At 36.5% G+C, this 64,607-nt stretch overlaps 4 protein-coding genes and 1 non-coding gene across 6 annotated transcripts; 3 read left to right on the top strand and 2 right to left on the bottom strand.

Annotated features, from left to right (window-relative positions):
* Positions 1–20,102: 20,102 nt before the first annotated feature.
* LOC110785165 (uncharacterized) lies at positions 20,103–22,884 on the top strand. Its single transcript, XM_056826529.1, has 3 exons — positions 20,103–20,434; positions 21,367–21,583; positions 22,257–22,884. The coding sequence occupies exons 1-3, from the start codon at positions 20,272–20,274 to the stop codon at positions 22,462–22,464; spliced, it is 588 nt and encodes a 195-aa protein (XP_056682507.1). The 5' UTR covers positions 20,103–20,271; the 3' UTR covers positions 22,465–22,884.
* A 3,150-nt stretch (positions 22,885–26,034) lies between these two features.
* LOC130460097 (uncharacterized) lies at positions 26,035–26,762 on the top strand. Its single transcript, XM_056827755.1, has 2 exons — positions 26,035–26,157; positions 26,280–26,762. The coding sequence occupies exons 1-2, from the start codon at positions 26,077–26,079 to the stop codon at positions 26,637–26,639; spliced, it is 441 nt and encodes a 146-aa protein (XP_056683733.1). The 5' UTR covers positions 26,035–26,076; the 3' UTR covers positions 26,640–26,762.
* An 876-nt stretch (positions 26,763–27,638) lies between these two features.
* On the bottom strand, positions 27,639–29,985 carry LOC130471879 (protein FAR1-RELATED SEQUENCE 5-like). Its single transcript, XM_056842219.1, has 4 exons — positions 29,428–29,985; positions 28,463–29,063; positions 28,142–28,378; positions 27,639–28,006 (listed from the first exon to the last, which is right to left on the bottom strand). Exons 1-4 carry the CDS (start codon positions 29,983–29,985, stop codon positions 27,639–27,641), a joined length of 1,764 nt encoding a protein of 587 aa, XP_056698197.1.
* A 2,757-nt stretch (positions 29,986–32,742) lies between these two features.
* LOC110785159 (transcription factor TCP4) lies at positions 32,743–36,176 on the top strand. 2 transcript variants are annotated; one of them, XM_021989605.2, is made up of 2 exons: positions 32,743–32,829; positions 32,925–34,310. In XM_021989605.2, exon 2 carries the CDS (start codon positions 33,043–33,045, stop codon positions 34,099–34,101), a length of 1,059 nt encoding a protein of 352 aa, XP_021845297.2. In that variant the 5' UTR covers positions 32,743–32,829; positions 32,925–33,042; the 3' UTR covers positions 34,102–34,310. The 2 variants fall into 2 exon arrangements, with proteins under 2 accessions (XP_021845297.2, XP_021845296.2); XM_021989604.2 differs by adding an exon at positions 35,574–36,176 and having other exon boundaries at positions 32,773–34,105.
* A 22,602-nt stretch (positions 36,177–58,778) lies between these two features.
* LOC130460222 (small nucleolar RNA R71) lies at positions 58,779–58,885 on the bottom strand. Its single transcript, XR_008920159.1, has one exon. It is a non-coding gene; the product is annotated as a small nucleolar RNA R71 (small nucleolar RNA).
* Between the last annotated feature and the right edge of the window lie 5,722 nt (positions 58,886–64,607).

Below are 64,607 nucleotides of genomic sequence, written 5' to 3'. Positions count from 1 at the left end.
AGGAAGAATAGAGGACGGTTATGTACGGAATGCGCGCTTTATTATAGAGTATAAGAGACGGTTATGTACGTTAACCGTTTTATATTCCTTCTTCATTTTCTAATTTTAGGAAGGGAATAGAGGACGCTTATCTCTGACCACTGTACTTTATGACTAGGTATATAAAACGCTTCTTTTACCCGTTTTATAAACTTTATAGTGCGCTGAGTTGGAGAACGCCTCTAACGCGTCCTATAAAGTGTATTTCAACAGTACTCTATTCCTTTTTTTGTAGTGGTGTGATAATCCGATTTCCCAAAAATATTATATTTGTTAGGCGTGATAGAACAATCAGATTAGGTTAGTTTAACAGTTCATAAAAAGGGCGAGGAAAGCAGTTAAATCATCGAAAAGGGACACATTACGACGCACCCTTGAGAGGTGCGTCAAGGTTCTCAGAAAACTAACCACTTTGACTTTGCTATTTCTCCTTTTTATTTAACGAATCTCAATTATGGGACAGGATACGTTCTGTTCGATTTATGGATCGATTGCGACAGAACGCGTGAACAATTTCGCAGCGTGAGGCTTAGGCTAAGGGTTGGAGTCAATACTTAGAATATAATTGTGTGTTGTTGTGTTGTGTTTTTCACGTCGAATTTGGGGCTGTATTTATAGGGAAGAGTTCGTGGAAAGATAGAATTGCAGAGTTCTAATCCACAAAGAATTAGGAAAAAACACGTACCCAGGTATTATCAGCGCCCATGCCTGGGCGTCAAAGATTTCGGCGCCCAGCTCTGGGCGTTGAAAATAAGATCCAGGCAATTTCAGCGCCCAGGGCTGGGCGTTGAAATTGCTGTTTGGGCCGATTCTTTGTCAGATTCGGATTCCTGAAATCCGTAGTGTTTGAGACTTAATCGAGTCTTTTAGTGCGTATCAATTTCATGACGGAATGCGTCTGGGCCCGTTACGAACTCTAGGCTCGTTAGGATTTTAATTAATACGTAACTCTTATTTCCGAATCATTTTAGGAATAGGATTCTCGCAGTTTTCTATCTCATTTAGGATTTATGTTGGAGTGCAACACCTAATTCTGACAGGTTTCTATCTTTTATGACTTGCCACTTTTAGAAGCTACCCTTTACGGCAGTTACTATTTTTAGCAGGTTTCCATAATTAGTAGGTTTCTATAAATAGCAGGTTTTGGGTGAAATGAACAGGGGATTTGAGATTCGTTATTTTATAGGAGATGCGTTGTCAAGTGGAGATTTATGCTTTCATCATCGAACCTTTCCCTTTCGGGAATGGGGACAAAAGTAGGTGTCTACAGCGTTGTGTGTGAATTGAAATTTGAGGCTACATGTATGCATGCAAAATGAAAAAAAAATCCCATTTTTCGGGTGTATATACCCACTATAAGCCCCCACTTTGACTGAGGTTTTTTGGTTAGAAAAAGCGCAAATCAAAGTATATTCAACTTTTGCTCATGCACATGCTGACACTAAAAAAAATTGCCCATTTTTTCCAGTATAAGCCCCCACTTTGGCTGAGGTTTTTTGGTTAGAAAAAGCGCAAGTTAAAGTATATTCAACTTTTTCTCATGCACATGCTGACTCGACATAGGACGCCGATCTAGGACTTGAACTTGACTCATGCATGATTTTTGAAATGCCCTTTGACTAACTTGGACTCGAAACTTGGAAGAATTTGACAAACTTTGAAGATTGAACATTGAATGTGCGCACTAATGTATCTAAGACCAAGATATTTGATGGGAGTAAAAACCCAATACACGGTCGCTTTGACACAATAAGGCAAGGTTGCGCTCAGTTGCCACTTGAACTTGGAAATCTTTGACTTATGCGGTTTTGACGATTCGAATTCTCTGAATTTGCTTTGCTTTGAATATGCTTGATGTGCTTGGACAAATAGTGCTCGTCTGACGCCATTGGAAAAGTGGCAACTTTACTAATCATTTTGGAAGAAAAATTGAATCTTGTATGGCATAATAAAAATGGTGTTTTTGGACAATCATTTGGAGAGGTTTCAAGTATGCTACCTCCCCAAAGATGACACCTTTGTATGGCTTTCCTAGTTATCCAAAGGCATGAAACCTAAATGGTAACATCATTGGATTTTTGTATTAGAAATGTAGAAGAATATAATACATGGTAGATTTGAGTAGGGATTCGGAATTACCTAGTTAGGGTTAGGTTGGATTTCCGATTAGAGCTCTCAATTGCTTGAATATTAGAAATTGTATAGGAATTTGAAGATTGAAAATTGATTTTTGTGTTTTGATTTTGAGATTGAATTTCGAAATTATGACGTTCTGATTCTAATTTGGTGCCCTAAAATACTTGGAAATCAGGGTTTAAATAGAAAATTAGATGGCTAAACGCTAGTTGCGCCCAACGTAGAGACCTGCGTCTGGCGCTGCTGAATTTGCACAGGAAACGCCAAAGCAAGGACGATGACACCGTCCTTGCGTTTGTCTTTTGTTAATGTACCTTTGTACGAAATGTACGAACTTGGCACGTAGTTGATGCTTAATGATTAAGGCTTTGATTTTGCGACTAAAAACTAGCCATTTTAGGTTTTTGAATACGGTTTTACAGGACAGGGCCCGGTTTGCTCGGTTTTGTGGGTCGGCGCCCGAATTTGGATTGCTTAAATTAGTGTCATTTTGACTGGAAAATGCCTTGTAAAACCAATGGAGAGGTCCATTGGGTGAGACTGTGTTTGGATTTTGAAATTGCTTTTTGGAAATTGAATTTTGTACCGAGTTCCGTAATGGGAACGGGCTCGGGAATTGGACTTTTTGGATCTTGGACTTTGGAATGTATTCTAGCAATTGGGACTTCCGTACGGAGTTGTACCAACCACCTAACAAGGATAATAGTACCGTCATCATCCCATAGGGGAGACACGATTTAGGTGTCTACAGAAGTCCCTAATTTGACTGAGCGTGCGGTTAGGAAAGCGATAGTCAAAGTTTTCGAATAGGGACGGAGAACGGTCAAGATGTTCTGCAATCAAGACCATTCTTTGTACACCGGTACCTGCACAAGACAAGCGTTAGGAAAAAAGGATAGAGTCTACCTCCGTGCGGTTGTGACGACTCTGATTTGTACTTGTACTCTTTTTCCGCCTTTGGTTTAGAACAGAACTTGGCATCGAGAAATTTAAAATTTGAATTTTTGAATTTTGAATACCCGGAGCTGATCCGCTGGGGATATGTCCACTGGGGGAAAGAGTTTTTTACTGACTCTTAAGATCTTGAAATTTCAGCTGACTTTCTTGGAGCTTGGGTCCGTTTGGAGTCGAACGCCTGAATTCTTGTATTTTTCGGACTTTGCATTCTTAAAATATTTATCTGTTGATGTTGGAGAAACAGATGTATACCAGTATTTTCGGAAGGTAGCATGATTTGATGTTTGATGCCTGGTGCTAAAAACCGTAGCAGCAAAGAGCGTTCAATCAGCACGGAGGACCGCACGGAGAATATTTTGCGCATGCGCAGAAGCGCTGCGCCTGGCGCACAGATCGGCGTCCGGCGTGGGGCTGGGTTATAAATACCCCCTTCCTGTGCCCTTAGAAGAGCAACTTCACTTGTTTTTCTTTCTTTCTCTCTCAAAGGTCCACTACTCTCCCCTTGATCTTGTTTTTCTTGCCTTGTCCATGTAAGTTTTTCAAATTTTGTTTATGAAATAACTTTAGGATTGCATGTAGTTTCGATTTTTGTACTTTGAAATGTTTTGTTGATATGATGCTTGTATGGTAGTAGGCTTCTTGAATCTTGTAGGAAAAAATTGTTTGATAGCCATTTGAACTTGAACTGTTAGAACTTTGTAGAATTTGAACTCTTCTTTGAATTTTGTACTAGGCATTTGTAGATAGCGACCCTATTCATGATTTATTCGGGTCTCTTGTAAGAGAGTAGGCTAGGATGGCCTAGATGTTGTTGTAGAATTTTGAATGCTGGCTTTGGCATGGATAGCCTATGCGTCGCTGTAGAACTTGAATACCTACTTCGGCATGGATAGCCTAGGCGTTGGTGTAGAACTTGAATACCTGTTTCGGCGTGGATAGCCTAGGCGTTGGTGTAGAATTTTCTGTCGACGTAGAGGTCCCTCGCTAAACTTGTATTGCCAGTGGGGATTTTTTAATCTTGCTGTGTATAGACTTGGGATAGTCTAGATTGAATCGACTATGCTAGTTGGATTTGTACATGTATCACCCTTCTGTTGGGGATGCTGGTGCTCTTGATTTCGAATTAGGCTTAGGATTATCCTAGATTGAATTGACTCTGGATAGTCAATCTTTGAGGTCGAGGCTCCGCATAGCCTCTTGAACATAAGCTCTCGATAGCCTTTTGTACTTGAAGAGGCTCTGAACAGCCTTTTGCATTTGAAGAGGCTCTGAACAACCTTGGCATTGAAGAGGCTCTGTATAGCCTTTTTGTACTTGAATAGGCTCTAAAAAGCCTTTTTGTATTTGTAGAGGCTCTGAGTAGCCTTTTTGTATTTGGTGAGGCTCTGAATAGCCTTTTTGTACTAGAATAGGCTTTAAATAGCCTTTTTGTACCAGAATAGGCTCTGAACAACCTTTTTGTATTTGGAGAGGCTCTAAATAGCCTTTTTACTTGTTCCTATCCTGCAAGGTAACGAGATCATAGCTTTGTCTTACGGTTTTTAGGTTTTTGTATTTGGATATCGAATTCTTTGGATTTTTGTATTGCTCTTTGGATATTGCATTTTCGAAATGGGTTTGGGAAAAAGGTTTGAAATTTGAAAAGGCTTGAAAGGTTTTTGTACTTTGTATTTGTATGGTTTGAAATTTTGATCTTGGACTTGGAAAAGGCTCGGATATTTGTTGTGTGGTTGTATTTACTTGCAGAATTTGAATTGAACTAGTATGCGTTGTGTGTGAATTGAAATTTGAGGCTACATGTATGCATGCAAAATGAAAAAAACTCCCATTTTTCGGGTGTATATACCCACTATAAGCCCCCACTTTGACTGAGGTTTTTTGGTTAGAAAATGCGCAAATCAAAGTATATTCAACTTTTGCTCATGCACATGCTGACACTAAAAAAAATTGCCCATTTTTTCCACTATAAGCCCCCACTTTGACTGAGGTTTTTTGGTTAGAAAAAGCGCAAGTTAAAGTATATTCAACTTTTTCTCATGCACATATTGACTCGACATAGGACGCCGATCTAGGACTTGAACTTGACTCATGCATGATTTTTGAAATGCCCTTTGACTAACTTGGACTCGAAACTTGGAAGAATTTGACAAACTTTGAAGATTGAACATTGAATGTGCGCACTAATGTATCTAAGACCAAGATATTTGATGGGAGTAAAAACCCAATACACAGTCGCTTTGACACAATAAGGCAAGGTTGCGCTGAGTTGCCACTTGAACTTGGAAATCTTTGACTTATGCGGTTTTGACGATTCGAATTCTCTGAATTTGCTTTGCTTTGAATATGCTTGATGTGCTTGGACAAATAGTGCTCGTCTGACGCCATTGGGTGTGACAGAAGCCCCCAGCAGACATGACTAAATGACACCTTGGATCTTGAATTGATATGGGCTTACTCTATTTCGAACTTCGGATTCCATGTAAGGGTCCTAGTTGAAGGGTGGTCATATGGCCGTAGCTGTGAAGTGTGTGAAATGCGCAATGCAATTGATGATACTAAGGTTGGAAGCAAAAGGACTTGAAATTGAGTTAGGAATATTGAATTTTGAAAAGGTAAGCCATGATTGATTGGCTCATGAGGCTGGGTAGGTCATGATGTCGGTTCAAGCCCCCATTCTAGCACTAATGGTTAAGGGATGAGCATTGGAAAACCTTTGAATGATAGTCTTTCGCATAATCATCATGTTCTTTCTTCATATGCGGCGCACAATCATCATATTCTTTCCTCATGTGCGACTTATGTGTTCTTGAATATTTTGATCTTTGAATTTTGAAATTGATTTTTTGAAATTGAAATTTGAATTTTGAAAAATGGGCTTTGAAATTGAAGTGTCCGGGCCTTGCGAGAGGTTTCCTACCTATCCATGGTGGAATCAGGCCGTACGTAGCTCTTGGTTTTGGAAATTTTACAATTGATTCCGACACCTTTGGTTGGACACCTCAATTCAGCTTTGGAGGGTTGTTACCAGGCTAGGTTTTGAAAGATGGATGGGATAGAGGTTCAGGTTGTCGCCCAGGTTTGATTTTGATGCTTTGATCTAGGATATTGCCATGTCAGGTTCTGGCACTTTGATCCTTGAACTTTGAACTTTGAAACTTGATTGTTGAAAATTAAATCTTGAATGCTGGCCTCTTCAGTTTTCGGCAATCTTGAATCTTGTATGCTTGCCTTTTCAGTTTTTGGCAATTTGTATTCTTGAATGCTTGCCTCCTTAGTTTTCGGCAATTTTGAATCTTGTACGCGTGCTTCTTCTACCTTGGCACTTTTGAACTTTAAATGTTGAATGATGGATTCTTGAACTTGTACGTTGTTGTAATTCTTCTCCTCATCCCAAGGATAGAGTAAGGAAGGTTGAATAGAAAGGTTGAATAGAAAGGCTTTTTTATAAAATTTTTTTGTGAGGATATCTTGTAAGGATTTTTGTATAGTTGATTTTGAAAAGAGGGAGTGAATTCCGGGTTTAAATTTGAAGGGTTCTTTTGGAGTGTTGGGCTTGCCATACATCATTGGCGTTCTGGTGCCTTGAATCAATTGCAAAATTTTGAGCCCTTTTGAACACATTCTTTTTTGTAAAGACGATCAAGTTAGGTAGTAAATGCTCATGTTATTGAATGGAAATTGAAAATGCATACATGGAGGTCCTTAATGCTAGACTTCCGGGGTAATCTTAGAAAACACATAGAAAAAAGACATAGAATCCTGAGATAGACTCAAGTTTGCGCGAATGCGGCTTTCTTAGTCATCATCATTGTAGGAACCATAGGTCTCAATTTCTTCTGGCTCGCTTGCTGGGTCATCACTGAGTTGATCATCATTGTACGGGTCCACTTCAATGTCAGTCTCGACCTCACTGTCTTGGTCATCTTCGATATCGACCCCGATGTCGTAGGCCTTTTTGAAAGTCTCGAGGCCCAAGTAGACCATGTGATTCTTGTACTTTGGAAGGAGACTTGCAATGAATGTTTTGACCAACTTCTTCTCTAAAGGCCTTGATATCATTTCCGGAGCAACCTTTCTCCACTTGGTGAGGTAGGTAGTGAACCCTTCTTGACTGCCCTGTCTGAGCACTTCCAACTCACGTAGAGTTGTTTGATGTTCAATGTTAGGCTTGTACTGGCTCATGAATGCTTGAGCGACACCTTCCCAAGTACTGGCGTCTTTGTCCTTGAGAGAGTAGAACCACCTTTGGTAGACTGGCTCTAGTGACTGGGGAAGACGACAGGTAAGAGTTCCGGATCGACTCCTTTGATGGTCATCACAGCTTGAAAGTTTTGAAGATGGTACTTGGGATTGTCACTTGACTTGAACTTGGGAATGTCATTGGCGGAGAACTCTTCAGGCAAGCTCATCTTTCCATTGAATTCAGCATTGGTTGAGGTATCAAAGTAGTGCTCATTGTTGACGATCTTGTTCACCATGCCCTAAATTTTCTTTGTTATGTTTTCCCTGGAATGCTCAGTTTCGAATGCTCTTAAGTGGGTATCAACCTCTTCGAACATGGTGGTGATTTTGGCCACTGCCGCCATGAGTTCATGGAACTGCTCAACTGTTGCCATTGTTGCTTGAAATTGATGGAGATGCAAGGACTAGTGGAGCTTGACCCAACCTTTCCCTTTGTTGCCGAAGCCAAAGAGTTTCTTGAAGCCTAGACACATTAACGCGCACTTAGGACTTGAACAAATGCATAAGACACGACTCGTGACCACTCAAGACGTAGACAATGGACACATGGAATGCAAGTGCATGCTATGAATGAGACCTAGACTTGACTCTATGTGCCACTCCAAAGATTCGGGATTTTGGATTTTGTATTTGTGTCCGGGATTTGCAATCCGTTAGAAATGTTTCAAAGGAGTTTCAACCTATCGAGATTTGTTTAAGAATTTGTACTAGTATCATTTACAACCCGTTGGAAATATTTTTTGAAAGGAGCTTCATTCTTTTGTGGAAGCTACCTCCTTGTACTAGAACTTGGAATATTGAAAGGGGATTTCGGCCCATTGATCTAAGGGAGTTTAGACCCAACATAGAGTATGAAGAATTTTAGGGGAATTTCAACCCGATAAGAATGTAGAAATTGAATTTGTATTATTTCAAGGGAGTTTCAACCCGGGAATAGAATTCGGAAATTGGGTTTGTAATATTTCTAGGGAGTTTCAACCCGCGGAATGGAGAAATGGATTTTGAACTATTTCAAGGGGATTTCAACCCGTCAATAGGACTTGGAATGTTTTTTAGGGGAATTTCAACCCATTGGATTTTGGAATGTTTCAAGGGAATTTCAACCCGTGAGAAAGGAAATTGGATTTTGTATATTTCAAGGGAAATTCAACCCATGATAGCATTTGGAAATTGGACTTGTATTATTTCAAGGGATTTTCAACCCATGATAGAATTTGGAAATTGGACTTGTATTATTTCAAGGGATTTTCAACCCATGATAGCATTTGGAAATTGGACTTGTATTATTTCAAGGGATTTTCAACCCGTGATAGAATTTGGAAATTGGACTTGTATTATTTCAAGGGATTTTCAACCCATGATAGAATTCGGAAATTGGACTTGTATTATTTCAAGGGATTTTCAACCCATGATAGAATTTGGAAATTGGACTTGTATTATTTCAAGGGATTTTCAACCCATTGGAGCTTGGGAATTGATTTGTATTATTTCAGGGGATTTTCAACCCGTTGGAGTTTGGGAATTGAGTTTGTATTATTTCAGGGGAATTTCAACCCGATTGGAATTTTTTTGAATTTGGGGCAAATGGAAAGCAAGGGTTTTTGTAGTTTGAAAGTGAATTTGAAATTCGAATTTGATATGGAATTTGAACTTGGAATTGAAAAAGAGGCGTTTTGTATAGAATATGAGGCCTTGAATTTGGAATCTTGGACTTGAAGATCCGGCATTACGCCATCATGGATTTGAAATTTGAGGCTTTTGAATATAGGACTTGAAATCGGGAATTCGAACTTGAGGTTCGAAAGATTGAATCGAAATTTTGGCATTACGCCAACACGAGTTTGGAATTTTGAACTTGGGGTTTTGAGGTTGGAATAGGAGGTTTGAATATTTGAATCGGAAATCCGGCATTATGACGCCGTTGGATTGAATTTTGAATTTGGAACTTGAAATTTGGACTAGCAAATCCGGCATTATGAAGCCGTTGGATTGAATTTTGAATTTGAAATTTGGACTAGAAAATCCGGCATTATGACGCCGTTGGATTGAATTTTGAATTTGGAACTTGAAATTTGGACTAGCAAATCCGGCATTATGACGCCGTTGGATTGAATTTTGAATTTGAAATTTGGACTAGAAAATCCGGTATTATGACGCCGTTGGATTGAATTTTGAATTTGGCATTTGTGCGTGAGGCGTGTTTAGGGGTTTTGAATCAAATGGAGTGGCACTCCTAAAAGACCCTAAATCGGCGATTTTAGATGCATGGGGTTTGAATGATGCTCCTAGGGGTTAGGTTTCCTAGTTGGAGGCTAATGGTTTTGGCAAAGCTTGAACTCGAGGTTAGTCATTCACGCGTATAAAGACGCCCACACAATGCACAAACAGCACGTTGTCACACTAACATGGATCATGAATGCGACATGCAAAGTTCTCAACCTAAGGTCGGTCTAAGTTTTGTATGATGCAAGTGGTCGGCTTTAGGTGTCAAAAGGGTACTTGACTAAGAGGCGGATCCGGCAACAACTATGCACCTCCTCAAAATGGAGGTGTTGGTTGGCAGACGACCTCCATACTTGACATCGGGAATGTCAAGTTTCGGTAGGAGCAGAAATGGTCACACACTTTGGTCAGGAACCGTATGGAGAGTCACCATTTCATTGCCCCAGGGGTTAACCCTAATGTAGGACACATTCATGTTTGGCAAGGTAGAAATTCATTTTGCACAAATATGGTTTTCGAAATATGCATGACATGCCTAAAAATTGGAAATTGAAAATTGTACTCGAATATTGTATTTGAAAAGCTCATTATTTGACATTCGTTCTCAAGGTTTGGGAGTGTCCTTCGAAATTCAAACCAGAACTGACTCCCACTCGAAATTTTGTGCAGTAGAGGCAACCAGCCACTGGAAGCCACTGTGTTGGATGCAGGCAGCAGCGTCTGGCGCAGGGGCCTGCGCCTAGCGCTGGAGCTGGCATCGTGATGAGCGACATTTATGTCGCTCTTAGCTTAGGATTTTAGTTCATTTTATTATTATTTTTGCTTAGTTTTATCGTTTTTAGTTCGTTTATTGCATTTTTGCATTTATCGTAACATTTTCTCGTCTTGCGCATATTTTAGTCGTTTTTGCTCTAAACGTGCCTTTTGTGCGCATTCTTATTGCGTAAGGTTCGTTTTGAGTATTACATATTATTAATGCGTCATTATGCTTGTCGACGAGTTATATGTTTTACGATTTGTAAAAATGTTAAACAAATTAATAATAATGTTTTCGATTTTTAATAACATGTATTGCGATTTTCTAACGTGCTACGTTGCTTATTCATATGCAGTGACGAAGCAAGCCATGAGCTTATGCAAGGAGCTGCAATGTGCAGAAAGACAGCCACAGTAGCAGCCTCACAAGTGCACATAAACAGCACACAAACAGCCACCATTAGCTGCTGTTTAAGGCTTCGCAGCAGCCCCTTTTGAGCTCTTTTTCATCACCAAACAGCCCCTTGATAGTGGCTGTACATGGGCAAGAATGGCAGCCTCATTCAGCCTTGTACTGCATGCAAAACAGCAGCCAAACACGAGCAAGAACAGCAGCTAAACATCGAGCAAACAGCAGCCATAGCTGCTGTACTTTTGCGCACATTTGCAGCCCTTGTTCGTGGCTTTGCAGCTCCTCTTGTGCTCACTTTGAGAGCCTTGACAGCAGCTCTACACAAACACAACAAGGCAGCAAGCAGTGCAGCAATACAGCAGCAATCGCACAACAGAACACGCAAGGAACACGCAGCAGAATAGCAACTGTGGGCGCAGCAAAGCTTGCAGCAGTCTGTGCGATCAAGTGCTTTCCTGTGCGATCGAACAGCTGTTGTTCGAGCGAATTTAAGCTCCTGTGTGGTCGAACAAGACTGCAATTTACAAGCAGAATGTCCCATTTTTCATGTGCGACCGAATGAGCTTCTTTGTTCGACCGCACAGAATTTGTGCGACCACACAACACCCTTTGTGCGACCGAATTGGAACGCGGGGCTGCTACTATAAAAGATTAAATCGCAGCATTGTTTCATTAGGCTTTCATTTACGTAATTTTCTGATTTTTGAGATTTTAGGCTTAGCTTATAATTCTCTCTCTAGAATTAGTTTAGGGCTTAGATTAGAGATTAGGATTAAGGATTCTTAGCCTCAAATTCTTGATTCTAAATTGAATACAATCATCTTTAATTTTCAGATTTCTTTCCTTTTGCTTTGAGCTTTGTTCCTCATTTTGTTCTTCAAGTTTGATGCTAATTCTTCAATTCAAGGTATAATTCTTCTTTTCTGTTTAATTTGTTCTTTAACTCTTTAATTGCTTCATTAATTTCGTTTATGCTTTGATTTCATGCTTGAATTCTAGAATTAGTTTCATGCTTTGAATTTCATATATTTTTCCCCAATTTTTGTAGTTTGAATTTTCTGAATTTTATTGTTTCAATTAGCTTCATTAGTTCAATTAGTTTCATGATTAGGATTAATATTAGTTTAATGTTGATGTTAATCATGCTAGTTGAGTAGTTTAGTCTAGAGGTTAGGGATGAAGCCTTGGCATTGAATTTGGGGAATTTTTGGGAAAATTCATGATTGATGTTGTGATTAAATGTGATTTAGTGATAGGATTTTCCATGATTAATTGAGTAGTAGTTGCAAATGCTAGTTGATTGAATTACATTGGAATGTATGATTTAGGTTTGGCAAGACATTATGAGCCTAATTCATTCAAGTGAATGATAGTTCCTATTATATGCAAGCTAATCTAGCTTAGGATTATGCGAAAGCTCTTCATAGGCTAGGTTGCTTCGCGTGCTCTATCCGAGAGGTGGCGAGCACGTCATTAGTTTTCATTCCCCTAATTGCTATGTCGTTGCATATTCATGAATGTCTTGACCTTGTTATTTCTTTGATTCGATTCCCATTGCCGATTCCCGAATCCTCTAGAATTCCTTTATTTGTTTGCATTTCTAGCTTAGATTAGATTAATTCAAAAACAAATTATTTTCCATCCGAACTAGCTTGTGAACGAATAGATTGATAAATCAAGCATATCCATTCCTATGGGACGATCCCTATACTTGCCGCTATATTCCATATAGCCGGTTAGTTAGGTGTTTTATAAATTTTGTTTGGTGAGGTGATTTTCTATTCAACGACGGAAAAACACCCTATCACATCCAGAACTTGAGCATGGCAGTGGCTTGTTGTTCAAAGCATGCTCGAATAATTGAATTTGCAATCAGAACTCCCCAGTGGACTCGCCAGAATTGTAGGGGGTTTTTTCATACTTCTTTTTGTATTTTCCCCTACGAGGCTTTGTATGTTTTTGGATTTCGAAGGAGTCGCCACCAAACAATTTTAAGGGTCCCATTTGGAAAGACCAAAGTTGACTCTATAGTGGATAAGGCATTGAATCTTAGAAACGGATGTGTGAGATCCGGGCAAGGGAACGAAGTGCTTATTCCGCGAGCTTTAAAATTTGTATTCGAGTACATGGCAAGAAGCATTTTTGAACAACCCTAGTCATGACACTATGTGGGTTTGAACTTCGAATTTAGAACATAGAATTTCTACTTGTATCGTGACCACTTTGCTTTAAAGTTAATTTGAAGGAACCTAAGGCCGGTTTGTCCAAGAAATTAACTTTGTTAAGCGTGATGTAACTTTGCTTTTTGTTGGATTTAGCATGTGAGGTGATGAAAGCAATAAACAAGTAAAGCAACATCACAATAAATAAAGGAATTATTTAAAGTGCGTACAAAACCACATCATCTCAAAGTGAGATGAGTAAAGAGTGCGGAATCGAAATAGCAATAGTAAAGGTACGATATTGAAATGCGATATTGAAATGCGTTATTGAAAGGTGCGATATTGAAATTGCGGTATTGAAAGGCATTATTGAAATTGCGGTATTGAAGTGCATTATTGAAAAGGTGCGATATTGAAATTGAACTATTGTATTTGAGATCCGAACGCCAAACGAATACTTAATAATAAGTGCGTCCGATACAGATTCAAGTCTAAAAATCTCAACTTTAGGAAAGTTTCTCATCCAAAAATGTCTTAGATTTTGGTTATTGAAATTGAACTTTGAATATTGAGTCTTGAATATTGAACTTGAATATTGAGCTTAGGAGTCTTGAATCTCAAATATTAGACCTTTTAATGTTAAAAGGTTTCACCTTTGACGTGCTCCATAACATGAAAATGATTCTAGTTTAAGGAAGTGATTACAAACAACCTTAAACATCATAGAATCTTGAAAATGAAACTTGTACTTGAACATTGAAATGAGGAGTCTTGAATCTCAAAGATTAGACCTTTTAATGTTAAGGCCTCACCTTTAATTTGCTCCATAACTTGAAAATTATTATAGTTTAAGGAAGTGATTACAAACAACCTTAAACATCATGGAATCCATAACATTGTACTTGAATCATAAAAAGTGTGGATTTTGTAAAAATGTGTGATTGTTGTAAGTAACACTTTTGAGAGCAAAAATGTCAACTTTACTAATCATTTTGGAAGAAAAATTGAATCTTGTATGGCATAATAAAAATGGTGTTTTTGGACAATCATTTGGAGAGGTTTCAAGTATGATACCTCCCCAAAGATGACACCTTTGTATGGCTTTCCTAGTTATCCAAAGGCATGAACCCTAAATGGTAACATCATTGGATTTTTGTATTAGAAATGTAGAAGAATAGAATACATGGTAGATTTGAGTAGGGATTCGGAATTACCTAGTTAGGGTTAGGTTGGATTTCCGATTAGAGCTCCCAATTGCTTGAATATTAGAAATTGTATAGGAATTTGAAGATTGAAAATTGATTTTTATGTTTTGATTTTGAGATTGAATTTCGAAATTATGACGTTCTGATTCTGATTTGGTGCCCTAAAATACTTGGAAATCAGGGTTTAAATAGAAAATTAGATGGCTAAACGCCAGTTGCGCCCAGCGCAGAGCCCTGCGTCTGGCGCAGCTGACGTGGCACAGGAAACGCCAAAGCAAGGACGATGACACCGTCCTTGCGTTTGTCTTTTGTGAATGTACCTTTGTACGAATTGTACGAACTTGGCACGTAGTTGATGCTTAATGGTTAAGGCTTTGACTTTGCGACTAAAAACTAGTCGTTTTCGCGTTTTTGAATTCGGTTTTACGGGACGGGGCCCGACTTGCTCGGTTTTGTGGATCGGCGCCCGAATTTGAATTGCTTAGTATCATTTTGACTGGAAAAGCCTTGTAAAACCAATGTAGAGGTCCATTGGTTGAGATTGTGTTTGTATTTTGCAATTTATTTTTGGAAATTGATCGAATTTTGTACCGAGTTCCGTAATGGGAACGGGCTCGGGAATTGGACTCTGGATCTTGGACTTTGGAATGTATTCTAGCAATTGGGACTTCCGCACGGACTTGTACCAACCACCTAACAAGGATAATAGTACCGTCATCATCCCATAGGGGAGACAGGATTTAGGTGTCTACAGTGTCCGAACCTTTTATTGCAAAACACTCTGTACTGTTATTAATCTTTGTTAAAATGACCAATATTTAAGTAAGTAATTTAGGAGTTATACGTGTTTCCTCGAACTTACATTACTATGATTAGAAATAAGAATCATTAATAAAATTAATACTTGATAATAAACCATTTGATTAGCGAGTTATCTTAATGTTTTTTATTTTAAGAAAAGAAAAAAGTTAATTGGGAATGGAAAAAATAGATATAATAGTCAAATTTATAGTACGGATTAATCTATATTTTGAGATAATTATCAAATATGTAATAGAGTTTTATTTACATTAAACCTTTTATATTTGGATAAACTCATATCATAAATTTGATTATGATAATTATTATCGTCATCATAAACTTAAATGGATAGGTAACATACTTAATGATAAATTATTATCTTTAAAGATATTAATAAAGAAAAAAAAAACAAATAGAATAATCACCTAAGTACTACGTCAATGATCATCAAATTTGCATTGGTGTCATTACACTACCCACACAACCTTCATTAAAAAGTTTGCTTTCCCTCTATCTTTTTGCCTCTTGATTCACAAAAACAAAACTATGTTAATGTTACTATACAATAAATATCCGGTTGTATACTATTAAAAAAAATATATGTGATTATATTATTCCCTCTATCCATATTTGTTTGCTCCAATGTAAAATGTGTTTTTGTTAAGGAAAACATTGTGCTTTAATTTTTGAGTGCATGTAAATGGGATAAATGTCGAGGATTTAACACTAGAAAATGAAGCAATCTCTAAGGGATGGACTAAATAGAATATGGGCAAAAAAATAAGGAAAGAGAGAGTACATACTTATAATTATACAAAGTATATGTAATGATTTTGTTGAGATCACATGAATAACTAACTCGAGTTTTTCCATCATTAAACTAAACATTTTATAACTCGGTTATTCTATGAGTGCCTTATGCATAAAAATTTAAATATTAAGAAAATATTTATATTTCAACTTGAATAGGGACCTATTTTAACTTTCTATAATAGGTATAATTTGAAAAACACCTATTTATATATGATGATATAATAAGACAAAGATGTACGAAATTGACAAACCCATGCATCGCACGGGCTTCAAAGCTAGTTAGATATATTAGTGGTTAAACATTGTAGTCCGTGCAAATAGTGAGTGTAAATAACTTTTAGGAAAGGGGTAGCAATTTTCATGCCACGGGTCATTTTTCAAAGGGTAACTAGTGTTTAGCTCGAAAAATGTCCCGGTTTGTGCATTGTTTACGAACACATGTTGGATGCCTCAACTAAAAACCCTTTACATGCTTATTAGATTTATTTTAATGTTTCTAAGCCTATTAGTGTTTAAACATTGTAGTCCGTGCAAATAGTGAGTGTAAACAACTTTCAGGAACTGAGGTAGCAATTTTCATGCCACGGGTCATTTTTCAAAGAGTAACTAGTGTTCAGCTCGAAAAAGTCCCGGTTTGTGCATTGTTTACGAACACATGTTGGATGCCTCAATTTGACATAACTATACGGAAATCATTTATTTTATTTGAATGGTTGTATCCTTTTTGAGTAATACGGAGTAGTGGTCTTAATCTTTTTTATTGTTAGTATTTGTAAAATGTTACGATATATATGTGATATATATGTTATGTGAATATTGTAGTATCCTATTTATGGTATGTTACCTAAATATGTATCCTATGAGGTTTAGGTAATTTTTATGTACTATATATATGTTGGAGATTAATGAGAATACATGAGATTGCACAATATTTGTCATGGTATCAGAGCCTAGGTTATAAACCCTAGAAAAAAAATTCCGCAGAAATTTGAGAGGCAAAAATTTCGATTTTGTCGTGAGTTGTGAGGAGCAATTTTTTACTTTGATTGATAATTGTGGGTGGGTGTTTCTGCTTCAATGAGTTCTGATGGGGATGAACCACCAAAGGTCACCGCCGCCGTCGACCTTGACTACTATCGGTCAGGCGACGGCCCCGGTATTGTCATCACTCCCGTCATGCTGAGAGGAGCGTCAAACTACGATGAATGGGCAAAGGCTGTCCGTCGCTCGATGATTTTGAAATTTAAGTTTGGTTTTCTTGATGGTTCTGTGAAGGAACCTATTACGGACGCAATGAAGATGAAACATTGGATTGCGGTTAATTCAATGGCGGTGTCTTAAATAACAAACACCATAGACGAGGGATTGCGTTCGAATGTGGAGGATTCGATATCGCTCATGAGTTGTGGAGCCATTTGCGGACGCGTTACTCGTTGTATCTGGAGCTAGGGTCTTCCATATTAAGATGGCGTTCAGTGGATGCAAGCAGGGCGTGTCTGAAGGTGTTACAGAGTACTACGGCCTTCTGTCGAAGGTGTGGAAGGAGTATGTGCAGTATGCACGAGTTTATGGATGTATATGTGTGGGGTGTACGTGTAGCATTAATTGCGAAGCAAGTAGGAGATATTCGCGATGAAGACCGTCTGCACTAGTTTTTAATTGGCCTAGACGATCACTATGAAGCTATTCATGCTCAGTTATTATCAAGGTCGCCACTACCAAGCCTCGATGAAGCATATCAGACGGTTATGAATACCGAGAATATGCGCACCAAGGCTAAGGGGAAAGAGAGTGTCATTCCCTTCAAAGTTGAGAATAAGGGCGGACGAAGTACGGAGATGCGGGTGATAAATCCTGTAATCACTGTAATCGTGAGGGTCATGAGGAGGAGACTTGTTATCAGTTGATAGGCTTTTCGAATGGTGGGATGAGAAGAAACGTGGTGGGAGAGGGCCTGGTTGTGGAGGCAGACTGTCGAGTAGAGGAGGCAAGGGTCCTTGTGTAGCAGCACCCTCGACTGGTGGGGTTGTTCGAGCCAACGCTGTGAGCAACAACAATATAGGGACATCGACGAATGGGGCGAGTGGAGGAGGAATGCAGGGGGCAGTAACAACAACCAATCATGGACTTGTTGGGGTTACTAATGACCAAGTTCAACAAATTGTCGACATTTTGTCAAAACCGCAAAATAAGTTACAACGTAATATCTATTCACGATGGATTGTTGACACTGGAACGTCAAATCATGTGAAGGATGATATTACGGTTTTGAAAAATATAAAAACGTCCGGAAACTGCCAGATTGTGTTACCAGATGGTCAACCGGAAAATTCAAATCAATATGGTTCCGTGATGTTGGAGGGTGGTTTTGTGCTTGATAATGGTTTATTTGTGCCTAAGTTAAACTGCAATTTAATTTATGTAACTCAATTAAGTGACGGATTAAATTACTCTGCTCAGTTTACTAACAAATTAAATTTGTGTTATTCAGGACCGTTCGACGAGGATGGTGATTAGCGTGGGTGATCGACAGGAAAGACTATATTTTTTCCGTGGAGTTCTGAGTGTTCGTGTGATGGCAATGGATTGTGTGGTGGACTTACGGCATCAACGTATGGGGCATCCGTCGGAAAGAATATTGCAGTTGCTACCTTCTGTGAGTCATAATGTTAGGAAGAATAAAGCTATTTGTGATGTATGTCCGCTTGCAAAACAATGTAGGAAGAGTTTTCTAGTTAGTGATAGTCGTGCTAGTAGAATATTTGAACTTGTTCATTTTGATTTATGGGGTCCTTACAAGACACCATCGTCTTGTGGGGCGAAGTATTATTTTTTACCATTGTGGATGATTATTCTAGAGGTGTGTGGATTATTTATAGAGCAATAAAATGGAAGTTGAATCGTCGTTTCTTAATTTTGTTGCTATGGTTAAATGTAAGTTTAATCAATCTCTCAAAGTAGTCAGAAGTGACAATGGTACTGAGTTCAGCTGTTTGCAAGGCTATTTTTTAAAAAGTGGCATTATGTTTGAGTCATCGTGTGTTGGGACACTTCAACAAATGGGAGAGTAGAGAGAAAGCATCAACACATTCTGAATGTAGGGGAATGTGTTCTTGCTGCTTGCTGTTTGATCAACCGTACTCCTACACCGATTCTTGATAATAAAACACCGTATGAGATATTGTTTGGCAAACCCCCATCGTATGTGCCTATTCGTGTTTTTGATTGTCTGTGTTATACATATATATCGTAACATAAAACCATATCTAATTAATTTTTTTTCTCTTATGATCCATATATCTCAACAATTTTTTACTAATGAATGAAAGAACATGTTTTTATGTATGGAAACTGGACAAAACAAAGATACACGGAGTAGTAATTGTTCGAATTGAAGCCATTTTCAATAATCAATTCATAACAAAAAATTTCTTGTAATCACTATGTTGTAAAAATTAGCAAATAACATAAATCATGTGAAAAAGTTATTACAAATACACACTCATCCTATCCAACTTCAACGTTTTTAAATAGAGTTAAAAGGCATGCATAAGCTAAGAAGGTAAGATTTCTCATATACGAAGTAGTTCTTATTGGTCTCATGTTCAAACCCTAACAAACTAATTTTGATGTACAACCACATTTACATGTTTCTAGTTGAGATGATGTGGATTTAGAACATGATGGAAGGTTTTATTTGACACATATATTTAATTGCGCAGAAACACTCAGTATCAAGAATTTCCGACACTATTAATTAAACAAGTAAATCCAACACGACACACATAACTAATCTTTGATTTCAGATATATTTTCCAGTTCTCATACAAAGTACTTAGTATTACCACAAAGTGACATTTTATGTTGCAACTAAGCTTTCATCACCCCCACACCACTCCTTTAAAACTGTATGAACAAGATATTTTCTTCAGAGCAGTCCCCAAAACCCTCTTTCTACATTACTTTTAGTCCATCTAAAAACCCCCAAACCACCCGGCGTTCTATCCAAATAATTCAAACACAAAAGATTTCAAATTACCTGTGTATTTTGTTTGTACGTTTGTTTTGTCAAATTCTAAGCTAAATAAATACGTATTCCCTCCGTCCCGGAATACTTGACCTGTTTTTCTTATCGGGCCGTCCCTTAATACTAGACCTGTTTCTAAAAATGGAAATATTTTAACAATATTATATTATTTCTCACTCCATCCCTATTAACCCACTTACTCCCTACTCCATTATTTACACTATAGTAAACCTGGTCCATGCTATGGACCAGGGTATTATAGTCTTTGCGTTGTTGCGTGCGAGAAGTTGTTTGTAACTGTCACGTGCTTTCCTAATTATATATATGTTTTTTTTTTAATTTCCTTTTTCCCGGCTTTTGAACTTCTCACTCAACTTCTCTCTCTAAACTGTTTCCCAACTTCTCTCTGAATTTCTCTCTCCATTTCAAATTTAATTTCAGTGATTATTTTCATCCATTTGCATCAAATTACTCTTCCGATCTTCTTTTTTCTAAAAAATGGTGAAGAAAGCGGCACCGAAGAATCCGGCAGCGAAGAAACCGGCAGCGAAGAAACCGGCAGCGAAGAAACTTGAATTCGACAATTCCGTCGCTGAAATGGCTGTTGAAGCTCCTCGAAGGCGAGGAAGAAGGCCAAATGCTGTTTCTGAAGAAATTCCTGGTAATTCGAACTTATTTTTTGTTTGATTTTGAATTATTGAAATGTTTGTGGTTTTTGCTGAAATTAGGTTTAGTGTTTTATGCAGTTACTGTTTCAAAGATATAGTTACCTTTTATTTGCTGTTTCTGAAGAAATTCCTGTTAATTCGAACTTATTTTTTGTTTGATTTTGAATTATTGAAATGTTTGTGGTTTTTGCTGAAATTAGGTTTAGTGTTTCATGCAGTTACTGTTTCAAAGATATAGTTACCTTTTATTTGCTGTTTCTGAAGAAATTTCTAGTAATTCGAACTTATTTTTTGTTTGATTTTGAATTATTGAAATGTTTGTGGTTTTTGTTTGAAGTTACTGTTTAAAAGATATAGTTACTTTTTATTTTATGTTACGAAGTTTTTAAGTGTTTTTATTAGTGACTGGTTTGTTCGTAGTTTTTTAGAGTAATTATATTTTTAAAAGGTTACTATATTTCTAAAACAGTAACTATGTTTTTAAAATAGTTACTGTCTTTTTAGAAAGTAAATTAACTTTAAAATAGTAACTATGTGTTATAATTAGTTACTATCTTTTTTAGAAAGTAAATATAACTTTAAAACAGTAAATATGTGTTATAAATAGTTACTGTGTTTTTAGAAAGTAAATAAACTTTAAAATAGGAACTATGTGTTATAAATAGTTACTATCGTTTTTAGAAAGTAAATATAACTTTAAAACAGTAACTATGTGTTATAAATAGTTACTATCTTTCTTAAATGTTATTATAAAATTAAACAGTTACTATGTCTAATAAATAGTTACTATCTGATTTAAATGGATACTCTATGTTTATGTATTTATTATATTATTTGAAAGGTTACTATATGATTTTATTGGTTACTATGTGATTGTAATGGTTACTATATAGTAATATTTTGTTTTATAATTGTTTTGTTTCAGTTGCTAAGGAATCTGTGTCTATAAAGAAGAACAAAAAGGCTGGCAGTCCGAAATCAAAAGCAATTGCGCTTGTATCTGAAAAAGAACCAATTGAAGAAGAACAACCTAATCAACTAGTTTTACAAAATTCTTCTCTGGTTGACGTTCCACAGCCTGAATCTCATCAACTTCATTCACAAGTTTTGAAAGAAGTTGGCGCTGATGGCCTGCCTATCGTGTAAGTGTTAGTTTAATTTAGTTAATTGTTCTAAATAGTTACTATATGTTCAAAATAGTTACTATGTTCTAAATAGTTACTATATTTTTTTACATAGTTACTATATGTTGTAAACAGTTACTATATGATTCCAAAGGTTACTATATGTTGTAAACAGTTACTATATGATTCCAAAGGTTACTACATGTTTTAAATAGTTACTATATGATTCCAAAGGTTACTATATGTTTTAAATAGTTACTATATGTTTTGAAATATGTTCTAAATAGGTTCTATGTGTACTATGTTTACAATAGTTACTATATGACTCCAAAGGTTACTATATGTTTTAAACAGTTACTATATGTTCTAAATAGGTTCTATGTGTACTATGTTTACAATATTGACTATATCAAAGGTTACTATATGTTCTAAATAGTTACTTTATGTTTTAAACAATTACTATATCTTCTAAATAATTACTATATGTTATAAATAGGTTCTATGTGTATGTGTAGTATAGGTACTATATTATTTGAAAGGTTACTATATGTTTTAAACAGTTACTATATTTTCTAAATAGTAACTATATGTTTCTAATAGTTACTACATGTTTTAAACAGTTACTATGTGTTCTAAATAGTTACTATATGATATATAAAGCTGACTTACTTTCATTATTCATTTTTTTCAGGTTTAATTTTGATACACAATGTTCAGGAGGATCATTGTGTAAATTAATTAAAGACTTCTCTCCTGATCAAAAGGCAGCTGTTCAAGAGATAGGGTTTGGAGGATTGTTAGGCCTTCAATTAAGTCGAAAAAACACTCAGATGATGTACTGGTGCATCAAGTGCTTTGATGGTGTGAGTTCTCTGTTTACAATCAGTGATTCCAAGTAATTTGAAATCACTGATTATGATGTGTACGATTTGTTTATGCTCCCCCTTTCTGAGCTGGAGGTTGAAGGGGTTAAACGTGGGCGCAATTCCACTAATCCTGATTTTGATTTGAAGATCAAGTGGAGAAAAGAGTTCGGTTTTGAAGAGGTCAATGCTCAAATTCCTATAAGGTTGCTTGAGGACAAGATTAAATTGTTGACAGATGGTGGTGATCTGTTTAAACAATTATTTGTTTTTGTTGCTTTCTCTACATTTTTTACTCCAACAGCCAATAGGACTGTAGATTTGAGATTGGCTAAGGCTTTGGAAGATCCTAAAATGATTTCCAAATACAATTGGTGTAAATACGTTCTTGACGTATTATGTGAGGAAACAGTGAAATTTAAAAATAGTTTATTGAAAGGCAAAGATCAAAAGACATTTGGAGGCTGTGTTGTGTTTTTGCAACTTGTGTATTTTCAGAGGATTAAGTTTAGGAATTCCAGTGGTATTCCTGATCAATTACCTCTTATTCAGCATTGGACATCGAAGATGGTAACCGATCGGATTCATGCTGAAAATGCCAATATGAGTGCATTATATGGTTCTGGTATATTGGAGAAGGGGAAGTATCCAATTTCCAAAAAGTTTGTTTTTGTTGATGGTCAAATAGATTTGACCCAAATCAAATCTATTTCGAAAGAAAATGAAGCAGGCAGCAGTGGGGGAAGAGCTGAACAGCCCTATGTTGGGCGTCGAATTCCAAGTCGGCGTCCTAGGATTCTTCAGTTTGAAATCCCTAATTCTCATCCTACAGATGAAGAAATTTTCTCTAAAGCCACTGATGTAAGTTTATTTTATTATTGATATATTTGTCAATATATAGTATAGTTATTTTTTATATGCTATAGTTATCTTTTATACACTATTGTTATCATTATCTTTGGTTTAGTAAATGTAGGTATATATAATTATCTTTTATATTCTATAGTTATCTTTTCTGTACTATAGTTATCTTTCACATACTATGTTACCATTACTTTGTTTTAACAAATAGTAACTATATGTTTTAAACAGTTACTATATGGTATAAATAGTTACTATATGTTTTATGTACTATAGTTATCTTGTGTATACTATAGATATCTTTTATATACTATAGTTACCTTTTATTTACTATAGTTATCTTTTATTTTCTATAGTTATCTTTTATATTCTATAGTTACTTTTCATATACTATAGTTAACTTTTATACAGTTATCTTTATATACTATAGATACCTTTTCTTATAATATTTTTTGTATTTTTAGTTAAATTTTCATATTATGTTCCATATTTAAATTTATGTATTTTGTTATTAGGATTTTCATGGTCAGTGGTTGTTGATGAAGAGAGATCTGGATGTAGTTTCAGCCATCCATGCTGAAGAGCTGTTCAAATTAAAGGCTTCAATGCCTTCGCAGAACCATGGCGATGATATTTTGGAAAATTCCACATATCAAAAGATGGTTGATGAGTTGGTGGAGATTCATCAGTTGGTGAAGAATCTACCAAATGGTTGGGATGACATTTTTGGTTCAAGTAACAATCCAGTTGTTACTGCTGCCCCTCAACCTTCTGCCGTTGTTCCAACTGAGCCTGCAGTTGTTACAGCTGCTGTTGTTGATGCAACAACATCTACCGAAGCAATTATTCGAGAAGTTGATCCTGACACTCAAATAAATGCAGTTCTTGATTCTTTGAAAAGCAAAGATAAAGAAATTACGGAGGATGATGATGAAGAAATAGAAGAATATGAGCGCGTGTGGGCTGGATTTCAAAAATGCATCATTAACAACCATGCTGTATCAAGAGTGAATGTCAGTGTCTATGGCATAGAGGAAAATGTGATGTTTATGTCTCCGTTTATGATAGCATTTGAAGATTTAATGAGGCATCTTCCAGCATTTGTTCAAGAAGCTGTGGACTTTGCTGCTCTGACTGATGGAGAGGGTATTTTGACTGAGTAAGTAGAAGTTTTCTCATTTAATAATTTATAGTTACCTTTCAAATAATATAGTTACCATTCATATATTATAGTTACCTTTCATATATTATAGTTACCTTTCATATAATATAGTTACCTTTCATATAATGTAGTTACCTTTCATATAATATAGTTACTTTTTATTATTTATAGTAACCCTTCATATAATATAGTTACCTTTCATATAATATAGTTACTTTTCTTAAAAGTGAAGTTGTTGCCCTAACTTTATAGTAACCTTTCATATAATATAGTTACTATTTGTATACTATAGTATCCTTTTGTTTACTATATTTACCTTTTATATTCTATTGTTACCTTTTATTTATTATAGTAACCTTTATAATTCTTCTGACATATTTATTGTTTATTTTTTATGTTTTTCAGTGATAAAGTTATAGAATACAATCATTTTATTGCGGTAGGAAGAGATGACATGTGGACCCTTCCTTCCACATTTGATATTCTTTTGATTCATATTGAAGCTTGGGCTTTTTTATTGAATGAAAATGAAAGGAATCCTGCTGGTTCTCCTCAGAAGCTGTTTTTAGGTGGCACATATTGTGTAAGTTATATTTTTAATAATATAAAATGTTAATTATTTTAAATTTTTTTGGCCTTTGTTTAATTTTTCTTTTAATATTGATTTGCAGAAATATGTTGCTGATTTGATTGAGAAACCAGGCAATGAAAAAATCTTGTCTGAATTGTGTGTTTGTCTTAATTATGGTGTGAAAGATGTAAATGGAGTTCAATCGTTGAAAGATTGTAATATGGTATGATTTATATTTTCTTTATATAACCATATTATCTTCTTTTTTTTGTCTCCTTTCTTGTAGTTGTAATCTGTTGTTTTTCTTTTTTATATAGATTTTTGCTCGTGTTCTGATTGAAGACCCGAAGCATTATTACCTGTTTGTCATTAGTATGAAAGACAAAAGTGTCTATTTCTTTGATAATATGCTTCTGGAACCAAAAGAGATGGAACAAAGGAAGAAAGCTTATTCTGTCTTGGTAAGTTTTTTTTATAGTTACCTTTTTTGTTGTTGTAGTTACTCTATAAATGTTATAGTTACCTTTATATTAGTCTTTCTTTTTTAGAGGAACTATATTTTTGACAAGGTTACTATTTGTTTAAAACAGTAACTATGTTTTTAAAATAGTTACTATCGTTATAAAATAGTTACTATATGATTCCAAAGGTTACTATATGTTGGTAATGGTTACTATATGATTTTAATGGTTCCTATATGATTCTAATAGTTACTATATGATTTTAATAGTTACTATATGATTTTAATGGTTACTATATGATTTTAATAGTTACTATATGATTTTTAACCAACTGGTAATAGTTACTATATGATTTTAATAGTTACTATATGATTTTAATTCTTACTATATGTTGGTAATAGTTACTATATGATTTCAAAGGTTACTATATGTTGATAATACCTACTATATGTTTTGTACAGTGTTCTTCATTGGAAAAACTACTGAAAAATATGGATAACATTCATCATGAAGATATTAAAAGCTTCAAATTTATCTCGGTCGGTGGTAATTGGAAGCGAGGTGCTTATGACAAAGACTGTTGTGTCTATTTGATGATGTTAATGATGGTTTTTCATGGTGTTGAAACGGTACAAGATGGTGTTGGGATTTTTGACTTTGATCCCTTGGCAGATGTAAGTTTTTGTGTTAAAAATAATTAATGTTATTCATATTTTTCTTTTCATTCTTTATAGTTATTGTTTTGTTATCATAGTTACTGTTTTTATTCTAATAGTTACTGTTCAAATATTTGCAGGAAGATTTCAGGAAGTTTCTCAGGGCTTGTATTTGTGGCACCATTGTGTTGTCAGATTTGAATTGTTACAGAGATGAATATCTGAAACGAATGGTTGCATTCAGGAAATACAGGAAACAAGATGTTTTGGATGCCCTAATTAAACAAAGGGAAGAGTTGACGCAGAAATACATGAATGATGCTTCAAAAATTGAAATTGTTGCAAGAAATAGTTCAGCAAGGAAATCCAAACATGTTGAAACAGAAGATGAAGCTGAGACAGATGTCAATGTTGAAGGGAAAGGACGTGGCAAAGGCGGGAGACGCACCCGAGGAGGCAGACGCGGGAAGGCACGTGGACGAGGTGCTTCACGTGGTTAATAATTATTGCTGAAAAAACAATTTAATTTTTTGTGTTTGTATGTAGTCGAATTACTACTTAGAATGTACAATTCTAAGTTTGATATAGTTACTGTTCAAATAATTTTTTGTGTTTGTATGTAGTCGAATTCTAAGTTTGATATAGTTACTATCAATGATTTTTAATTGTTTGATATATGAGAGTAATTATAACTTTTGCAGTATTTGTGTGATATTGTTCAATTTACTTATTTTAAATATAGTTTCTATTTGAATGAAATAGTTACCTTTCTTCAAATATAGTTACTCTTATAAATTTGTAAGTCATATGATGGCATAACGAAAGTTACTATATTATCAAAATAGTAACTATATTTTATATAGAGTTACTATATGTAAAGAAGGGTGACCACTAAATGTGAAGAGTTGGTATATATAAAAAGTGAATAATTTTGTGTATAAATTCAAATAGTTACTATCTTACAGATATAGTTATCTTTAATAAGATACAATTACTCTCTTTTTTATGGTATTTTATTTTTGAGTAACATATAGTTACTATAAGTCATTTTGATTGCATAAAAAACGTTACTATATTTTTTTAGAATAGTAACTATATTGTTCTAAGAGTTACTATATTTTTTAAATAGTAACTATATTTTATAAAAAGTTACTATATTGTAAAAAAAGTAAGTATATTTTATAAAGAGTTACTATATTATCAGAATAGTAACTATATTTTATTAAGAGTTACTATATTGTCAAAATAGTAACTATATTTTATAAAGAGTTACTATATTTTCAGAATAGTAACTATATTGTATTAAGAGATACTATATTGTCAAAATAGTAACTATTTTATAACGAGTTACTATAAATAAAAATTGTGTGTTTATAAAGAGTTACTATACTGAATGTATAGTAACTATGTATTGTAAAGGAGAACTATAGTATAAACACTCAATAAATTTGTTTAAAAATGTTGAAGTAACTGTATATGATAATAAAACAAGAACATCACTAAAATAGTTGTTCTTTAGGTGTAAATAATTGAATATTGGGTGTCTTGGATCCAAATTCTTTGTGTTTCTTTTTTCCTTTCTTTGATGGCTGCTTGTAATTGTCATATTGACCCTTTATTCTCTTCTTACTCTTTCCTTTAGTATTAGCACGATCAGGATCAAGCACAATTGTTATTTCAGAATTAGTTGATTCCCCGTCTTGTGTTTCTCGTTGTGCTTCAGCTTTTGCCTTTTCTTGTTCTGCTATCTTTGCAGCTTCTTCTTTTGCCTTCCTTTCTTCTTCCTTTTTTATGATTTCATCAACTGCTTTATTATCCATTTTAAACTTCTCCTCGATAAATTTTCTGGCCTTTGCTATCTTATGCCCTTTCAAAATTAAGTTATAGTATTTGTGGTATAGAGTTTAAGTGTTAAGTAAAATATCAACTGTAATTGTAAATATATGAAAATGAACTAATGTATATTGAAAAAATTACCTTCTGATCATATGTAATCTCCAACCAGTAAAATTGTTGATTTCACCTTTCTCCCTTTTTATTGTATCAACCCTTTCCCATATCTGTTTCTTTGCATATCTAGTCCATCTTGTTGTTATGTAACGATCTGGAATTGTATTGATTGAATGTATATGCAATATTCTTAAACAATGGAAGCACAACCATCCAGATTCTTCAAAGTTTTTGCATGTGCAAGTGACGGTTGAATCTTCCATTTTGTATTGAACTTCTTGCCTTGATCCTGTTAGATTATTTACATATAATGTAATATTATTCAAAAGAGCATCTACTCTAAATAATAAATAAAGATTTATAGTTTTTTTACCTATTATTCCTTCTATCCACACTTCAAAAAACACTGTTCTTCCTACACTTCCCTTGAACATTGTACTACTTGCCACAGAAAGCTTGAACTCTTCTTCAAAATCACGAAAAAGTGTTATCGTGTATACATTTGCTGCCTGTTTTAATATAGCACTCATACTTAGCTCTGAAGTTGGTATTCCCCTTGTACAGTCAAAGTCGTCTTTTTCTTCGGTTTTTCTCCATCGATTTATTGTAGCTTGAAAAATACTATAGAACTCTGTTAATGTTGTACTTTTATTTGCTTTAAAACCAACAGCATGGTTTGTACTTTCACTTCTTTGTGAAGAAAGTATACCGGCAGAAAAAAAATCTTTACTTAAAGCTGTACACCATTTTTCTTTAAGACCATACAATCTGTTGAACCAGTCATCTTTTTCCAGCTTAAAAGTGTTGATCATAGATTTCCAAGTTTCTTCAAAATCATTTGGTGTTATACACCCACTTAAACACTTGTAGAATGCGTTTTTGAAGTTTTTATCAGACTTCAATAAACCAAACCTACTGTTTGCATTTTTACTCAAGTGCCACAAGCATAACCTGTGTCTTGAAGAAGGAAAAACCTGAAAAACAATAATGAATATATATAGTTCCACAAAATAGTAACTATATTTTATAAAGAGTTACTATACTTTATAAAGAATTACTATATTGTCAAAATATTAACTATATTTTAATAAGAGTTTCTATATTTTCAAAATAGTAACTATACTTTATAAAGTGTTATTATATTGTCAAAATAGTAACTATACTTTATAAAGTGTTACTATAATTTTAGAATAGTAACTATATTGAATTAAGAGTTACTATATTGTCAAAATAGTAACTATATTTTATAAAGAGATACTATATTGTTAAAATAGTAACTATATTTTATAAAGAGTTACTATATTGTCAAAATAGTAACTATAATATATGAAGAGGTACCTGTTCTATTCCAGCAGCAATAGCTGCATCTTGATCAGTGAAAATTGATATAGGGTGCTTTCCTCCCATAGCCTTCAGAAAAGTTTCAAACACCCAAACGAAAGATTCTGTGGTTTCATCCCCAATGAAAGCACAAGCAAACATTGTATTTTTCCAATGGTTATTGATACCAACAAATGGAGCACATATGAGATTGTACTTATTGGTTCTGAATGTAGTATCAAAAACTAGAACATCTCCATATATTTTGTAATCTTCTCTCATCATAGAATCCCTCCAAAATAGGCACTCAACTTTTCCTTCAGCATTGAGTCTTACTCTGAAAAAGAACTCGGGATCTATTGATTGTATGTCATACAGTTTGTTCACTAGTGTTTGTGAATCCTTGCCATCAATTTGCTTCATTTTTAACTTGTAGCAGTAGTTTAGATGATCAATCATCGTATGACCTACACAGTCGTCTCCGCCAGTTTCTGTTGACATATACCTATAAGACTCCATTGGTCTTAGACCACATTCTGACATTGCCTCAATAGCTTCTTTTTTAGGTTCTGTCATTTGTCGTTCCGATCGGTGGAGATAATTACTTATTTCTCTTGTCAATGGGTGATTATGTACCACTACATGCTTTTCTATTTCAAAATCTCCATTTTCATTCTTCTTTGCAAATATTTGAGCTTCACATTTTGTTCTTGTTATCATAACCCTCTTTCTCCTTTCTTTCTTTTTTGCATCTGATTGATCATCTTCATTTTTGAGTTCTTTGTTTTTAGGAGGGTCTCTTATTCCAGCAGCAGAGCAGTAGAAGTATTTTCCATTAACAATTGTGGTTCCTTCTTTATATCTATTCTTCCCTTTTCGTACACTAAAACCAATAATAGCAGCATGTTTGCAATATAGATCATAAATCTCATCGGCTGTTTTCCTTGCTTCTCCAATTAAACTGCCATCTAATTCTTTATCAATGTTTTCTTCCTGCTCATTATTTGGATTTTCAAAGATGTTGTGGTTTGTATCAATTGAATGTATTATTGAACCTGTACAAATACAAATATAGTTATCATTAAATGTGATAGTTACTCTTAATATTTATATAGTTACTCGTTATATTTTATAGTTACTATATAATTAACATAGTTACTTAGGATCTATTGATTGTTATAGTTACTCTACAGTTAATATAGTTATTCTTTATATGTTATAGTTACTATAAGTTAAATGTAGTTTATTGCTTATATAGATTATTTCGTTATGTGAAGTTACTCTATAATTAATATAGTTACCTTTCATAAATTATAGTTACTTTATTATAAATATAGTTATCATTATATGGGATAGTTACTCTTCATTTTATACAGTTACTGTTTATATATTATAGTTACTCACAGTTAATATAACTCCTTTTTATATGTTATAGTTACTCTACAGTATATAGTTCTTCTTTATATGTGATAGTTACTCTTCATTTTATATAGTTACTTTTTATATGTTATAGTTACTCTATATTTAACATTGTTACTTAAGATCTATTGATTGTTATAGTTACTCTACAGTTCATATAGTTACTCTTTACATGTAATAGTTATTCTATATTTAACATACTTACTTAGGATCTATTGATTGTTATAGTTACTCTACAGTTAATATAGTTACTCTTTATATGTTATAGTTACTATAAGTTAAATGTAGTTTATTGCTTATATAGATTATTTCGTTATGTGAAGTTACTCTATAATTAATATAGTTACCTTTCATAAATTATAGTTACTTTATTATAAATATAGTTATCATTATATGGGATAGTTACTCTTCATTTTATACAGTTAATGTTTATATATTATAGTTACTATAACTCCTTTTTATAAGTTATAGTTACTCTACAGTATATAGTTCTTCTTTATATGTGATAGTTACTCTGCATTTTATATAGTTACTTTTTATATGTTATAGTTACTCTATATTTAACATTGTTACTTAATATCTATTGATTGTTATAGTTACTCTACAGTTCATATAGTTACTCTTTACATGTAATAGTTACTCTATATTTAACATACTTACTTAGGATCTATTGATTGTTATAGTTACTCTACAGTTAATACAGTTATTCTTTATATGTTATAGTTACTATAAATTAAATGTAGTTATTTCTTATTTATATTATTTCATTATGTGAAGTTACTCTATAATTAATATAGTTACCATTCATAAATTATAGTTACTTTATTTTAAATATAGTTATCATTATATGTGATAGTTACTCTTTATTTTATATAGTTACTGTTTATATATTATAGTTACTCACACTTAATATAACTCTTGTTTATATGTGATAGTTACTCTACAGTATATAGTTCTTCTTTATATGTGATAGTTACTCTTCATTTTATATAGTTAGTCTCCATAGTTTATAGTTACTCTACAGTTACTATAAGTCCTGTCTATATGAGATAGTTACTCTACATTAAACATAGTTTCTCTTTGTATGTTATAGTTACTCTGCGTTAAATATAATTCCTCTTTCTATGTTAGTTACACTACTGCAATTATAATATGTTAACTATATCAATATAACAGTTACTATATATATATTAAAAGATACTATATCATACCTTCTTCAATACATTGATTTGCAACCATAACTTGCTGAGATGTGCCTTCATCTTCATCTTCAACATCATATACTTCTCTATGATTCTCAAAGTTTTCTAAAATAATAATAATTATTCAATGAGTATGAAAGTTACTATAATTTTCTTCGTAGTTAGTTATTAGGATTCGAATATTACCGTCATAATTATACAATTTTTCTTCTATTGCGCGATTTAAATCGATATTCAAATCGATTAAATCGTCCTCCATTGTTGAAGCTCGAAGAGAGAAAAGCTGTTGGAGGAGAGAGAAGCTGCTGTAAGAGAGAGAAGCTGCTGCTGGAGGAGAGAGATTTCAATTTTAGGGTTTCGCGCATTCTGTTATTTTGGAACACGTGATTTCAAACGGTTCAGCGCTGCAAATTACCTAATTACCCTGGTCCATGGTAACTTTAATGGTGGACCGGGTCCATGCAAGCGGAATTGCTACTCCATACAAAAAATAATTAAAAATTCAACCCCTACTCTCCCCAACCCCACCTCTTAACCCACCTCCCACTAACTACATTAAAATAATACCCCACTATCAACTACTACCTATTAAATTAAATAAGTCAATTCAAGTCCCTTAAACTCTGTGCCGGTCAAACCGGGTCGAGTATTCCGGGACGGAGGGAGTAGTAGTTAATTTTTTTTATTTACCGTCATATCCTCTTGATTTGGGCAGTGTATTAATTCTGCAAGAGTTTACTGCCTTCCTTTCATTGAGATGAGCATCATCAACAACAATAACAGCATCTAGCAAAATCAGGTTTTGTAATTTTTGCTTGTTTTTTTGTTCCTTTTACTATCTCCCTATTTTTGGGTTTATATGTACCAAATTTTAAGTTTAGCTTCCATTTACAGATGTTTATTTCAGAAAAACCCAAAATCCTATAATCTGGATTTCCAAGAATCTAGAGAACAAGACAAACAAAACGAAATCAGTCATGTAATTCAACAAAACATAAAACAAAGGGGCAACATGGGGTTAAAGAATACTACAGGAGGAGGAGGAGGAGATATTGTACAAGTGCAAGGTGGTCATATAATCCGGGCTACCGGTAGAAAGGACCGGCATAGCAAGGTGTTCACCGCCAAGGGTCCTAGAGACCGTAGAGTCCGCCTGGCCGCTCACACCGCCATTGAATTTTATGATGTTCAAGATAGGTTAGGGTACGACCGGCCTAGCAAGGTGGTTGAGTGGCTCATGAAAAAGGCTCAAACATGTATTGATAAGCTGGATGAATTACCACCGTGGGATCCAACAGCTAGTGTTTCTCACGGCGGCGTTGATATGAAAATAAGGTCTACTGAAGTTGATGTGGGTGATAAGTCTGGATCAACATCATTTTATGTTCCACAATGTTTGGATTCACAGTCTGTAGGTGATAGTATGAAGTCCTTTTTCCCTAGTCATAATAATACAATTACATCTGGTATGAATTATTCACATGAGTTTATCTCGAGAGGAGGTAGCCAAAACAGCCAGGATCTTTGTTTGTCACTCCATACTCTTCAAGATCCGGGAAGCTGTGGTAATGGGCAACATCATCATCATCATCATGCACCTTCGAGTCATGACTCGGCCCTTTTCCAAGGGTCTAGTTCATCTTTGGGGTTCGAGGGTAGGACGGGAGAGTGGTCTGAGTCACAGCAGCAGCACGATCTAGGCCAATTTGCTAGGATGTTTGGTTGGCCTAGTGGTGGTAGTGGTGGTGGTGGTGGTGGAAATTTATTCAACCCTTACCCATTGCCACCGCAAGGGTTGTTATTTGGGCAACAACATGTTGGCCCAATAACAACGGCTACATTTACTCAAGGGAGTACCCTTCAGTCCAATTTCTCTCCATTCGTATGTGTTTTGGAGGATCACAAAATTCACAACCACCACCACCAACATCATCCACAAGATGCCGGAAATGGATCCGATGGGTTCATCGGTTATTACGTCCCGTCCTCACAAATTCATGGTGGAGCTAATTCAATGTCTAACAATAAGGCATCCTCATCATCCATGTCCCCTGATTCAACCCAACATTAATTGGGTAAGTAGTTAAGGCTAATAATCCATTACCCACTTACCCCTCAATTCGCATTCTATGCTCAATCTTTTGTTTCATTAATTGGGTAAGTAACACTAGACATTTAAATTGCATGATATGCTCCTCACTCGAGTTTCCTTATTCTATGTTCAATCTTTTTTTTTCTAGAACTCAAGCAGCTATTATTATTGCAAATCGTTCTACTTTCAATCTTTTATCTACTTATCCGTTCTATAAATATTGCACCATGGTTGACTTTTCGCTTTACCACGCATACTTTGGCTCTTAATATATCAAATTATGTATAAGTAAAAAATTCATATTTAGAAAATATATAACGATACGAATGTAACAAGATCTCATACTATAATTTTTCTTAGGTAAAATCATAAAAAATGACCAAAAATCTTATATCAATAGTATAAAAAACAAGATGATACTATATTTATGAGACGGAGGAACCATGATCTTTTGAAAGTTAATAATTGCCGCCAAGCTAAATTATTCTCTTTAATCCTCTTATCCCAAAAATAGTCGGGTCCATTTGACTTTCCTAAGTCAAAAGTAAAAACTTGACCTATTTATTAACTATAATACGAAATACTATCTCCGTTTCAAAAAAATCTTTACAGTTACTATTTGCACGAACTCCAATGCAATATTTAACTACTAATATATCCAATTTCGTATTTGAAAAAAATATAAAAATTTGATATTCTGAAAATACATCCCGAGACCAATCTAACAAGATCTTACATGTAATGTTTAGATATATATAATGGTGAGAATTTACGGTCAAAGTATTTTATATTTTAGACACATTTTTCAAAACGTAAAGAATTTTCTGAAACGGAGGTAATATGTAGTAGTACAAGTAAAAACATTACGGGTATTACATAAGATCGTCACACTTGATTTCAACGTACATTTCCGCAACTTCAATTTTGAATTTAATTTGTCTGAAATTATTTGTATAAAATCTATTTTTGTGTGAGTAAAAAGTAACTTAAACCAAATCGTGCATGATGCGTGTATTATGAATTTATGATAATACTTGTTATATTCAAAGGCGTATTTTATAGACTCTGGAAAGTTTAATAGGAGGAACATATTTACAGTTCGTTTGGTAGTAGGTAAAAAATTATGGGAATAATGAGAATAAATCTAAGTGTAATTTGGCAAAAAAATAGCATCATGATGTTCATAGTAATGAAATTTTGTCTCATACTTGCTACTTTTTTTCATAAATTATTATTCCCACGTAATACCACTCCCCAGATGATAATGGATGGTAATGAAAATTTATAAAGAAAAAGAGATAATTTTGAATGAACTAGCATTACCATGGGAATGAATGTTAATTTTTCTTACAAATTTACATACAAATTCATCCTATTGACATCATTTATAACCGGCTACGAAACGGACCGTTAAGCTATAAAAACTTTCTAATGACGACTTGTTATGGCAGATGATGAGAGTGGAAGCCCAAAGGAGATTGATTCCAAACTGGTAAAATGCCTTGGTATGGAAAAGAGAATATTCATCTGTTGATCCAATAATCGTGCAAAACCCGCCCACTTTAAACCGGATTCGATTCTCATGATCATAAATATTTGTGCACCTTTTTCTTCACTGCGTGGGTTGTAGAAGTCATGGTTAGTTGTCGTTAGTTGCTAACTTCTTTTTTAAGTGTAGCGCTAAACTCCGTCCTATTAATACTCACCCGCCTTATTAAATGTCATAACTACTACTCTTTATATTTACCCTTTCATGTTTTACCTTTCACCTTACCTTCAACCTTATCACCCACCTTCAACTTTCCAACATTCTGCCGGCCACCACTCAGGCCAGAACTTCGGCAGACCTCTGGCAGACCACCGGCTATACCTCCGGCGACCCAAATTCTAGGCAGCCACCACTCCGGTGTGGGAAATTTCCGGCGACGCAAACTACGGCGAAAAAATGCGTCAAAACTCTTACATGTACGAGTCATCCGGGAGAACATCCACGTCATCCCAAGAGAATTTTTTTTTTTTTTGTCCAGTAAAAGTTACGGAGGCTTCTTTAGTTTGAGCTTCCACCATGGTAGAAACTTCTGCAGTTTAAGCTCGCACTATTGTAGGAGCTCAAACTGCAAAAGTCTTCAACATGGTGGAAGCTCAAAATGAAGAAGTCTTCCTTGGTAGTGACTTCTTCGTTTTAAGCCTCCACCATAGTAGAAGCTTAAACAATAAATTCTCCACCATGGTGCGAACCTAAAACGAAAAAATCTAACTAATTTATTTCCGGAATAACTATTTCAATTTAACACTTAATTACCAAAACTATTTTGTATTTAATATCGCTAATTAAATAAAAAAAATAGAATTATATTTTTTAGCATTAAGACTTCTACGTTTTAATTAAGCTTCCACCATTATGTAGACTTCTTCGTTTTAAGCTTCCACCATGGTAGAAGATCAAACAACAGAAGTCTCCACCATGGTGCGAGCTCAAAACGAATAAGTCTAACTAATATTTTTCGGAATTTTTTTTTCAAATTCAACAATAATTAAAATCGAATTAATATGCAGGCTTCTTCAGTTTAAGCTTCCACCATGGTAGAGACTTCTGCAGTTTGAACTCCAGCCATGGTACGAGATTAAACAGCAGAAGTCTCTACCATGCTGGAAGCTTAAAATAAAGAAGCCTCTGTAAGTTTTAAAGGAAAAAAAAAAAACTTATCTAGCTCTTGGGATGACGTGGATGTTCCCCGGGATGACTCGTAAATGTAAGAATTTCGATGCATTTTTTTGCCGGAAATTTGCTTCGCTGGAAAAAGTGTTTGTCGGAGGTCCGGCCAGATTTCGGTCGCCGGAATTTTGGCCGGAGGTCCGGCCAGAGTGGTGGCTGCCGGAATGTTGTAAGGTTGAAGGTGTGTTGTAAAGTTGAAGGTGAGTTGGAAGGTTGGAGGTAAGATGGTGAGTAAAAGTAAGGTGAAAGGTAAAAATATGAAAGGGTAAATATTAGGAGGAATAGTTAGGACAATTAATAGGACGGATAAGTAATAGTGGGACGGGGTTTAATAAGCCCTTTTTTAATTAGACAGTGGGCAACTAACCACAATTCCTTTGATTGTTTATTTAAGTCTAGCTAGTTTCTTTGCAGTAAGCAAACTGTTTTATACAGGATTCGATATAAGTCCATGGATATCGTACTTGTCAATTTCTTCCATACGGCTTTCACAATCAAATGGCTTCAGTCACTATCTTTAATTTCATATATACTTCTTCATTTTTTAGGCCATGTTTTATTGGATTTGATTTAAGTTTAGTTCAGCTCTATTCAGCTTAATTCATTACAGTTCAGGTTAGTTCAACTTCATTCAGTTCAATAAAACGGCGTTGTTTTCACTTTTAATAATCTTATTTTATTATCTTGTATATTATTATAATGTTAAATTTGCTATTCTTACATTGCAATGTTCATCTTTATGTATTTATTACTTATTATTATTATTATTATTATTATTATTATTATTATTATTAACTACAAGGTATGTATTAGTTATTTATTTTATTAATTATGAATTATTTACTATTTATCGTATTATTTATATTTTTAATAATCAATAATTATTTATTATTATTGTTTATTGTCCATTCAGTTCTATTATGTTCAGTTCAGCTCTAATACGTTCAGTTGAATTCAGTTCAGTTCAGCTTATTTCAGCAGGGGCGGTGCCAGTAAAGGTTCAGTGGGTTCAACTAAACCCTTACTGGACCTGGCAAAATCTGCTAGATTTTTTTGATAAAAAAAGTTATAAACTATTAAATGCAGTATATATCACAAAATAAACAAAAGTGTTTAAGTGGTTTTGAGATCAATATGTTAAACCAACGATCCCAGGTTGAATTCCCTATATGAATTCATGAATTTAAAGAATCGAGGATTGAAACTTTGAATCATTTAGTGTAAAAAGCTTGCTAAACTTGTATTAAAATTGAAATTTATCATTTCACAAAATCGAGATGGGATGAAGGGTTTACAATTTTTTTTGGAAAGATCGTTTGTCAAAGTCATAAAACTTATCCACTTGCTTTTGACCCAATTCAAGACCACTTGAATCAACTCAAAGTGATCATCTAACATAAGAAATAAAAACGTGTCAAGTTCAATTGGAATGTTTTTAATGTTATTGTAATACTCCCTCCTTATTTAATTAAAAAATACAATTTTTATTATCAACCGTATTGTTAAATACGGGTCTGGGCTATCCGTCATCAAGAGAGAGAGAATCCACTTAACAAGTCCAAATGAGGTTCCACCTTAAAACCATATGGCAATAAGGGGAGTAGCCCCTTGACCTTATTAAGTGTTTAACTCTCTTCTCTTTTATCAATGTGGGACTCTCACGTACACGTTAGAGCTGATCGTTTGCGGGTTTGGACGGGAAACGGATGGGCAACCTTCCCAAAAATCTGTCCAACGGGCTTAAAAATGCTGCCCTTACTCGTCCGCCAAAAATATATTTATTACCCTTACCCGCCCTGTACATAAAATGCGGGCTGCCCGCGGGCTAACGGGCTTATGAAAGTGTAATACATAATTTTTTCAGCACTATTTTAACTGGTAGTTAATTAATTAACCTTGTTATACCTACTAAATATTTGCAATAGAGTAAGAGAGTAGAGCAAGAAGAAGAAGAAGAAGAAGAAGAAGGAGGTAAGAGAGTAAGAGAGTAGAGGACTAAGGGTAACTGGCGGCATTTTTGTGAAATGAAAGTGTTAGTCTATTAGATTGCCTTTGGGCTTTGGGGTTTCTTTTAGGCAATAGGAAGTATTAATTAGTTACTCTAGAAACCTAGAATGATCTACCATCAGAATTGTAAGCAAGTTTACTTCAAATAAAAAGTAAGTTTATTTTAACGGATATTTCATGAAATACCCCCGAGGTTTAAGTTAATTCACCAGGTACCCTCGTTGTTTCAGTAATCTACCAGGTACCCCTCAGGTTTCATTTTCTCGCATGACTTAACCCTGCCGTTAAGTAGCCGTTAGAAACTTTTTTTCACCAGGTACCCTCGTAATTTATTTCACCAGGTACCCCTGAGGTTTTTTAGATTTTCACCAGGTGCCCTTGTGCTTTATGGTAATTTCACCAGATACCCCTGCTCACCAACGGCTAGTTTCACCAGGTTTTGTTCTGTAACAGTTGCTGGGGGAGGGGAATATGAAGTGAAAGAGGGGGCTGTCAAATACCCTATTAAGTTTGATGCAAGGACTTGTGGTTGTGGAGTATGACAAATATCTGGCATACCTTGCAGACATGGCCTTAGGGTTATTTACCACCAAAGACTTGAGGCTACTGATTTTGTGTCTCACTACTTCAAAGGGCAAGCATACAAGTTAACTTACTCAGAGCACATACACCCCATGCCTGACCCAACCCAATGGCCTTCTTTTGACCTTCCTATTATCCTCCCACCACCCATGAAGAGAGCATCAGGTAGACCCCCTAACCTGAGAAAAAGAGGTAAACATGATCCAAAAAGGGGAAAGAGAAATAGCACTGTGAGGTGTGGTAAGTGCAAGGAGGTGGGACACAATGCAAGGACATGCAGAGGTGGGGCCACTGCAAAGCAAAAGAAGGCTGCTGCTGCTGGTGGTGGTGGTGGTGCTTTTGGTTCTGCTGGTGCAGCTGGTTCTGGTGCAGCTGGTTCACAGCAAGGGGGAGATCAAGGTGCTTCCAGTTCACAGCAACAACGTAATGCATCAAGTAAGGGAAAAAGGAAGCGTACTTGATTTTGTGATTTATGCATAACTTTTTGCTAAACTTATCATGTATATCTTTTGCCAATGGGAGCAAGTTTTTGTAGAGCTACACTTAAAGTTTTTGCGTGTCGGGGGCACACTTTTGTAAAGCTACTTAATTCGGAAATGAAATATCATATTATTGATGAAATGTCATCATTCACTTTCTCATTACAAATACTAGAATAAAAAACATTACAATGCCAATTTTGATAGTTCCATGCATTAATTTCTTTTGCTGCTTGAGTTTCTTCTTCATTTGGTGAATTTCTTCATCCAAGCTTCTGTTTTCTTCAATTTCTCCTTCCTTTGTGCTACCTCTGTTGTTTCTGATTGGCAGTGGTTGCTCAATGCTTCCCTTGCACCACTTGAAGTTGTCACATAAGTCACACTTGTAATATAGTCTTTGAGGATTTTTCATTGTTTCAGAACTTCTTATTGCAAATTTTTTCCCACATATGTTGCATGTTTTGTTTGGAACTACAACGCATGAGGATTCATACGTTGTAGAAGAAGATTGGGATTGAGAATATGAGCTCATTTGAAGGTGAGTTGGGAATTAGGGAAAATATGAGTCGGTTAAGTGGAAGAACTGAAATTTGTAGTGAAGAGTTGCAGCGGCTCCCCCTTTAAATAGAGAAGGCTTACCAACGGCTAGTTTTTTTTAAAAAAACTAGCCGTTGGTGAGCAGGGGTATCTGGTGAAATTACCATAAAGCACATGGGCACCTGGTGAAAATCTAAAAAACCTCAGGGGTACCTGGTGAAATAAATTACGAGGGTACCTGGTGAAAAAAAGTTTCTAACGGCCACTTAACGGCAGGGTTAAGTCATGCGAGAAAATGAAACCTGAGGGGTACCTGGTAGATTACTGAAACAACGAGGGTACCTGGTGAATTAACTTAAACCTCGGGGGTATTTCATGAAATATCCGTTATTTTAATTTAGCGGGCTGGGCGGGCTTACCCGTTAATAAAATTTTGTGTGCCGTAATCCGCCCATTTTTATTAACGGGCCGGGCCTAGCCCTCCCAACTTTCAATTTTTTTCAAAAAGCTTTGTCCAAGCCCGCTATTTTAGCGGGTCGGGCCTAGCGGGTTACCCCGCCCATGATCAGCTCTAGTACACGTGATGTTTCATGGGTCAGATCTTAACACTAGCTTCCCCTCACGTGTGAGGTCCCTTTTCAATATGGGTCACATGTGATGTTTCATGGGTCAAAGTGTATTTTATCACTCCCCCTTACATGGACCCGTTCAGTTGGCCAGAATACAGTACAGTAAGGTCCCAGTTGTGGGTCTGGCTCTGATGTTAAATACGGGTCTGGGCCGCACCGTACCCGTCATCAAGAGAGAGAGTCCACTTAACAAGTCCAAATGAGGTTCCACCTTAAAACCATATGGCAATAAGGGGAGTAGCCCCTTGGCCTTATTAAGTGTTTAACTCTTTTCTCTTTTGTCAATGTGGGACTCTCACACGTGATGTTTCATGGGTCAGATCTTAACACGTATTTAATAAAAATATACATTTCCTATTTTTGGAATGTCATGGTTGCCACTTCCAATTATATTAATTTTTACCTCCCTCCTGTGGTCCTTACACTTATTGATCACATCCTCTTTTTACTACATAAAATTACTCACCCAAACTATCAAATTCTTACCATAAATAATGCTCTCTATGTTTCTTTTTGTTCATTACGTTTGGTCTGTTACACGTTTATTAACGACTAATTAATGTGCATTGAGATTCCTCTATTTTTTTTATTTAAACAAGAAAAATTACGTTTATTTATAGTGTTTTCACTTTTATCAAAATTCTGATATTGGAAAAATGAGAACATTTTAATGTCCCAATAGAAAAGTGTGAGAAATTAAATGACCCAATAAATTTAATTGGTTAAAATAATCATTTGACACAAATTTTGATAAAATATTAAAACATTTATTTGATAATATAAAAGGAAATGCAAAAAACATTTTGAGACACCCAAAAAGGAAAACGTAAAGAACAAAAAGAAACGGAGGGAGTAATTCAATACCCCATTTTCATCTTATTTTATTAAATTCAATTCACCTCATAAAATTACGTGCCGGTCAAACTTTATCTTTTAATTAAATACGGAGGGAGTAAAACATTTGTACTACCGAATTGTTAGTTATATTTTGAATTCTGGATTATCATATTTGATTTTATTACATGTGTCTGAAAATTTCGAACCCTTAAGCAACGAATCCTGGCACCGCCATTACCGTTCAGTTCATCTCATTTCAGTTCAGTTCATTTAAGTCAATTTCAACCAAATAAAGCTCAGAAGAATTGAATAGTTACAACATTTTAAATGTTACACTATTTATATACTTTCGTTTGACCGTCTTTAATAATTTTGAAATAAGTTAAAACATATTCACGTAAAATTTCGTTAAATTTATCTTGATGTATGTTAACAAACGTTAAAGTCAGAACGTTACGACTTTCGATTTCGGTTCCGTTTCATCCGGAGTTGTCAATATATAACCAACTATTTTTCACCGAAATGGGTGATATAAAAGTCACAATGCAGTACTCCGTGTTATTTGAGAAAAAAGATCTAGTGTCCACGCCTATGATAGTGGATGATTGCAATTATTCATTTTCTACGTAACATTGTTCTTTACGTAAGGTCCCCTCCCCTTCTTAATATTTTTATTGGGAGAAAAAAACAAACAAGTAAAAGGACCAATAAATTAGAAAAGCAAAAGCAAAATTATAGGAGAAAAAGTGGCATCAGTGCGTTACAGGTAGACCTGAAAAAACGTATATGGACCCAAAAATCGATGCGATTGATCCGACCGGTAACCTGATTTTCATCCGAAATGACAATTCGAAATCAACTCAAAACCCAAATTAACTAGAACCGAAACAGAAACGATAACACCCCATATTTTTATTAAATTATAAATAGGTTTATTATGTTTATAAAGTATTTTAAAGAATTTTTTAATTAAAAGTTGCATTTAAATATTTATGTAGATGTATTTTATTTTAATTAATTAGAAATATTTATTATATTTTTTTTGGGAAGAAAAATATTTTAAAAATAAATTAGGCAAGCTAGTCCTATTTTGGAGGAGAAAAGAATTTAAAAAGCAAGTTCAAATAGAATTAGAAGTTATGTCTTTTAATTTTAATTTAGACATGATGGTCTTTTCCTTCATTTAATGAAACCTCTAAAATCCAATAAATACGACCCATCACCCTCAAAATCACTCAACTAGTGTTTGGCCCGGGCGATGCCCCATTTGCTACATTGAATAATTAAAATTTTATATCTTTATTAAGCTCAATATTTGACCAAAATACGTGTATTCTACATAATAAAAAACATCCGTTAAGTTCGTTATCTACACAGACAAGCTACGTCATTTATCATGACAAGTAATTTTTTAATCATATCATCTTACAATTTGTATAATTTGTTTTCTCGTGGAACTAAGTGCGTCAAATTAATAAACATCAAATATGCAACTATGTAGGGCAATTCTATAGTTGATGCTTATAAGACTTATGACATCATGTTTCTTCATGTGTGTCATAATGTATAAATTTTTTCCCCCAAAATAGTCCAACAAATTTAAAACGTTACAAAAAAAATTAGTTGTTTTAGACTACATGTTACCTTTTATTTATAACGTAATGTGAAGAGATAAATCACAATAGGTTGTTGGTTAAGATGGTAATAAGAGTTATCATCCACACTTGAGGTTTGGTGTTCGAAACTCATTGTATTGAGTTTTGGTTGTCCATGACATAACACTTGATGAGTGAATGATGTGGCATAAAAAGGAAAGTACTAAGTGGCACATAAACGTTTTCCACAATGCCTTTTAATATATTTGCATAGATTTCATTACACCCTCAAACCATATTTCTTTTCTCTGCTCTCTTTCTTTTCACCCATTTCTCTCCCTCTCCTCTTCTCCTTGCCGTTAGCCCAGCCGGGCAGCAACCCATCCAAACCGAGCATTGTCGCGCAGCCCCGCCTGCTTCCCCCTTGCGCCACTCAACCTCACCGTACCCCAAAAATTCGTGGTTGGCCTGTAAGTGTTCTTCCTCTTTCTTCTATTTTAAATTTCGTTAGTAGTTTTTTTTTTTTAAAAAAAAAACAGATTGCTTTTATGTAATTAATTAGATTTTCTGATTTAATATCACGATTGAAATAATAATTTAACTGCGGTGATTGAAATTTCATATTACATTAATTATAAGTATAATTTTTAGGGTTTTAATGCATGTTTTTAATGGATTTCATGCTAGCGTTTTAAGAGATTCATTAGGATAATTAATTATATTAAAAACTAATAATTTTAGATTAATTATGATGGTTTGAAATTAAATAATATTGCTGGAAGTTTAATAAATATGTGAGTAGTTAAGGTTTATTATTTTATGATAGGAGGAGATTTCTAATTGAATAGTGAATCACAATTGTGGCTCCTTACATCACCTATACAGGGTACGTACATGTCTAGGAAGAATTATAATACATGTTGTTGTTGAAGGAAATATGTCCTTCACCCAAGGTGCATTAATCCAAGACCAAGGTTCAGATTAATTACGAACAATTAGTGAGATCAAGTGTTCGGAACAGCTGGCTGGAGCAATGCTTCCGATCATTGAGTTCTAATCCTAATTAGGCTCACAACTTACTCTTGACTGAACCTATAAGGTCACACCATTGGCATGTAACAGATCATCGGATAAAATGAGTCGGAAATTCATTTAATAGCTTTTCAGGAAATTAGTTCGGAAAACATAATTATACGATTTAACATTGGATCGTGAAATCGTATATCGTGATTGCGTATATTCGTAAGCTAGGCGAAACGAATAATCGTATCGTATGAAAATGGATCGTCAAGTACGAAATGATGAATGAATTATCAAATGATAATTAATATGCAAACACGAAAAGCAAGCCCACAACCAAGGCAACAAGACACCAAGGCACAAGGGCCCATGGCCTTGCTGCCTTGGCCATGCGCGCACAAATGGGGCAGCAACAACAGCAACCAAGGCCTGCGGCCCAATTGCTGGCTGCGCTGCTATGCGTGTTATTGCCGTGGGCCAAGCTGGCCGGTCAAGGCCTTGCGGTTTTGGCCGTTTAGCTTGGTTGGTTAAAAAGTTATTTTAATAAACTAAAGCCTATGTTTTCAGAATTCTAATACACACATTATTCTAACCTAAGGAAAGAGAGAAACCTAATTCTCCATGTGCCTCCATTAGAGTGTTCATCCCTAAAGCAAACATTCTTGAGTGACTTCTAAGCCATCGATCTCAAGACGGATCTGAACATGTCGGTGAACTAAGAAGAGGAGCGACATCTGGAATTCTTGTTCGTGTTCGTGATTCGTTGAACTAGGGAAAACACGCTACAAACGTAAGTATTGCTTGATCTGTACTTTATACATGCTTCCTTGCTTTGGGGTTATTCCGCTATCATGTTATGTATTTAACCGTAAACCCCTACAGTGGTATCATGAGCAACATGTATTCAAAGTACTTATTAGCATGTTATTATGTTTGTGATTATGTCAAAATTTTAGAATTAATTCGTAACTTTTGGAATGTTTTTCTTGATTATTGGATGAATCGTTGAAAAGCTGTTGTGTTCTTAAAGTGTCAAAATTTCAATTTTTCTGACCCTAATCTGATTGGAAACGTCGTTTTAAGATCAATTCTTGAGAACAGAATCTCAAAAACAGGCCCTGAAGTGCAAATTTTTGGGCGTTTTTGTTAATTAATGAATTAAATTGTAAAATTTGGAAACTTTTTAAATGAATTGCTCGACCTAATGAACTTGGAATTAATTGAAAATTTTCCCTAATGTTCTTTGGTATATTATGGACTTATGGTAATTTTTTAGTCCATGAATATAACTATGAACCCTAATTTAATTTTTGCCTAATTTAATGAATTTTAGATCGAAAATTAATTCTATTAATTGGTTAGATCTGAAAATTTATTTAGGTGAGAAGGGGAATATGATTTCATGTTTAAATGACAAATTTAAAAGTTCATGGATTAAATTTTGATTGGATTCGTTAATTTCAATCGATCACATAAACCAAATTTGATAAAAATCTAATTTTTAAATGTTTAGAACGATTTAAAGTTTTGGATTGGATTATCAAAATCATTCAAATTTTTGTTGATGTTCATCGTACGTTAAATTTGAATATATGTTAGCCAAGATTTATAAATTTCTCAAATTGGGTTGTTTGAAATGTAATAAAATCATCGACTTTATTATTTTTCGTAATGAAAACGATTAATTTTGTTAATATTATGAAAAATAATTTTTCGTGCAATTTCCGTTTCGAATATTAATAATTAATTTTTTTGAATAATAATTAGATGATCAAGCCACTTGCACGAGGCAAGGGCTGATGTCCGTGCGAGACGAAAGGGCAAGGCAAGCACACGAAGGCAGGCCAAAGGGGCGTTGGCCTTGTGCGCTGTGCCTGCGAGCTGCGAGAAATGAGTGTTTAGCAATGCACAGAGCTGGGCGAAGCCTTCGGGCGAGCTCAAAGCAAGCAACACGCATCGGCCAACGCTGCACCAGCGATGGAGCAGGAGCGCGCCTTGTGTGATGCTTCATGTCCGAGCGCAACGAGCAGCGTGAGCAAGCAGGCACCGAGCATGGCGAGCAAGCATATACGCTGCTGCAGGGCTTCGTGCATGCGCGATGGGCCTTGTGCCTTCGCGTTGGTGCATTGGTGCGATGCACTGCGGATCGATTAGGCTGGGCGCAAGCCTATCCCACGATGCATCAAATTGTGCAATTTTTGCTTCGTTTTATTTCAAGGCCCAATTTTTGGGCTTTGGGCTTAATTTTGCACGAAGGGACTAACGGTGGACCTTTTGATTATTTTATTTTGTTTGACTTGGGCCAGGCCGCAAGTTTAAATATTTAAAATTATAAGGTCCAAATTAAAATATTGGTTTAAGTGGGAGCCGTTTAAATGAAATTATTTAAAATAATTATTTTAATTATTTTTCATAGGGCACCATTATTTTAATTAAATTAAATTTTGATTAGCATAATTCTAAGGAATAATAATTCGGAATTGATTAATCTTTTAGGACGCGTTTACATGAACGTGATTTTTTAATAAATCATGTAAATACTTGCATAGTTACTTAGGCCATTCGTTTTAGGAAACGATGGATGAATGCATAGATATTATTTTATGTATTGTAAGTATTGAAGGTGACTAGTATGGCCAATCTAGGATAGTTAAATACGGTCTGCGTACCGTTTTATCTTTGAATGTAAAGTTTTAAATATGGTTTGCATACCATTGAAGTTTTGATGTAATAATTAGGTTATTATCATTTCAAGTTCTTCTAGATTATTTAAAATCTTAAGTTAGCTTTTGAATGGAGTTCAAGATGATGCCAAGCTAACGAGGTAAAGGGAAGATTGGATGCTTCAAGACCAAGATTTTGGGCCATACTAATTCACCAAATTATTTATGCTTTTATATATTGGTATATGTATATATTATGCATGAATGCGTTGTTTGTATGTTTGATTAAGATTTAGTTTACTAAATAATCAAAACCACATAGAAACAACTAGGTCCAAAGTAATATTGAGTTTATAATTGCCTTCCAAATCAAGCACTTACAAAAATCTAAGGACCTAAGATAGTAGGTTTCCGCCAAAGCGAGGTGATATTTTAGTAACTTAGATGGTAAGGCATCCCAAAGGAGCACGTTAATTGTGGTTGCAACTCAAGCAATATCGGTACATGTTGTGGCAATGGGATAAATTATGGTATTAGTTTATTAACCAAGAGTAATGTGGAATTACTAGCATAGGTTTGCTTACCTGAAATCTTAAAAGACTTAAGACAAGCCAAAGCATGCGTAAGAATTTAAGACTTTTGGGGTCATGGATTCGTTTCATTCATTATGGACCATGTTTTATTGCATGAATGAAATGTTTAATAGCTTTAATGATTGCATGAATGCTTTTATTTCAAGTTATTAAAGTATGATAAATGTTTTCTTTGCTAGTTCATTTTGTAGAATTGTAAATCTTCAACCTTATTGCGTTTGGATAACAGAACTGCAATATTTCCTCGATCGATTGGTAACTAATTTTGAGAGCAATCTCAAATAAAGGAGATTGAGAGCGTATCTTAGATGCTATTTTTCTTATAGTGATCTTTATGGTTGTTTTCAAGCTAAAACTTGAATGGTAGACCAATTGGACCTCATATATTCAAAATACTGGATAGTTTTGGAATAATGAAGTATTGAGTTAAAGGCTCATGTATAACCAATGGTTAACAACCAATTTTCTTTTGATTCAATAATGAACTAGACTCGTTGGATATGGTCATTCAAAGTGAATAAAAGAAAGGGACTTTGTATGCATAACAAAGTAAGAAGATCAAGTAAAGAGTAAAATCTTTTGGACTATAAGAAAACGTGCTAGAAAGGATAGGAAACGGGAACAAAAGAAATGAATTCGGAAATTCTATTTCTACCTTTAAGTTTACGTTAAAGAGAAACGACTTAGCAAATATAATCCTATGGTATTAGATTGCCGCTTGCGGTTCTAACTCTTGTTAAGAACTCAAAATCTAGGAGCTAAGTCTGGTTATTGACCTACAAGTGGGAAATGAAGCAAAGTTGTGCTACATTAATTGTAGGGTAATCTGTTTGTTTTAAAGTCCTTCTAAAGGATGGAACTTAATGGAATTATGTTCCATTAATCATCATAAATAATTTTCTGTTTGGACACGGAAAGGCTTGAAGGAAATAATGCCCTTGGTCCAAGTATGCATTCTATGTTAAGTCTAATAACTGCGGTTCAGTATTAATTAACAAGTTAATAATTCAGTGAGATCAAGTGAGCTGAATGCCTGACTAGAGGCCGCTTCAGTTCAAGTGGAATTAATTATATTAATCCACAGCTTACTCTTGAATGAACCCGTGGGGTCACACAAATAGTACGTAAACGGATCAAGTATTTAATGGCATTAAATACTCCATCTATGGATATTCGGAATCGACGGATCTTGGTTTCAGTGGGAGCTGAGATCGTCACAGGCAAGAAAAGAATGCTCCGGAAACGATGATATTACCGGAAACGGAAATATGGATCGTATCGGAAATGTAAATATTATCCAAGTCGTAGATGTTGCCGGAAACGGAAACATGGTACGTATCGGAAAATATTATCGGAAATGGAAATATTGCCGGAATCGGAAATATTGCCGGAAACGGAAATATTGTCAGAATCGGAAATATTATCGGCATCGGAAAATAATTCCGGAAACGGAAATATTAAATATTTGTTCGAAACGGAAATTAATTCCGGAATCGGAAATATTAAATATTGTTCGTATCGGAAATAAGTTCCGGAATCGGGAATTTAATCGGAAGCGCGTCGTACGAATTAGCATCGGACGAGACTTGCTAGACGAAGGCCCAGCACGAAGCCAGGCCTACGCTCAGCAAGCCCAAGCGCCCAAAAACACGCTGCCAAGCCACGCCCGATCCAGCGCAAGGCCAGGCCCAGCAATGGCCTTGGCGCGCGCGCGGGGCTGCGACGAGTGGGCTGGCGCTGTGCGTGGGCCGCAAGGCCTGCGTGCGGTGCTAGCGTATCACTCGAAGTGTGTTACTCGAATCCTAAGGCTACCGGGATTTGTCATATGATTAAATCTAATCCTAAAAGATTTAGTTTGTTTAATTAGAGTCCTAGTAGGATTATAATTAAATAAATTAGTATCCTAATAGGATTCCAAATCCTTTTCCATAACTCTATAAATAGGTGCCTAGGGTCACATATTTACATAGATTATTCAAGTATTCAAAGTGATTTTTGAGAGAAAAAATTCAGTCATACAATTGCCTATAAAGTGCCGAAAATTCTAAGTACCTTAAGGGCGATCCTAGTTGGTCAAGCTTAAGGCGGATCCGGACGTGCTGTGGACTATCTACGGAGGGACGACACTTGGAGTCCTAAAGAATTGTTCTTGTTCGGTTCGGGCGCAGCTAGGGAAGGCACGCAACAAAGAGTATGCATCTAAACTATGCTAAATGATTATGTGTAAATAATATGCTTTCCTGGCTTTATGGTTTTTCCGCATGATTTATGAATTGTCATATGTATCATAACCCAACAGTGGTATCACGAGCCTCTTATTATTTTCATAATCTAAATTGCATGAACATGGTTAAATATTACAAATTTGCAAGAATTAAAAGGGGTGATTAATTTTCGTAATTGTTAATTAATTGCAAATTGCGTTTATTTAGTTATACGTACGCAGTTTTTTCGGCAGTTTCTTCGTTACTCATCCAAATCGAGTGATTTTTGTGTCAATTCCGCATGTAAAAGGCATTCTAAAATTTTGACAAAAATAGTAATTTTCGGCCGAACCCAGAATTCTCAAATTCGAAGCCTAACTATGACTTTTCGGAGGTTTTAGTTTTTCGAATGCAAAATTTCGTAAATTTAAGATGTTAAATTAAATATTTGCGATTCTTGTTGATAAATCTTGAATTTTTGATTGACCTACTGTATATGTTTAACAAGTTTGAATGCCTAGCCTTGTTAATTATGCAATCTAATTTGTAATTATGATTAATTTGTTGAAAATTGGAATAATTTAGAATTAATTTGATTTTCATAATTAGTTATAATTTAATTAGATACCTATGATTAAAAACCACCATAAAAATTGTAAATTTATGTTAAATTTTAAATTTTTATGACCAAGACTTGAATCCATGTTAATCGGAAATCAATTGGATAATAAATTTTCCATTTTTCGCCCTAAAATTATGAAATTAATATTATTTATTAATTTTTCATTAATTTTGAATATAAATTTTAAAATTTTATGCGATTCGCTCATATAACTTGCACGCACAAAGCAATGGACGCTACGTGTTACCCTTAAGGGGTGTTGTATAGTGCGGGCATGTGACGACGAGCAAGGGAGCTCGTCGCCCATGCGGTACGAATGCAATGAGCAAGGCCATGGTGCACGAAGCACAAGGCAGCAGCCCTGCCTTGTGTCGTGGGCTGTGTGCAATGGGCGAATGGGCGAGGGCGAGAGCAAGGCACGAGCAGTCGCGTGTGGGCAGCAAGCGAGCTGCGCCACAGCGCGCACTGCCTCGCGCAAGCGTGCGGAGCCTCGCGCGCAGCGAGCGTAAGCTCGCGTGCCACGAGTGCTGCGCCAAGCATCGATCGCTCGCGCGCAGCGAGCGCTATTGTGCGTGCGACGAGCGCTGCGCCCAGCGATGGCGTGCGAGTACTTGTTGTGCGTGCGACGAGTGCTGCGCCCAGCGATGGCGTGCGAGTGCTTGTTGTGCGTGCGACGAGCGCTGCGCCCAGCAATGGCGTGCGAGTGCTTGTTGTGCGTGCGACGAGCGCTGCGCCCAGCAATGGGCTGCGGCAGTATGCTCGTGCTTCTAGCGCTGGCGCGCGCAGCGAGCACCAGCTCGCGTGATGCCTTGCGATGGTGAGCAGCAGCGATGCGACGCAGCGCATGGGCTGCGCGCACATGGCCAGCGATGGCTGTGTGCGTGTGGCCCATGGGCGTGCGTTGCGTGGGGTTGTTGCGTTACGATTAGATCGTTTTGAAATTTTAATTTGAAATTTTCAGTTTACGTAATTTTAATTAATTTTAAAATTAATAATTTAAATTATTTTCTTGGATTTTAATTTTGAATAATGTAATTATAATAAATTTTATTTATTCTAATTATTTTACTAAAATTAAAATCATGAATTAATTTAAATACGACTGAAATTAAATTAAACTTTTTTGGATTCAATTATAAATTTATATGAGCTTTAAATTTTAATTAAATTTGTATGTTTCCGGTTAGACTAGAAATACATTCTTATGTTTAAAATTAGTAAAGCATATGAATTTATTGGTTTAAGTGGGAGCCCCTTTTAGTCATAAACTCTTGATTAGGTCTACAAATCCTTAAGGTTAAAACAACTTGATTAGAATTAATAAGGACTGAATAATTTGTAGATTATTGGTGCCCTTGATTAATTGCTGCAAATGTTTATGTGATGCATAATGTGTTTTACTAACCAGCTATGTGGGCCATTCATGATAATGAATGGGTGATTGGTATATATATTGCATATGTACTGTTTTGCAGGTTATGAAGTGACTAGTATGGCCTAAATAGGATAGAAAATATGGTCTGCGTACCATTAATTTGAATGTAATTGGTCTAAGGTACCAAAGTTGTTTTTTCAAATATGGTCTGCGTACCATCAAATAGTTGTAATTAGTTTTAATTATAGCTTATTCTATTTGAAGAAAATGGTGCCTCCCACGGAGATTTTCAAGACGGACTTTGAAGTTAAAGCTTCAAGATGAAGTCGGGCCATACTAGATCACATTTATCTTATGCATGTTTTAAGTTATTTATTGCTTTTAAATATGTCTTAAAATGCATGAGATCAAGAGCTTGATTATGTTGCATGATTAGGTCTTTTAGTTCACTTAATATGTCTTAAAATATACACTTGCTTGGATATCCTTTACATCAATCTAGTAATAGTTTTCGCTCAGCGAGGTGTTACTTATTGGTCCTAAAGGGGCAAGGTACACAAATAATTGTGAGTACATGTTAGTTTTGGTGAAACTCAACGACATAAGTAAGGAGTCCTTTTATGTCGTGGCAAAAATCGATAGGTTTACCTAATAAGTTCTTAGACGTACCTATCAACCAAGAATAGTTTCTAGACTATTAGCAAAAGGCTTTTGCTTACCTAAGATGTTTTAGGATTAAGTCGACAAACTGTGCTTAGTTCTTCAATGATTTTAGGATCTTGGAATCATTTTATTCACACCTGCCGGAACACATAACTTGAATAAAATGCTTAATGAACATTAAATTATGCATGTATGCTAGAATTTAAGTTTATTAAGAGAAACTGTGAATGGTTATTTATTTGTTTATTCTTTTCAATTGTAGTTTTAAATATGGCAAACAACAATCAAAACATCATCATGGGTTCTGAGCTTATGGTCAAGCTGAACCTAGCAAATTTTCTTGAATGGGAAGCTAAGCTAGTTGAAATAGTCAAACTCAATGGACTTGAGTATGTACTATCACATCCCATGCCAAGCTACTATGCCAGAGACATGACCCCTGAGAGATTTTACGCCTGGGATGCGGATCTCAAAAAGGTTATGAGTCTCATGCTGAACAATATCCCTGATGATTGGGCTAGAAGGTTTGTAGTCTATGAACCTTTTACGCTCATCAAGAATCTGAGGGATATCTGTCGTGGAAGCACGGAGGACAGGGACCTGAACGTCCATGAGTTGATTGAATCAATGTCTGGTCTAAAGGTTAGTTCTCCCAACAGGTGTTATAGGATGGAAGTCCAAGAAACACATGTTCAGCTCCTTCGCACTAAACAGAGGGTAGGCGTCCCACTGAGGTTCCATGTGGATCTTATGCGTTCATACTTTGATCGCCTAAGTCTACTAGGAACACCAATAAGCGAAAGGATGGCAGTCTCTATCTTGCTCAATTCACTACACAGTGGGTTTGGTCGCTTCAAGCAACTATACCTAAGTGAACCAAGAGAAGAAACAGTTGCAGAATTTGTTCACCTTGTCAGAAAGGCTGAAATAATACTGGACTGTGAAGCCAAAGATTTACTCAAGGCTAGAAGGAGACCGTTCAAGAAAAGTGGAGAGTCCAAGGGCGATGCTAAATCAAAGCAGGACAAGTTCACATCAAGCTGTCTTTATTGTGATGGAATAGGCCATTACAAAAGAGAATGTCCAAAGCTAAAGGAAGATCAGAAGAACGGAACAGTCGTTCCATCTTCAGGTATTTTCGTGATAGACTGTATACTTGCTAATTCAACTTCTTGGGTATTAGATACAGGTTGTGGCTCACACTTATGTTCCAATCCACAGGGACTAAGAAGAAGTAGAAAGTTAAGCAAGGGTGAAGTCGACCTACGAGTGGGAAATGGAGCACGGATTGCTGCATTAGCTGTAGGAACTTATTATTTGTCGTTGCCCTCCGGGCTAGTTTTGGAACTGGAAGAATGTTTCCATGTTCCAAGTCTTACTAAAAACATCATTTCAGTTTCTTGCTTAGATGCTAAGGGATTTTCCTTTTTAATAAAAGACAATAGTTGTTCGTTTTATTTTAAAGAGATGTTTTATGGATCTGCTAGATTAGTCAATGGACTTTATTTATTAGATCACGACAAACAAGTATATAACATAAATACCAAAAAGGCCAAAAGGATGATTCAGATCTCACCTATCTGTGGCATTGTCGATTAGGCCATATAAACTTGAAACGCTTAGAAAGACTTCAAAAGGAAGGAATTTTAGAACCATTTGACTTAGAGGATTATGGTAAATGCGAATCATGTTTACTTGGCAAAATGACAAAGCGACCTTTCTCTAAAGTTGGAGAAAGAGCAAATGAACTATTGGGTTTAATCCATACAGATGTATGTGGACCAATGAGTACAAATGCTAGAGGTGGTTTCAGCTACTTTATCACTTTCACTGATGACTTTAGTAGATATGGTTATGTCTACCTAATGAAGCATAAGTCTGAATCCTTTGACAAATTTAAGGAATTTCAGAGTGAAGTAGAGAATCAATTAGGCAAGAAGATTAAGGCACTGCGGTCTGATAGAGGCGGTGAATATCTGAGCTATGAATTTGATGACCATCTGAAAGAATGTGGAATTCTATCAGAATTGACTCCTCCTGGAACACCACAATGGAACGGTGTGTCGGAACGGAGGAACAGAACCTTGCTAGACATGGTCAGGTCAATGATGGGTCAGCAGACGAACTTTAAGGTAGCACTCACTGAGGAAAGGAGGACCAGGGTTACAGGTCATGAGTTTCTTCCAAGATACAGAGCCTTGATCACCTCTGATTAACCTGTAAACATTTCCAATTGAAAATTGATCAGCATTCATCCATTAGAATTTTGGGGACATGCACTAAATACAGCTGCACTCACTATAAATAGAGCTCCGTCTAAAGCTGTCGAAAAGACTCCATATGAATTATGGTTTGGAAAGCCTCCAAATGTGTCTTTTCTTAAGATTTGGGGATATGAAGTATACGTCAAACGATTAATTTCAGACAAACTTCATCCAAAATCTGACAAATGTATCCTTGTGGGCTATCCAAAGGAAACAAAGGGGTATTACTTCTACAATACATCTGAGAACAAGGTGTTTGTTGCTCGAGATGGTGTCTTTTTGGAGAAAGATCACATTTCCAAAATGACAAGTGGGAGAAAAGTAGACCTCGAAGAAATTCAAGTCGAACAACAAACTCTAGAGAATGCTCAAGATGACATTCAGGATGAAACTCAGAGATCTTTAGAAGAATCTGGTGAGAATCATGGTCAATCTAGAAATGTTACCCCGCGTAGATCGCAAAGATATAGATCTCAACCAGAAAGGTACTTAGGTATCTTGACGAACGAGAGCTATGACGTTCTATTACTTGAAAGTGATGAACCTGCGACTTACAAACAAGCTATGACGAGCCCTAGCTCCAAGCAATGGCAAGAAGCCATGCAATCTGAATTAGACTCCATGTCTGAAAACCAAGTATGGGATTTGGTCGATTTGCCAGATGGCTACCAAGCCATTGGAAGCAAATGGGTTTTCAAACTGAAAAAGGACAAGGATGGGAAACTTGAAGTTTTCAAAGCTGATTGGTTGCAAAAGGTTGTAGGCAAGTCCACGGTGTGGATTACGATGAAACCTTTTCACTAGTTGCAATGCTAAAGTTTATTCGGATAATGTTAGCAATCGCTGCATATTACGATTACGAAATATGGCAGATGGATGTCAAAACCGCTTTCTTAAACGGCGTTTTAACAGAAACTGTGTTTATGACACAGCCTGAAGGTTTTGAGGATCCAAAGAATGCTAAAAAGGTATGCAAGCTAAAGAAGTCAATCTACGGATTGAAGCAGGCATCCAGGAGCTGGAATATACGTTTTGATGAAGCAGTCAGTGACTTTGGTTTCATCAAGAACGCAGACGATTCTTGTGTATACAAGAAGGTCAGTGGGAGCAAAATTTCTTTCCTAGTATTATATGTCGACGACATATTACTTATCGGAAATGACATTCCTATGTTGAACTCTGTCAAGATTTAGCTTGGGAAATGTTTTTCGATGAAAGATCTAGGAGAAGCACAGTACATATTGGGCATCAAGATTTACAGAGATAGATCTAAAAGGATGATTGGACTTAGTCAAAGCACTTATATCAATAAGGTGCTTGATAGGTTCAAGATGGCGGACTCCAAGCGAGGCTACCTAACCATGTCTCATGGAATGACTCTAAGCAAGAATCAGTGCCCAAAAAAACTTGATGTGCGTAGACGAATGAATGGGATTCCATATGCATCATTGATTGGTTCAATAATGTATGCTATGATATGTACACGCCCGGATGTTGCGTATGCACTCAGTGCTACGAGCAGATACCAGTCAGACCCAGGAGAGGCGCATTGGACTGCTGCCAAGAATATTCTGAAGTACCTGAAAAGGCACAAAGATGACTTCCTGGTCTATGGTGGAGATGATGAATTAATTGTTAAAGGCTATACGGACGCAAGTTTCCAAACCGACAAAGATGATTTCAGATCACAGTCTGGGTTTGTCTTCTGCCTCAACGGAGGAGCAGTAAGCTGGAAAAGTGCTAAGCAAAGTGATATATGCGTTTTATATAGAGTTTTTTACCCCCGTCCCTTAGTAATTTTATGTATCAAACGTGCTCTTAGGAGCCGTTTCTAGTACTAATGTGTGTTATTGAGTGTGCCTTGAGTTTCAGGTTTGATTATGAGAAATTGGTCGTTTTAGACCCGTTTCATTGTTGATCAAGGCCACTATATGAGTCCGAGAAGTTCGGGACCTCCATCGTCGACTTTCGGGAGCCTTAGATGCTTATGGTTGAGCCCCGGGAGTTAGACTTGGTGATACGGGCGACATACCTTGAAGATTGCAAATCGCCCTGGAAGCTGAGGGCGAAATGCAACCATCGGGCGGAAGTATAAGCAAGCCAAGTTCATCAACGCGCGCCCGATCGGGCGCAGCTCGCCCGATCCGGATCGGGCGGTCAATCTGGAGGCTTTATGGAGATTTCGCAATCCGCCCGATCGGGCGGATTTTGGCCCGATCGGGCCGACTATCGAGTGATTCGCCCGATCGGGCGAAGCGTCGCCCGATCGGGCGACGCCAACCTCCAGCAGTTTTTCGCGTTTTTAATTCCGTTTTTAGGCCTTATTTTGGCAAAACTATATAAGCAAACTTGTTTTATTTTTTTAGGATCATCTTATTTTCCAGCACTAAACCCTTAGTTTATTTTTCTAAGTTTTATTTCCTCTCTACATTAATTCAAACACTTAGTTCGATTGATATAAAAACACAAGCTTTCAATTTCCATTGTGGGAGAATTAGGTATTGTTTCTTACTTTAATTTATTCTATTACTTTGATCATGTTTTCCATTATGTTAATCGCTTTGTTATTAGTTATCATGAGTGAGTAGTTTAATTTCTAGGGTTTAGGGGATCCATGAATGCATGATTGGGATTATATGTGGATTTGATTATTTGATTGATTGATTATAATTTCTATAGCTTATTATTATTGCTCGTCAATTCTGTTCGGCCGAACTATTTTGATTTGAGTTTGATTAACCTTAGATTATGCGCCGAGAGGTATAAATCTGATGTTTTTGGTCTGTGGCTATTAGATAGGAATTATTTCTAGTACGTAGCGAGAGCCCGCTGGTTGTTCTATCCTAAGGAATTCATAAGATTCGAGAGATGCATGTTTTCCTAGTTATGATTGTTAATTAATTGTTATTGTCCGTTGTCCAATCCCGGTCTGCATTTGTGGTGAACCGCTGCCCTAGATTCCCTTAATATTGTTATATTCCAGTTTGATTATTTGCCTTAGCTTAATATACAACCCAATCCAAACTCTTGTTACCAGTAGTCTAGATTAATAATTTAATAGTAGAAAGAACGCCCGTTTCCCTGTGGATACGATCCCTGCTTCCCTTGCTATATTTTTAGTTGGTGAAAGTTAGGTTTATCTTTGATAGGAGTACGATTTAGCCTGTCAAATTTTGGCGCCGTTGCCGGGGAAACGGTTTTATTTTCTGTTGTTGATTGATTATCCTAGATTATTGTTTGTTACTACTCAAGGAACTCACGTTCCTTGAGACCGGATCTCACATTGTTTTGTAGTCTTTGTCTATGCCCAGGACCGTAGGTACTAGTAATCTTACTCCATTCGATCCTGAGCCCGAAAGAACCTTTCGTAGACGAAGAACTTTCATTGCACAGTGTGGGAATTACTCTGATTCTGATCATAATATTGGCGATCTTTTTCCTTCAGATACAGATTCAGTTTCAGAGATAGAGATGGGTGACGAAAATCTGATACCGCCACCTACCCCACGGCTTACGGACTATTCTAAGCCAAGTCTGTCCGTGCTGCCAAAGGCGATCATGCCTTCTATTGCAGCTGAGACCTTCAAGATTGAGCCCGCATTGATTAACATGATCGAGAGACGCCAGTACGGTGGGGAACCAGGTGAAGATCCGAATCTTCACATTCAGTCCTTTATCCAATATTGCTCCACCATCAAGCAAAAGGGATTGACTCCGGAGCAGACTATGGAGATACTTTTCCCGTTCTCATTGAGTGGGAAGGCCAAGCTATGGATTAACAGTCTCAACCGCGCAGCTATGAAAATCACCGATTGGAATTCTTTGGCCCTTGCATTCTATGTTAAATATTTCCCACCTGAGAAGACAGCTCGTCTGAGGGGTCAGATATTAGGTATCTCTCAACAAGTAGATGAGAGTTTGTTCGAAGTCTGGGAGAGATTCAAGGACTTGCAAAGAGAGTGCCCACACCATGGTTTGGATGACTGGTTCCTGGTTCAGCAGTTTTACAATGGTCTGGGTAATGAGTCTAGGTGTCTTTTGGATTCAGCTGCCAGTGGGAGATTTATGCAACTGGAGGTGCCTAGAGCTTTGGAGGTGATTGAGGAGATGGCCATCCATAGTGCCCAATATGGGAATCCTAGAGGTTTTGCCGACCGAGGTGTTAAGCATGAGATGAATTCTATTGAACAGCTTACTGCTCAGCTAACTGCCCTACATCACAAGCTCGACAATATACAGATCGCATCTTCCCAATCCACCCAACATGCTAGTGTCGCTGCAATGAGTGCCCAATCTGCTAATGTCTGTAATAGTTGTGGGATGCAAGGCCATTATGCACAGGTATGCCGGAGCTCCATCGAACAATGCAATGCATTCCAGTCCTACAAGCAGAACAATCCGTATTCCAACTCATACAATGAGGGGTATAAAAACAACCCCTATTATCATATAGGAGTACTAATGTTCAGAACCCCCACCAGATTCAACACCCTCCACCACCACAACAACCCTACCAACCGCGGAGTAACTACAACTCGCAACCTAGTGGATCACCTGGCTTACCACCACAACCTCAACCCACACAACCTGATCCCATGCTTGTAGAGATGAGGAATATGATGCTGGAATTGCAGAGATCTCTAAGCGAAAAGGATGCCAAAATCGATGCCCTCACTGCTCATAACAAGATCATGGATAAACAGTTGGCACAAATGGCTACCGCTCTTGCAGAGAGACCCAAAGGTCAACTCCCTTCACAGCCTGTGACCAGAGAGTCTGTAAATGCTGTCACTCTGCGGAGTGGATATGAATATGATGGGCCACCTATGACTATAGAGGAAGGGGTTGAAGTATCTGTTAGTGGTGCTGTGCCAGGAGAAAGTGAGAAGGTGGTCAAGGATAAGGAAGCTGACACAGGGGTTGAGAAGAAAGTTGAGATACAAGTTCCACCTATCAAACTTCCCTTCCCTCATCGTCAGCTAAAGAACAAGCTAGACAAGCAGTTTGGTAAGTTCTTAGAAGTGGTAAAGAATCTGCAGGTAACAGTCCCTTTCACTGAATTAATTACTCAAGTACCTGCATATGCTAAATACATGAAAGACATCTTGACTAGGAAGAGAGCATTTAGTGAGGTGGAGACTGTTGCATTTACTGAGGAGTGCAGTGCCTTACTACAAAATAAGTCTCCACCCAAGTTGAAGGACCCCGGGAGTTTCTCTATCCCGTGTAATATTGGCAACCTTTTTATTGACAAAGCCTTATGTGATTTAGGTGCCAGTGTTAGTGTCATGCCCCTGTCTGTATGTACTAAGTTGAACATGGGTGATTTAAAAGTTACCAACATAACTCTGCAAATGGCCGATAGATCTGTAAAATACCCCCTAGGTGTCTTAGAAGATGTGCCTGTTAGAGTAGGTAAATTCTTTATTCCTGTTGATTTTGTTGTTTTAGACATGGAAGAGGATAGGCAAATTCCTATTATTTTAGGTCGGCCTTTCTTACACACTGCAGGGGCAATCATAGATGTCAAAAATGGCAAGCTGACCTTAAATGTGGGGGATGATAAGGTTACTTTCAATTTAACCCATGTTGCTAAGAACCCTATGGTAGAAGAGTCATGTTTTGGAGTCAATGTTTCTAATGATTATTTTAATACCGAATTGACTCATACTAACTCTAATAACTCCTCGGAAAAAGCACATGTTTCAAATTATCTTGCAGGTGGAGGTGATCGGAGTATGCACTCTTCGGCATGGGTTCGAAAGAAGGGACGGATTGATGATGCCACGACCCAAAGGGCCGAAAGTTCTGTAAACGGTGGACATCGTATTCGTGATCGGGGTCGTGATCTGTCACTTCCCGCACCACACAGCTCATCCAAGGTAATCGATGTGACACCAGATGGCACCATCTTTGGTGCCCCCATTCGATGAGCTGTCGTGGCTCTCATCCCTTTCATGTCCATTGTCTGCGCATAAACGGAGATTGTGTAATAGGGACATTACATCAATCTCATAGGGGATGAGTATTTCATTATCCATTTATTGCCTTAGTAGTATAAGTTTGATTGTTGATTCTAATTTTTGTGTGTTTAGTTAGTATTTTCCATTGCCTACGTGTGTTTAAGTATTGTTTTTAGTGTTAGTGAGGCGAGAAGAGGGCATTACGCTGTTTGGGTGTTTCTTAATGTGCAGGCCTAAAGCCCCAAGTTCGAGAAAGTGAAATAAAGCTCAAGGCCAAGCACGCTGCAAATCGCCCGATGCTGATCGGGCGAGGTGCGCCCGATCGGGCGCGCACTGATGATTTTCATGCAGCTTATTTCTGCCCGATCGGGCGCAGCATGCCCGATCGGGCGGACTGGCGAGTGGAACGCCCGAGTCGGGCGTTTGTTTGCCCGATCGAGCGCAAAAGACGAGTGGAAGGCCCGATCGGGCGAAATTATTTTGCCCGATCGGGCGGTTGATGATAATTTTCGTGGAAAAGTCAAGGATGATTCTGGGCAGGAAAAAGTCAAGAAAATGAGCTTTCGCAAATCGCCCGATCCGGATCGGGCGAGGTGCGCCCGATCGGGCGCGCACGCATGCAAAGAAAAGGATCACATCCCGCCCGATCGGGCGGAAAGTCGCCCGATCGGGCGAGACGCGATTTCAGCGATAAACTCACGGTTTCCCCAATCTTTCTTCACTTCCTCTTCGTCTTCAACCTAACTTTCTCTCACTCCTCCATTAAACCCCAACTTCCAAAAACTTCAAACCACCATATCTCCCTCAAATCTCCACCAAATTCAACAATTCTTTCATCAAAATCATCCTCTCATCATCCTCTACAACCTACACCTAACCGATTTAAGTTTTCTCTCATCCCCACAAAATCCCCAAATTCACCCAAAAAGCTCAAAAAACTCAAAAATTCAGATTTTTCATCAATGGCAAATAGACCACAAAGAAAATGCACGAGGGTACCAAGAAATCAACATGAGGCTTCCACAAGCCGAGCTCGGGAACCGACACCACCACCTCCACCACCGCAATTCGAGCCCGACACGGATTTTCCGGATGTCATCTTTATTACGGAGGAGCAACGAGCACGATTCATGCACCTCAAATTGAGGGAGGTAATCCCTACTCGCTTTATATGTCAAAAATCATTGCATGATATGGGAATTGAGCGTGATGTAAAACGTGTTTTTGTTGGTGTTGGTATGAGTAGCATGTATGGTATGCTCCGTCTCACATTTAGGCGGTTGACTCTAGAATTCTTGAGTAGTTTTAATGTTCGTAGGGATGGTTATCGAACCGTGTCATCGGTTCAATTTCGTGTGATGAACCGGACCTACACCATGAGCTTATCTGATTTTGGTAGGATTTTTGGATTGTCTACCACATATAGTAGGAAACCCAAGGAGACTCACAATAACTGCACCATGTGGGGAAAGCTTACGGGTAATGCGAATCCCGGGAGTATGCAACATTTGCATGCTTCCAAGATTCAACACCCGGTACCCATTGTCTTCTACAGGTTTCTTGGTTTTACGATCTTTGGTAGGGATGAGACCCAGAATATTAGGAGTACGGAGCTAGAGATCTTAGGTGGCTACGTTTCCGAAGGAGAGGAGAGCTACAAAATGAACCTTGCACATCACATGGCCTCTCAATTTTACTCCATAGCCACATCCACACATAATACCAAGATTACCATTGGTGGGTTGATCACCCACATAGCCATGGCCACGGCCAATTTTACTGAGGCTAACCAGATTCCAGTTCTGGGTAGCAACTTGCTTGATTTGGCTTATTTTGCTGGACTCCGTAGGCTACAGGGGGAGCATGAGTTATTTAGGCCGGGAGCCATGTACTGGATGTTCGAGGGAAACAGGCTTTTCACCTTGCCCGACCCTCAGGGCCGCACTAGTTTCAGACCCGGTCAGGCTCATTATCTATTTGTTGGATTTGAGCAAGAGCCTCAGCCTGACCCCCAGCCTCAGCCTGACCCTCAGCCAGAGCCCCATCAGTACCAGCCAGAGCCTCGCACCTACTTCAGGAGGGGGCGTCGAGACACGGGGAGGCCCCAGAGTGGCCCAGTAGTTCATGAGGATCAGGGGTCCATTGATGAGAGGTTGAGCAGACTTGAGCTCGGGTTCCGGGAGTTCGCAGCTGATCACCAGAGGACCATGTTCCCATTTTATGATCAGTATGCCAGGCAGGGCTATATTGCCCCAGATTACGAGCACCCTACCTGGTTTACCTATCCCGCGGAGGGATACGGAACTCCGGGTTCTATGGGCACCTTCACGCCCACCCAGTACGGAGGGTGGGGAGCGGGTCCTAGTGGGCATGCTGGCCGAGATGATGGTGATGATGATGGTGATGATGGCCAAGGCCATCAGTGATGCCGAGATGATGTTGATGATGAGGTTCGATACCCTTGAGCCAATGAGGGCATTGTCTGATTTGGTTTGGGGGGGGGTTTCACACCACTTGTACATTGTAGGTATGTCTTTCTTTTATTATTGCATTTCTTTATTTTGGTGTGTTTATTTTGGTGTGTTTAATGCTTTCTAGATTAGTTTATTGCTTTGAAAAAAAAAAATACAAAAATATGTTCCGATGAATACAAAACCATGCTTCCCTGTGCCCCTTGATTGTAAACTGTTTTGATTCTTGGTTTTTGATGACGAGCATTGTTGATTTGTTAACCATGATTTGAGATCCGATTACTTTGATGCCTTGACATGAGTCAACTCTGACCAACTACTTGTGGACTTGGTGCTTGACTAGTTGACTTGGTTAGGATGTGTGATAGCTTCCTGGTGTGCCATTGATTTTGAGTATTGGTTTGCAACTATTAGTAATGTTTTATGACTCATATACATGCACATTGTGGAGGACGAAGGCATTTTTCTATTTAGTTAGCCTTCAGATGAAATTAGATACGTTTGTTCCCTCTTTTTCTACCCATGTTGTGCCTGTGCCATTTATTCGGTGACTAACCACATTACAAGCCCGTAAATTCCCCATTGGTTACTAGTCCTAAGCCTAGCTTGGGGGAGCTAATAGTAGTGAGGTGAGGGAGTTGCAGTGTGGTACATTTTGAGCATATTGAGTATTGAAAAGGGAAATTCTTCTTATCATGATTGTTGTTGAAAAAAATGAAATGAAAGAATGAATGAGATGAGGAGAATAAAAGAAAAAAAAAAATTCGTGTGAAGGTTCCAAAAAAAAAAAAAAAAAAAAAAAAAAAAAATAAAAATAAAGAAGAGATTGAGCAAGAAAAAAAAAATTAAGAAGGAAAAATCGTTATTCTCAAGAAAATTCAAAGCATTGTTTCACTCAAGTATTGTAATTTCTTATCTTTATGAGTGATTGATTTTAATTGTGAAAGAAAGGCAAGAAAGTATAGTGTGGTTTGTTTGTTGTTTCATCATGTGTTGAGTGGGAAGTTGTGGTTGCGGTCATCATTTGTGGTTGACCATGGTTTTGCTAGGATTTATGCTCCCCAAAGCCAAGGCTTTAAGCTCACATTTTACCCAAATTTACCGCACCCTTACCTAAGCCTAACATTACAAGCTTGAAAGACCTTCCGACCTTTGTGCATAGAGTTGTATTAATGTGAAAGTAGTTGTTTATCAATGCAAGTTATGACATGACACATTTCGAGTCGACTATTAGGTTGAGTGTATGTTTTTCTAGACACACGAGT

This window comes from Spinacia oleracea, chromosome 4 (assembly GCF_020520425.1).
Source record: "Spinacia oleracea cultivar Varoflay chromosome 4, BTI_SOV_V1, whole genome shotgun sequence".
Lineage (NCBI taxonomy): Eukaryota > Viridiplantae > Streptophyta > Magnoliopsida > Caryophyllales > Amaranthaceae > Spinacia > Spinacia oleracea.
Note: the sequence above shows the minus strand (reverse complement) of the source record. Positions and strands in the feature narration are given on the sequence as shown.

Coding starts and splice junctions, on each gene's coding strand:
- LOC110785159 (XM_021989604.2), top strand. CDS start 32,890: ATGTACCAAATTTTAAGTTTAGCTTCCATTTACAGATGTTTATTTCAG.
- LOC130471879 (XM_056842219.1), bottom strand. CDS start 29,985: ATGACAGAACCTAAAAAAGAAGCTATTGAGGCAATGTCAGAATGTGGT. Junction 29,064..29,427: donor TTGCTGCTGGAATAGAACAG/GTACCTCTTCAT, acceptor ATTGTTTTTCAG/GTTTTTCCTTCTTCAAGACA. Junction 28,379..28,462: donor GTGGATAGAAGGAATAATAG/GTAAAAAAACTA, acceptor ATAATCTAACAG/GATCAAGGCAAGAAGTTCAA.
- LOC110785165 (XM_056826529.1), top strand. CDS start 20,272: ATGGTGAAGAAAGCGGCACCGAAGAATCCGGCAGCGAAGAAACCGGCA. Junction 20,435..21,366: donor TGTTTCTGAAGAAATTCCTG/GTAATTCGAACT, acceptor GTTTTGTTTCAG/TTGCTAAGGAATCTGTGTCT. Junction 21,584..22,256: donor GCTGATGGCCTGCCTATCGT/GTAAGTGTTAGT, acceptor CATTTTTTTCAG/GTTTAATTTTGATACACAAT.
- LOC130460097 (XM_056827755.1), top strand. CDS start 26,077: ATGATGTTAATGATGGTTTTTCATGGTGTTGAAACGGTACAAGATGGT. Junction 26,158..26,279: donor ACTTTGATCCCTTGGCAGAT/GTAAGTTTTTGT, acceptor AAATATTTGCAG/GAAGATTTCAGGAAGTTTCT.